At 42.2% G+C, this 53,875-nt stretch overlaps 4 protein-coding genes across 7 annotated transcripts; 2 read left to right on the plus strand and 2 right to left on the minus strand.

Moving 5' to 3' along the window:
* Nucleotides 1–940: 940 nt before the first annotated feature.
* Nucleotides 941–25,904, minus strand: SVOP (SV2 related protein). The gene is made up of 16 exons (XM_013946322.2): nt 25,870–25,904; nt 19,346–19,506; nt 17,594–17,679; nt 16,854–16,952; nt 14,696–14,767; nt 14,023–14,147; nt 11,224–11,287; nt 9,240–9,365; nt 8,528–8,656; nt 7,129–7,202; nt 6,737–6,813; nt 5,542–5,649; nt 3,835–3,946; nt 2,487–2,568; nt 2,160–2,249; nt 941–1,180 (listed from the first exon to the last, which is right to left on the minus strand). The coding sequence occupies exons 1-16, from the start codon at nt 25,902–25,904 to the stop codon at nt 974–976; spliced, it is 1,647 nt and encodes a 548-aa protein (XP_013801776.1). The 3' UTR covers nt 941–973.
* A 3,289-nt stretch (nt 25,905–29,193) lies between these two features.
* Nucleotides 29,194–42,533, plus strand: USP30 (ubiquitin specific peptidase 30). Of its 3 annotated transcripts, none has more exons than XM_067306915.1 (13): nt 29,194–29,265; nt 29,546–29,655; nt 30,665–30,847; nt 31,997–32,100; nt 32,973–33,071; nt 33,818–33,860; nt 34,116–34,210; nt 34,956–35,015; nt 35,940–36,026; nt 36,625–36,705; nt 37,751–37,970; nt 38,651–38,759; nt 39,417–42,533. In XM_067306915.1, the coding sequence occupies exons 1-13, from the start codon at nt 29,195–29,197 to the stop codon at nt 39,679–39,681; spliced, it is 1,527 nt and encodes a 508-aa protein (XP_067163016.1). In that variant the 5' UTR covers nt 29,194; the 3' UTR covers nt 39,682–42,533. The 3 variants fall into 3 exon arrangements, with proteins under 3 accessions (XP_067163016.1, XP_013801788.2, XP_067163017.1); XM_013946334.2 differs by lacking the exon at nt 29,194–29,265 and adding an exon at nt 29,390–29,461; XM_067306916.1 differs by lacking the exon at nt 29,194–29,265 and having other exon boundaries at nt 29,570–29,776.
* A 733-nt stretch (nt 42,534–43,266) lies between these two features.
* On the minus strand, nt 43,267–45,414 carry ALKBH2 (alkB homolog 2, alpha-ketoglutarate dependent dioxygenase). The gene is made up of 3 exons (XM_013946173.2): nt 45,082–45,414; nt 44,231–44,429; nt 43,267–44,087 (listed from the first exon to the last, which is right to left on the minus strand). Exons 1-3 carry the CDS (start codon nt 45,311–45,313, stop codon nt 43,778–43,780), a joined length of 741 nt encoding a protein of 246 aa, XP_013801627.2. The 5' UTR covers nt 45,314–45,414; the 3' UTR covers nt 43,267–43,777.
* A 163-nt stretch (nt 45,415–45,577) lies between these two features.
* Nucleotides 45,578–50,789, plus strand: UNG (uracil DNA glycosylase). 2 transcript variants are annotated; one of them, XM_067307159.1, is made up of 7 exons: nt 45,578–45,761; nt 46,382–46,594; nt 46,713–46,808; nt 47,627–47,724; nt 48,295–48,383; nt 48,637–48,815; nt 49,333–50,789. In XM_067307159.1, exons 1-7 carry the CDS (start codon nt 45,672–45,674, stop codon nt 49,471–49,473), a joined length of 906 nt encoding a protein of 301 aa, XP_067163260.1. In that variant the 5' UTR covers nt 45,578–45,671; the 3' UTR covers nt 49,474–50,789. The 2 variants fall into 2 exon arrangements, with proteins under 2 accessions (XP_067163260.1, XP_067163259.1); XM_067307158.1 differs by lacking the exon at nt 45,578–45,761 and having other exon boundaries at nt 46,212–46,594.
* The last annotated feature ends 3,086 nt before the right edge of the window (nt 50,790–53,875 follow it).

Consider the following 53,875-nt stretch of genomic DNA (forward strand, 5'->3'; position numbering starts at 1 on the left):
TCTGTTGGGAGACACTTGAAAGCAGCTCCATCCAAACTGCTAGAAGCAGCTGTTCAGATTGAGGCATTTGTATCAAAAGTTTTGGCTACACCACTGCAGGAACACACTTAGGCAAATTGAGCAGAAACATATCTGGACCCATGCAGGAAACCACAGCGTGCATCTCCACGCACAAAGAGACACCAGCGCAGCTGAAGCAATCTTCACCAAGCAACAGACAAGAGTGCTCAATGTTTCTGGCAATGTTACAAAAGTCAAATTCTGCTCCAAACGATTAGAATTTATATTTCTTATATAACATTCCATCTCTGCATCAAATACCACTCTTCACTGACTCAAACTACCTGCCTTGGATGGGAGAAACATTCAGAAAATAGATTCCAAGCAATCTCTTTTACAGTGCCTGTTAATTCCCAAGGAACAGAGCTCATAAGCAAGGGAACTATAAAGCGTTGGCTGGTTTGCTGTTATCACATTTTGTTGTTGTTGTTGATGGCTAAAAAGTGCAAGGCAGGTATTTAATTCATAAAATCTATTCTGTAGTGTATGGAATCCACCGTGTTCTATGCCAGGTACACAATAAATATTAATCTTTTGCTTTTAGGCATCAAGAGTACATTATTTTAATTACAGCTTATACTGAGTTGCATTCAGTTAGCTATTTGCTTGACACGGGACATTTTAAGCTGAATAGCTGACCATGCAAGCACAACAGACTTAAGAAAAACCCTTCCTGCTAAACTTCAAATGATATCTGGATCAAATGCCTCTTAATACAGAAATAAAATTTTTATGAGTGTGAGCAAAGAGCAGTAGAGACACAATTTGCTTAGGTTCAACCCAAAGTTCCTGCAGTTTGACACATGACATTGGCAGTGACAGTATGGTCAGCTTTCTATGCTCCAGGGTTTGATTTTCTGTGAAACAAATCTTGCTCGTATCAGCCATTCTTTCAGCAGGATTTCATGTCCCATCATTCCTGTGATCCAGAGTTTGACCTGATGACCCCTGGGGAGTGAGATCCTCTCCCAACCATCTCTTGTCCCCATTCTCTGTGACTAGACTCCTGTAAGCCACGACCTTTTGTTTCAATGGGCAAGAAGCAGGAAGCCACAGCTGCCAGCAGGCAACATCCACTGTAAACCACCAGCGTTAAATAGACAGAAGATTCCAGCATCACCTGCAGAAGAAGAAGGACAGAGAATACAAAAGAGTACCCTTGAGTCTATCATGGAAAAAAACACAAATACTAATGTAGTGGTAGAAATTTTAATTACAGTATTGGAAAAAATATTTAACATCCACTGCTGCATACTTTTTTTCCCCCCTCAAAGATTACGCATAGCTATTAAACACTAACAAAATATCCTGGATTACAGGTGCCATCAGATGCTGTTGCCCTTTTGTGTTAGACAAGATTTAAGGAAGCAGAGACATTCAGGTGTCCTTGAAGGAGCCAGTGTCCGCGTGAGGCATTTCTGGCTCCTTCTCTGTTGCAGATCACCATATAGTCTCTTCCTAAAGAGTTACACAAAAGTAATTTTCTATCAGTGCAGCAAGCGCTTCCTTAATCTGAATTGTGCTGTTCCCTCGGCCTAAGACCTCCTTCTTCCTTAGTGCAATTTACCTTTGCATTGTTTTTCACAATATCCTTTCCTGTCAGCAATATTTTTGACTGATTTACAAAATTCAGGAATTCACAAATTTTCCACCTAGCCTTCTGCAGAGCCACTGCTTCTGAGAAAGGCTTCCAAGTCCTGTCCCTGCAGAGCCTGACTCCCCCAAACTTCCTGTCTAGCTCTTTCTGCCTACCCTTAAGGTTTTTAGCCCTCAGGACCTTGGCCTGGGATCTCAAGAAAAACACTGCACTGCACCACCCACAGAAACCCCTGCCTTCCGCAAATTCCATCTCCAGGTGGGTGGCCTCCAGGGTGTCCTTAATTCCCCCGAGCTGCCTGCTTCTTGATCAGACATCCCCCACTATACGGCCTCTGGACTAAGAGGTAAATTCAGAGACAAGCCTGAACTCTCTTCAAGGGAGAGCTCATTTTGTGACAGGCACCAACATCCCTCTTTCAATCTCTCCCCTTACAGCAGAAAGGCTGTAACCTTCCATCACCTTCCTGCACCAACAGTCTCCAGAGGAGAAGGGGTTTTACCTGTGCAATGAACGGGGTTATCAGGGCTCCCACTCTGGCCATTCCACTGCAAGTTCCCAGGCCCAAAGCACGAGTGGCTGTCGGATAAACCTGTGAACAAAACATCAGCCCATCAATCCTAGTGGACAGCTCTCTCTTCTTCCCTCCAGTCTCCTAAATCAATGGAAATTACTGAGTGGTACTAGAGAAAATTCTGCTAGACAATTAGAATGAGATCATGAACTTATATCCAGGGTTAGGTCCATTGTGAAGAAGTCATAAAAAATGACTTTCCCACCATGTTCTCACTCCCCTTAAATAATCCCATTACAAAAACAACCTCCTTACCTCAGGAGTGTAAACATAAGCAGCCTGAAATCCTCCTGAAATAAAAGCTCTTGCAATGAAGAGCAGCACAGTAAGAACATTTCTGTGAGAATAAAAAGGAGAGCAGTGTTTGGGATTGTTCTGTACAATCTGTTTGTTTAACTTGGAGGCAAGTGCAATAAGAAAGCTAAATTTTGTTAGAGAGAGTCCTTTTGTTTTTTAATGAACACTTTGTATTTTTTCTGGACCTTTAATATAACAATGATGCCAAACAATCTGCATTCCCACAAACACATCAGTTTTCTAAGTGCATTCATTCTAACTGACAGCTGTAGCCCACTGAAATAAACAGCACATGCCTAAGATATGAGTGGTGCTAGCAAAAAAATAGCATACATTGGAAAGCAATCAGATTGCATGTTTCCTGTTTACAAGACATGAAGCTAGGTATCACCTAAACATTTGTAGCTTTGTAAGGTTTCCTATTATTTATATAGTGCCTGAAAAGGTTCAATTCAGAGAGCTCTCCACCGGCTATCATGTCATTTCCTTGTTCTTCTGTCCCAAAGTACAAACATCATTGCATCATTGCATGTGTCACTAAGGCCATAGGCAGTTGGAGACAGACTCCCAGAACTCAGCTGGAAATCTGGTACCTTTATGATTCAAGGGCAGAGCTGCCAACAGACTTGCCCTTTGGAAAATATGCATGAAAGGCAGGAGGTACTGAAGAATACAAAAATGTGAACCCAAGTTCTTTTGAAAGTCATGCCCCACATATCTGCAATGCCAACACCAAGTTCCACCAGTTGTGCTGTATACAACCTCTAGGTTGTGTGAGTCTTCTAGACAAAGACTTCTGCCTCACCAGTCTGTGCCTACTGCTTCTCATGTAATTGCGTCTCAGCGCTTAGACCACTCATGGCAACAAGTGAAGCAACCGAGCAGCTGAATGGGAGGCAGAGATAGGACTTGGCTGCGAAGCATTACCTTGGTGATTATTATACAGTCAGCCTGAGGAAAGCCTAGGTAATGAATGGCAGAGACAGCAGTACATGAACCAGTTACTTAGGCTCATCACATAAGATAAGATTTAAAAATTGTCCAGGGGCTACTCCCTACTCATATGTAAGCTCTTATTTTCCCCTCTGGATTGTTCTTTATGCAAAATTATAGAACAGACAGGATTTCTAATCTGTTTCTTTTAATTTCTTTACAAACTCTGGTGAGAAAACCTTTATCCTTTATTCTTTTCCCAATAGAACATGACCAGCTACTGGCTTTTCAAACCACCACGTTCAGTCCTCCTGCCACAATCAAGAGAGAACATGGACCAATCAGTATCAGTTTTTAATTGTCTTTGACTTACCTTCCAACACAGAGAAACAGCAGAAGACTGCAAAATGAGAAGACCAAAAAGGACAGGGCCATGGTTTTCTTGCGGCCTATCCGATCAATAATCCAGAGTGTTACTAACACACCTGTAGAAGGAGACAAATTGACTATTGGGAATCAAGCACAGGTGGAGGCTGCAGCAGCTAGCTTTTAACACAGGCTGTGTTGTTTAGATTTCAAATTTTGTTCTCTCCTTCTTTAAAATACTTCACTGGCAGAGGCATTAGGCAGGGGTGTAGGATGAACTGGCCTAGCCACTGATATCGTGAGCAAAACAAGCTCTGCATCCCAGCCAATGAGTCTTGCTCCATATTCACTGCCCCAGTGGTTCATTCATCCACACGCCTGCACCCTTAGGGGCTACATCCTAATGGAGGAGCGAGAAATCAACTCTGACTTTTGTTGTACTGATTGTTGCACTGGTTACTCAGCCTAACTGCTAAAAATGTCTGCCTTATGTCTCATTGGAATACCTTTTGTTCAACTTCCAGCCATTGTTCCTTGCTAATCTTTTTACTACTAGATTTAAGAGTTCTTTAGAACATAGTATTTTCTTCCCACTAAGTTATTTATATGCTGTCACCAAGTCACCTCTCACCTGGTCTTTGATAAACCAAATAGATCACACTCTTTAAGTCTCACAATGTGAAGTATTTTCTCTTCTGCCATTTCCGGATCCTTTTAAAAGTGGAGGCACAGCAAGCATGGGGATTATTCAAGTATCTGTATTGCCAGTGTCATATTCAGAGGTATTACTATTAGTAATAGGTAATTAGGTACTACTATTACTAATAGTAACAGAGGTTACTATTCCTTGCTTACCTTGGTATGTCTCAGGATCAAAGCAATCCTTTCAGCTATAGCATCAGTCCAAGAGTATATACTATCTTTTTTGTCCACTGTACTTTTACATCCTTCCAGAATGACTGTTATGCAGGATAGTTCTCACATTAAGTAGGAACTGTGTGTATGACAGTCATAGCCTTACAACTTTTCACCTATTAAATGGCTTCTCTTTGAGCATTTGTCCCTGAAAGTAGAATCCAGAGCAGTGAAAATATCCTGAACACTGCCTCACAGTATTGATTTCAAACAGATTAATACTCAGGGATCATCTTCTATATCTGAAGAAACAATGGTTATTATATACTAATTATCTTGCTTGTCCTGTGTCCTACTGTTCATTGAAATTCAGTGAATTTGACTGAAAGTCATGGCTCTGGTTGCTGGGGATACACAGAGCTTTAGGAAGCAAGTCCTCCATTGATTCACTATACCCAGGATCCTTTTAAAATAGTTCTGGAAAGTCATTTATAGATAAAAGTTCAAGTGATTCTGCCCCTTTGATTTAATTGTTACTCTTCCTCTGAAAGCCTGACATGTTGCTTGGATAGAAGCCATGGTCAGATGGGCCATTATAGCTCCATAAAACAATTACCAGTGATTTTATCTGTAGGGATCACATGGGCAGTGAAGAGAGCTACAGCTACTGTGTGTTGGGGCTTGCCAGATGTATTGGAACTCATCTGTCAAGCAGTCCAAGCAAGAAGCCCCAAAGCTGCAGGAAATACATTGGCATTAGGACAGACAGGTGAGCACATTTCATTGCCTGTACCAGTGCCCATTCCAATCACCCTGAGCTACTGGCAATGAAGCACTGGTGCTTCTTATTGCCACTTACCTGGGAACTCTGACAGGGTTGTCCAGAGCAGATCAGTGTAATCTTCCTCTGTCAGATACTCACAGGTCAGGCTGCACTTTGCTTTAACTGCTTTCCTTCTACTGGAAACTATGAGAGAAAAAAAAAAAAAGTAAACGTATTTTGAATAATGTCTTCTCTGCTCACCTTCCTCTACTCCTGCTGTGCTTTTGTTAGTCTTGCTGCTGAAACTGATAGAACAGATGTACTGAAAAGACTCTGCTGCACAGCAGGTATGTTCTACCTCAAAGACAGAGTTGGAGCTGAGCAGTTTATAAATGGTCTTTCTTGTGGCTGGACCTGTGCAACCATCCTTATCAGAATGAAAACTTATATTTTCTTATCAGCTGTATAAGCTTAGCTGTTTTTCAGTCCAGGGCTATAATGACAGTGAGCAGAATTACCGTCTACAATTCAGTTTCTCCCTACATAAATGGGGATACTAACACTTAATCTACACTTCAAGAGGACTGAACAATACTGTTTCTTTGTAAATACAAGTATTTTTAAAGAATGCATGCCCCTTTGGGGAGGCTAACCAGAGTTAGACCTCTAAATAGCTATGACTTGTATAGGCTCTGGATCTGTGTCTTCTCCCAGTATTACCCATCTTCTTTCCATAATTTTCCAACTGCCAGACAGTTTTCACTAATCACAAGTGTTCTGAATACATCCATGCCTCCCCTAGGGAATCAAACTTTTTAAGCCTCTTCTTGATGCAATCAAAGCACTTTTTGAACACAAAAACCTGCAACAGAAATGATGCTGGTTTCCCAGCTTTATCTTTTCTCTCAGCAGGTATTCACATCTTGAGAACCTGGGAGCTCCCCAGCAGCAGCAGTTCTCTCTATTTCAGAACTAATTAGGCCTGTCGAATATGGAAACTTACATTTATTCAATCACCCTTTTCTACACTTTCTTGCAGGCTTCCTTTGAAGGTTGCCTTGCTGTTTTACAATTTGGACTCAGAGACACTGCAGGACCTCTCTGCATTGTGCAGGAAACAAGGAACAATGAATGAATAATGTTTATAATAAGCAACCTTTTAAATGGATGTCTTAAAATTTGCACTGGCAGCCACAGTCTTTTCCAAACTATCAGCAGAAGGTGATCCAATAAAAGACATCCCATCACTTAACAAGGCATATTTAAAAAGAAGAGGTGGACTAGTACTCACTGCTGCAGACATCCCCGGCTTGGAAGAACTCTGTAGTTAATAAAACTAACCCATAATATGAAAAGGCATTGGAAAACCTGCAAGGAAGAAAATGAGAGAGGACGTCTCAGCTGGACAAACCTATCATAAAAAACATGAATCAAAACTGAACCCACTGTCTTAGGACTTTCACTAAATGCTACCTCAAAGCTATTTCCTATTAGCATTTAGAAAATGAAAAGGCAATTGGACTTAGAATGTTAGCGATTGGGTGGTTAAATAAATTACAAATCAATACAGGTTTGGGGTTCTTTTGAGGAGGAAGTTACTGTATTTCAGTGATACTGTAAAGCACCTCCATTAAAAGCCATTTAGAACTGTGCTGGCACTGAGCCATTTATATCTTCTCTTACCATATAAACCAGAGTAACAATGTGGTCCATCTAAAATGGGGTGTAAAAAGGTCCCTCATTTTTCCTCGGTCTTCCTGTTGGAAAAAAACGGAAATCAGATCAGGGCACTGACTTGTCTTGGATCAGAGGAAGCAGGGTGGCGTGGGATAATACACAGTACTGTGTACTATAGTTCAGGACAAGTGTTCAGTCTCAGCTCAGGGCTCTTCAGGTTGTAGAAGCCATACTGGAGCCGGAATCCAAGTAAAGAATTACTCTGCCAAGGCGAATTCTCTAGGACCATAAAGTTATCAAAAACAGTTCATGCACAGGGCAACCTACACCTTCACAAAGAAGGTGAGAATCTGTCAAAACAAGCAAGGGCTGGAAAAACATAGAGCAAAACTTTGGCAGTCCATGGCTGGCGTGAGATTCATGTGGCTCACAGCCAGCTCCTGTAAATTAGAGCAGCCCCTTAGGGTCTCTGATTTATGGTAAGGTGAGAAACTGCAGGCCGTCCCCCTTCAAGCAGACCCCTCTTAAAGTGAGTGGTTCTTAGATAAAGAGAGTGGCTGGCTCAGCCCATAAACTTGTGGTTAAGGAAAAGTGCTTTCCCACCCCACCCTGAAAAGAAAATCTTTCAAAACTTGCAGAGCAATCCTGCACAGCCCATCAAAATCACCCTGACTGAACCAAGCATTTGTGAAAAGCACAAGAGCTCCAGCCCTCAGTGATCCAGACCTTAGAAAATCAAACCTGCATCTCTGATCAGTAAAGGTGCTGTCCTTATCCACAGGCCCCTGCCTAGCTCTATACTTCTGCTGGTGTGCAGGCGCCCCTCTGCTGTCCCTGCTTGCTGACTAACCTTTTTACTCTCTTTTCTTAGAAAAGTTTGCTTTGTTCTGTAAATGCACAGCTGCTTTATATGTTGACAGGGATGCTGAAAAGCTGGCCACAAAAAGCTAAAACGAAAAGAAGCCCAATGCACTGATCTGTTAGATTCACACAGTAACATGCAGCTCAGAAGAACCTGAACTTTTCCATGTATTGAGAGTGAACAGGAGTTTGTAGCATTTCCACTCTAGAAAATCAGAACTGGACTCAAACTAAAGATATTCAACTAAAGAGTCAAATTCCACATTATCTCCATCTTCTGTAGTCTCAAGTTTGGATTTTCTTTAATGGTAGGGCCTTAAAGTGAACTTAAATAACACTAATGCCCACTTTAAAGGTCCTTTTGACTTTCAGAGCTCTTCATGTAAATAAAAATGAGACTGTTTAAGTATATACGATAATCTATCAATTTTATTATTGGTTGAAATACTAAACTTAATGTTGATTTGCTTATAAAAATACATATGAATGTAGAACAGTTTCCATTATATCCCACATTATTAATATGTCTGTTACCTGTACATACCTGTCTGGAAATAATTAATTTTCCCAAAGGCATTGGAGCGCCGTTTTCTGTTGCTATCCGCTTTAAAGTGGCAATCGCTTTTTCTTGATTTCCAGATAATACGTCATACCTGGCGCTTTCTGGCAGCCACTAAGAGAGTAAAGCAGATCAGATGCACAGTGTTGTCAAAAGCACAGCAATAAACAAACTGGGGCCTTTCTCTGTGGGCTTACAGAGGGTAATCTCATTGACTCCAGCAGACACACGAAAAAGGATTACAGAACCAATCTTAAATGATTCAGAGAGCTATCTTTCCGCCAAGTGTCAAAATCGTCATTAGGCTTTAAGAAACTGCAATTTTCGCCATAAAGTCAAAGCTCCAGTTCAAAATCTTCCCTTCTGTTACCTCATTTTTATTCCTGAGAGGTTCAAGGATATTGAACTCAGAGAAGACTGAGTGATACTATCTAAGAGTGCACTGAAGCTTAGGTTTCATTCATATATGGCCTTATTTAAGAATCTGACCTGCATTATGCAGCTCTTGCCCATGACTTGGAGGGATTTTTTAAATGAACAGTACTAGCGCCCTGTTAAAGCAACAGCATTTTTATCATTATTTCAGATGTACCAAAAAAGATACCAACAGAAAGCTCAAAGCTGTCACACTTCCCTTCAGCCAGGTTACACAATAGTAGAGAAATGATCATACATTCATCTTCAGAAGAATACTTACAAAACATAAGACAGCAAAGAGCAAAAGTGGGAGGGCAGAAAGAATGAGAAGCCATCGCCAGCCAAGAGTGGGCATCACCAGCACTGCTAGGAGGACTTCAAACACAGTCCCAATGGCCCAGAAGACCTGCCAAAGGGAAAAGAAACAGTCACAAATGGGAATAAGACTGCTGAGCTGCATGAGTCATTACAGCATGGAGTAGGAAGGGGAAAAGGCAAAACTGTATTAATGACTCCTTCTTTGTGACATTCCAAAACGTGTTCTCCAGAGACAGTCGGAGAGACAAATGCCGGAGACATTTCAAATATGTCTCCGGCGTATGTGCTAAAGGCACCACTGTATGCAAACAGAAACCCAGACGCTTTAGAAGGGTTTGTACTCACGTGGCAGGAGCTCAGTTTTGAAAACCTAGCATCGACTGTCTCTAGACACTCATATTTAACTGTAGGTAGTTTTTCATAAGGAATAGGCTCATCAGAGGGTTTTCTTAAGCAAAATGACTATTAAAACCTGTCTACGGGTATAATTCCCAGGTACTGTGGCAAGATTTATGGTGGATTTTTTTCCTTACCAAAACGAGGCTACCAAAGTCTCAGAGCTCGGCCCACAGATGAAAGAAGGAATTGATACCTTCTTAGCAAATAGTGGAGCTGGCACCCTGTTGCATATCCCATCTACGCAGCATTATTCCCCTTTGCATTAGATATCTGCACAAGGACTAGTTTCCTTTTCCTGTTAGCTCACTATTTAACACGTAGAATATATTTCTAGTCCCACAGATCCAATGTTGCTTGGAGGTAGCCAAACTGTGACAGAACAAAAGTGATACAAAAAGAAGTAATCCATCTACTGAACCCTGTTTTCTAAAGATTAAGCAACTGAATGTAGGACCAGGCAACAGTTATCCTTGAAGGCTGAGTTTGTAACTGCAAAGCTGTTTCAGTTTGGGAAGGTTTGGATTTCACAAGGATGCTCCTTCCAAACTGACTGATGCAGACAAGTAATAGTACTGTTCTCTGCTCAATAGTTGCACTGGGAGCCCTTCAACCATCCACTGAAGGGCTGTAAATTTTGCTATAAACTCTTTATAGTGTGAAACTCTGCTCTCTGTGACTTTGATACATTTGGATTGAATCTGGAGGGCTGAACTTAGCCCTGCATTTACTGAGCAGCCAGTTCTCCATTATCCATTACTGAGCTGTAGATTAATTTCACCAGGGAATTAGGACACAGCCAAATGGCTCCCTGTGTGCTAACCTCAGAAGGGCTGGGTGCTTGGTACTGGTTCTGGGAGCACTAGACTTAGTGCTGGAGAGCAGGATGCAGACATACCCGAGCTGGCTCCATGTGAGCATTCACCTCAGAAAACAGGGGAGAATGATGCTGACACAACTACGCTGACTCTGCACACAATAAATTCAGAAACACTGGGACACAAAGAGCTGGTTCTGTAGGCAAAAATCCTAGCAGGACTGTGGAACACAGTGCAGACTCTCTTGATCGGGCTCTGCACGAGCCAGCTGAGGTTGGGAAGGAGCACAGCAGTAACTCAGGCAACGCTGCATGCAAGGTGATTTGCAGAAAGGCAGATTCAGCAACAAGAGTGGAGCACTGCATGAATGCATTACGTTGCTTCTGGACCTGAGCTAGCACTAGTGCAACTAGTGGAGTTACCCTGAGCTATTGGACTTGCTCACTCGGGTCAATACTAGCTCGGGGTGTTCTGCACACCACGATTCAACAATGTCACAGGCATTTTTCCATGTTACACTTCGATTGCATACGCCAGTCATCTAATCCATGGAGGTCTTGCATTCTCTGTGCTTTTGCTTTTTGAGGGTAACCTCAGCTCCACATTAACTTGGACAAACAAGATCTGATTGTAGTTGGGTGTGAGATTTCTATAGTCAGTGGGATTGAATGGATGTAACCAAAAGCAGAATTTGGCCCTCTAGGGACCAGTACACATAGCTGCAATGCTCACCTCTATTAATAAAATGCATTTTGCTCTGGCTTTCATTGGAAGGAATTCAGCATATAAGGTTACCCTGTAAAGAGTGAACATTGAGAAAAATACCATGTCAGCAAATTGAGAAAAATGTCATGTTAGTACACTGAAAGATGTTCAGACATTTGTTCTGCTTTTTATTAAAATTGCCAAACCCAGAGTAGTGACACAAAACCCTTCCTAGCCCTCAGAGCCAGCAAGACTGGACACTGGTTCAGATTCCCCTTTCTACATCAGAACAATCCCCTTTAGTTCATCATTGCAATGGAGGAGAGAATTTGCTCCTTTCATGTGACTTTGTAACCTTATAGTCAAGTTAACTAAAGCTAGCAGTTCTTGGTGTATATGTTTTCATAACCCTGCACCGACTGAGATGGTCATTATCCCCATATTTTCAGTGTGGTCAGCATTCAACACATAACTCCTGATGGGTAAGGTATTTCTTCAGGGCTTTACAACTGGCTCAGAGAATTTCACATTGGTCTGCTCTGCCAGGTTTCAGTTCTCCAAGAGGTGAATACTTTCAAGGTCTGATTCTGTTGCTGGCATAAAATAACTTGCATTCTTTTATTGTGGGAATTTAAAAAGAAACCATCTTAGTCTGCAGAATCTTTGTGTCATGATTATGAGAAAGGGTAATAAACTGGAATGGTACAGCTACTGTGTGAGTATTTCCTGAGGATGAATGCAAGGGCCAGCAGCTAGCCAGGGTTCTCGTGTCTTCTTCAAAAAGTCTGGGAAGACTTGTAGTTCTTTGCTCCTACTCTATTTGCCTTCCATTGACTCATCCTGTTTCTGCCTCTAAACTCCTTGGGCTTCCTTTGATGTTTGTGACAAAACTCCTAACTTGACAAGTGGTGGATTGATCTCTGAGTAACTTTCCAAAACTCACTTAGTCGAAACATAAAGCTGCACACAATATTATATTAAATCAGGGATTAAGAGGAGAAGGAAGTAGAACCATATGCCATGAAATGTAAAGTAGTCCCTTATACATTGCAGCAGAAAAAGCAGAGGGCAATTCATGCTGTATAGAACCGTTTTTTTTTTAAGAGAACACTTGTATCTTTGCAAGTCTGGATGTTGGTACTGTGAATATTCATATTCAGTGTTACATAATATCTCACAGAAGATTCCCAGTGGAGGCCAACCGACAGCTTCTCAGGTGCAGCTCCTACACGTGTAAATAAAGGGATATCTGCTATAGTCAGTTAATTTGTTATTGTTGGATGCATTCTTTTTAATAGCACCTTTCATAATATCTCTATCTTATATCCATTATAGAATTTAATAATACAATTTATAAATATACCCATGTCATTCCATCCAAATTCAGTCACTCATATCCAATGCTATATAGCCTACTTAAAAACAGATAAAGGAGCTATTCATATCGTTTCATATATATTTATTGTCAAAGAAATCACTATTATAGTTATACCAAGAAACAGGAGTCTTAGGAGCAATGGAATCTACTCTTGAGTTCTGTAACTGTCTCTTCTTTGACTCTCAGTAAGTCACACAGCCACCATGTGTTATCCACTCCTCTGTAAAAATGGAGTTAGCTGAGATGTAACTGTTCCATTGGGACAGCACTAAAATGTGTTAGCAGTACAAGGCATTACTAACTCTGACGCTTTGTCTTTGTTGTTCTGCCTCACTCCAATTGTGCTCGCTTGGAACTGCATGGCAGAAACTGCATCATCATTAGTCAATATAAGACAGACTAAGGACTCTCCTATTTTACATACACTTTGTTCTTTCATGCAGCTCCTAAAGGGGGGCAAGAAAGCAGTAGAAGAAAAATAATAATATTGTGATGCTTTATCTGAGCTCTGGATCTTTTATCTGGATTACTGGGAATGGCAATAGAAAAGACAGGATATTGCTTTGCTTTGTGAAGAAGTCTATGAGCCATCAATCAAAGTTAGGCTCTGATTACTCTGAAATAGCACCTCCATGGGGCAAAATATCAATTATTAATAAGGATAAAAGACTACATAGAGAGGCAATGGCTATACTCTTCCTTTTCCATTTATAATTAAAAGCCTAGAGAAGAGTTATTTATTGCAGGTGGAAAATTTAGAGATCCTCCTCTTCAGTGAATGGAATAATGGAGTTATAGACAAATAACCTGATGCTACATTCTCATTAGGGATGTGTCTGAGCCATCAAGATATCTCAGGGGCTCCAGGTTTGAGCTGTTTGGTTTTGGAATTCTAGCTCAGGTTCATATGTGAAAGTTCAAGCTCTGATTGAACAATAATCCTAAGTTTTACAAAACATCAGGAGTCCTGGCTCAGCTAAACCTCTAACAGCTAGCGTTTAGGTCGTGACCTATCTTGCAGCAAGTCCACATTATCCCTTATTGACTCCCCTGATACAATCTGGAAATGCAGTGTTTAAGCACAGCTACAAAATGTTACGTCTAGTTTTTTGCCCACTGCTAGGTGGGCTATTTGAGCCTCTCATTTTCACGCTGGTTGACCTGAGGGAATGAAAGCAGCTTAATAGGACTTAGGGCATATAACACATTACATTTAGCTAGCCAGCTTTTTCACACAGAAGTCACTGGAGATTTGAATCACCTCACTGATATATCAGATATCTTCAAAGCCTTCTCAGAGTTTAACATACTAGTTCCAAAATATTTAGTGAAAAATAGGTTCGGGGCAACTAAATAGAGGGACATCTTCAATTTGACACAAGCATTTATTGAAAATGAAACAAAAAAGATAGAAAAGAAAAAGTTTGGACTTGTGAATATTTACTTACGACTGAGGCACTCCTCCAATCCCAAAGCCCACCAGGCCCCTCAGCACCAAGATCCAGCTATACACCGGTGCAAAACCACTGAGGATCCCGTAATAGAGCGTCCATAACACACTGATCTTTAGCCCCTGTATTTAACAAACAAGCACAGGGAAAAGAAAGTCTCTGCTGTAAGACAAAGTCACAAAAGGTAAACTAGACTTTCAAAACCAGAAAGTGCAGAAAATCCTCTCGGATGCTATTTCCGTAAGCCCAATAGTTAAAAGTTTCCCAAAGAATGGTCAAAAGTGGCAATGGTGGTCCCAGAACCGTTACATGATGTAACAGTAGATGATGCATGTATGTGCCCGAGCACAAAATCCATCCATTTGTACAAGCAATCCACTTAAGTGATTTGCTGTGTTGCACCCAGACTCTCATAGAGACTTTTACAACAAAAACATACTTCACTTTGTAATACAGTCAAGCCATTGCTTATTTGAGCCTTTATTTTTCTCACTTTTGATTTTCTGCTACCTCTCCCAAATTTCTGCCTTTTTGTTTCACAGGGGATCAATTCTGGGTCTACTTAACTCTGCTTCATGCATGTGGACTATGCTATTTGTGACTATCATGCACTGAAACATGCACTGTGCAGCAATACTAGAATCTATTCCAGTAGGACCCGGAGACTTACTGTTTTTCTCCCATATTGATCTGAAATGTTTCCCCAGAGAGTAGAACTGGACATCATTCCCACAAACACCACCTATGAAACACCAGAAAAAATCTTCCCCTTAACAAAAAGACAAGTTAAAATTTCTATATGATAGCAAAGAGGACACAACTTTACAATGAAAAATAGAAAACTGAAGCACTAGCAATACAGAAAAATGTTCAGGCATTTTGGGTCCATTTCCTTTGCAGCAGAGACTAGCAAAGATAATTATTCATATAGTGGGATTTTTCCAAAGTCACTCAGCATTTGCCTATCTTCACTTCTATTAACTTGAAAGGGAGTTTGCTATTGCCCCGCAGGGGGGATAAGTTTCAGTGGAACATTCAAACCAAGATCTCTCAACTTTTTCCAGTAATGGCCCATTTCCAGTTGTTACTTTGCTTCTGTTGAGGTCAAGAACCCAAACACAACATAAATATACTGAATGCCTGTCAGGCTACTTGTCATCATCTCACCCTTACTTAAGCTCTCAACTGTCAACTTGGGAACTATTGAATTAGACCAGGGCTGAATATTTTCAGACTTTTGATAAATGGAAAGAAAATGAATTACAAAAATGACTGGAGAGTGCAATTTGCTGCTAAACGGAAATCTTGTTTTCTTTTTTTTTTTTTTTCTCCTGAAGGGTTTTAATATCCCACAAAAATTTTTTCATCTGCTTCACAGCAAGGCCCCATAAAGAGTTTCATTAGCATTACTGAGAGGACAGACAACTGTGCTATGGAGACAGGAAGAAGTGCCAGGGCTGGAGAGAGGAAGCAACTAGGCATCCCTCAAGTTGTCTTTGCAATTAAAAGATCCATTCAGTGAAAATCCAGTTTGAATGTGCACTCTGGTATTATACATGTTGTGAGCCTGGTCCTGCAAGATGCTAAGTTCTCCAGTTTCAATGAGCCTATTCATGATTAAAAGCTGATCAGCGTTGCTTAAGGTCTTTGCAGGACAGAGCCGTTCTAGGAACCCAGTGCTGATGCAGTATATCTCAGCCAGCTCACCTCCAGTCTCCTACTGTCAGTCTCACCAGCTGTTTGTCTGAGATTTGAATGGAGATAAAATTAGGTCTTACAGCCTTAGGAAAATCTGAAAAAAGACTGAGGTGTCAAAGAAAACATATCATGCCCTCTACAGTGGCGACACCAAAAGGTATAGTTTATTCTGCAGATAGAGAGAGGAATGAAATCCTGTCCAGTGAAGGTAATGGCAAAAAAAACCCCATACGTTTCCCCTCTCAGTGCATTAAAACCATAGGAATGCTGTCTGAGAAAGAAGTGCATACTCAAGCGATAAGTGGGGTAGGAAGCAATGTCTGTTTGTCAAATCATTGTTTGAATGATCCCCTTTCTCTCATATTCTTTGACTCTTTCTTTCTGACTTTGGTCATGAAAAGCAAAATTGTGCTGAGTTGAAAGAGTGAAGAAGACTCACCTTCAAACGGGCTAGCTGCATTCAAGTATGGGAAAGGACATCATTTTAAGCGATTTAAATCTATTGAGCATTTTGACCAATTAACATAATAATACAACCAGCCTCAAAAGCTACAGGAAAAATAAATGTTTCATGAGTTGAAGTGCATGCCACACAACAGTGACATACACTGAGAGAAGGTTCCCCAAACTAGTTTTCCTATCTCTAAAGGCATAGCATGGTTCCAATATCATAGCACTATTCTTACTAGTAGTATTATAAGAGCTCTGCTTGCAAAGGTCATTGGATCATCCACCTCGAAAAGCAATTGCATACTCTTTCTCATGGCTCCCAATCTTTCTATACACAAGGGAGCTTAAATGTGGTGAAAGACAAAGATTTTCAAAAAAGATGGCCAGAATTTACCAATCATTTTTTCAATTGATCAAATGGTTTGAATTCTGAGTCTGAGTCAATTTCCTGGAAATTACATGAAACGTGGAACCTGAAACTTGGAAAATCTCCTCAGTTCTCACTTAGTTTCATTTCTTCAAGCTCTGGCTTTTAAAAAAGGCTCCTATATTCTTTTGAGCCAAAGGCAATCTGTGAAGGCCATGAACAGATTTAACTTTGGAATATAAAGCATAATGTCTGAATAACAATGAGTGGAAAAACCTTACAGAACACAGGAGCTGTCAGTTATTTTTCCTACCGATGTGAGCAATGCAACCTGCCAGCTCGGTAATCGCCACTCACAATGAAGCTGAGGAGCTAGGATACTTAGAATCATCATTTCCATAGCATCTGCCATCTAGAAGGGTAAAAAAGAAACAAAAATAAATAACTGCTTGAAAATTAGATTGACATAGCAGTCAATGATACATCTTGAAATTAGCCTTGTTACACTCCAGATATTGTTATCCTAAAATATACTTCAGCAGATATAGCATTTAATGCTTTAGAAGTAGCTGAAAAGAGAAAGTCCATCTTTCTGTTCCTGATACCAAGGCTAAAACTAGAAGTACTGGGTAGCTGTTCAACTGAAGCAGATTACAAGAATGATATATTGACTAATATAGAAAACAGAGAACTTAGCTAATGTGATGAATGTGGTAAAATCACTGGATGAAAATTGAGATCTGCTCCTGTAGGAGTAGCCTAGTACCCCTTCCATTTGAAACAGATTTCTCTATATGGAATAGAGAATCAAAAAAAATTTTTTTTTATGATTTATAAGAAGTTCAGAGGAAGAGAAAACAATCAGTTATTCATTACCCCCACAAAACAAGTTTGAGTCCAGCTGTCATTTTAGGATTTCAGGTAAAATTCTTTCTTCTTTGTAAATTGCTCTGGTTGGGGACTTTTTATCTGCAGAAAATGGCTACATTATTTGAAATCAGTGGGGTTCCCTAACTGATGATCATGCAATTGACTTTGACAACAATTACTTGCCCATGCTAATCCAGTAATAACAGAGAGTTTCCACTGGAACTTTCCAAATCCAATGGCTTCCACCGCATCTTCCACCATAAAAGTATCTAGAAAGAAAACAATTCTAGTGCAGAAGTGTATTCCTTTCCTAGTAAAAGACATACCTTGAGACAGTATTTTCTATGAATGCAGTTGTTTATTAATTGGGTCATCTACTCAGACATAAAATAAATAACTGGGAGATTTACTTAGCTTTTATATAGTTCCTACTCAGGCAAATCTCCTTGTTCTTCAAGAACTGTGCTAAAGACAAAACAATTCTAAATATTCATAGAATTTTTTATCTGATTCACATAGTAGTAAATCAGTGTAGCACCAATGACTTCAGCACACTTCCAACCTTCAACTCCTGGGAGTAATTTCACCAGTCACTGAATTGCAGCTTCCTTCAGTGAGATGTATATGAGCTGTTTGACAGCACATAGCAATAACACACATGCGATGGAAAGCGCAACAAATATTTGATTGAACTAAAAGTTAAACTGTAATTATTTGAATCAAGAATTTTCTCAGGACATATAAATTTTAAAACATAGTTTTGTTCAAAATGCTGATGGTTGTTGTTTCCCACAAAGTATCTCGACCTCATTATTTTGTCTTATCTGAAGAATCTGAGATATCTCAAATTCATTTGCTCAAATGCAAAATGAAAAATATAACAAAAGGACATGTTTATTGTTTAGTGGTTTAGATCAATTTAAGTCTCAAGGTTCTAAGCATTCTAGCAGTTATAACACAATACACTTGCTACATTAAAATTCTGTTTTTATAGAAGAGCTTTATCTAGTCTTATACCGCTAAGAGTTGGACATCCCCACAAAACAAAAGACAAAAACATAAAACAAAAGAAAATCAAACAAAATCCAGCCAATAAAACAAAGCAAAGACTCCCTAAAATCTCAGTCTGATTTCAAGCCCAGGCATTTGAGGAGTTGGTATTGCAGTTGGCATTGCATTATGCAATCCCATTGAATAATGGGATTTTGCATCATATGCCCTTTTTTCGGGTGACATGCTACCTGAAATTCTCTCCCTAGCTGCACATATCTCCAGACTTGTACTGATGCACTGAGTTCTTTTGAGAAATTTACCCAGCTCACTCCATTGTATTCTGGCATCAAATTGCATCAAGATCTTAATAAGTCCTTGGGAAAATAGTCATCTTACCAAATTTTAGTATGCCTTGGGCTAAGACAAAAACACCACTTCTGATATCTTTTAAATTGGTGATGTCTTCAGGGCAGTCAGCACTTCCCTCCTAGGCAGAAGGCAAAACCTGGGATGTTCATTCATTCCCTCCCTCTTGTCCTCTGGGCAAGTGGGAGACAGGAACACTGCAGAGGCTTCATGCTCAGCCTTGAAGGTGAATCACGTGTAACTGCTCCAGTAAACTTGGCAATGTTTTTGGGGCACTGCTCAGTTCTGAAGGAGCTTACCTAAACCTCCTATATGAAATATGACAACTGGACACACAACTCCTTAAAAGTGTCTAGTCCTGATAACATCAAAACAAACATATAAAGCAACCCTCAGAGGACAATGCAGGTAAATCATGATTTTCAAGTATAACATAATTTGCCTGTGTTACTGTTTCTTTCTTTGATCTGGGAATCTTTTACTTCTCCAAACCCAATGTATTCCGCTTGACTGATACATGACTGAAATGAAGAAGCCACAACTTTTTCTTTAAGGGAAAACCAGAATCCTGCTCACCATCAGTTGGGTTGGCAAATTCCTTTGGCACTGCAGCTCCATCCTCTAGTTCAATAGCCTCTAGTTCTGTCCGAACACCTTCAATCTGAATTTCATGTTCTCCTGAAATTGCATCCTCATCTGACCTTGAACTCTCCCCAGTGCGGCGAAACTTGACCACCCTAAAAATACAGAAACAAGATTTAGTACTTTGGTGCGTCTCTTCCAGGCTGTAGCTGTGTTTGGTTAGTTTTGAAACCATATTTAGTCAAATAGCAGCCAGGTTCCTCTCCCCACCCCCCTCCGTTTCACATTCACAAAGAATGCCTATACAGTAATCTTTTGGTTGCTCCTGGCTTTGGAAAAACTGGGAGGTACATTGCTACATGATGCGGCCATCATTTGTGTGCAAATAGGATGTTATCCATCCTTACTGTTCAAATAATCTCTATGGAGCCATCACTGTGGTAACAATACCCTTCTACTACAGAGCTTAAAACACAAAAAACCCCCCCACAAAAACAAATTAAAACAAACATTAATCAAACTCCAAGCAAAACAGATTTGTTTTTTATCATGTTCTGGTACATGAGCTCTTCTCTTGGAAGCAAAAGCACTGGACATGGAAAGCCTCACTTTCAAATGAAGCAAGTACTGGAAATCAAACGGTTTCTTAAAATACAGGTATTTAATTAATTACATAATGTTAAAGACTCCAGTTCAATTTAAAATATTCAGAGATAAAAGCAATCATATTTATAGTCACAGAAGCATCATCAACATCAAAGAAAAAACTTAGTCAATTTACTGAATTATCTTATGAATCCTATTTCATTAAGTAATGTTTAACTACCTGCCAAATTTCAGGACTTTTGCTTCTCCTAGGACACCAATCACTCTTATGAAAACAGTGTGGAAAATTAAATTTGGGTTCTTCCTACAAGGACAAAGCATCTGAAATTCAATGACACAGCTATGTCTAATTCACAATAAATGTCTAGGCACACAAAAAATGGTTCACATTAAATATGTATCATTTCGTCATGTTTTTCTAACTTACATGTTCTTATAACTTTATATGTTAGCAGGAGCACTTAAATGTAAAACAAAACACATTCACACAGTGGTTTGCATATACTCTTCTCCTTGTACAGGTACAAGAAGTGAACCGTTTTGATATTTATGTGCTACTTTAAAGACAGGCAACACACAGTGCATGGATGGGCTGGGAGTCCAGTGCTGAGGAGTTCTCCTCTCACATAGAGGATCCGTAACTTCCAAAGAAATGATGAAATCTCAGCACCTTCCCAGCATCAGGATATACTTTCACTAGCCATTATCTTAATTCTTGATAAAAATTTGGCAAGTTAGGGTAAATTATTACATTATATCATCACTTCTAATTTTGACTAGGTCTTTAGTCATTCCACAGTCTGACACACTTCCAGGAATGTGCCTACGTAGGGAAAGTGAAAAGAAGCCAGAAGAACTTCAGTGTCAGTCTCTGCAGTAGGCCAATTTAAAATCTGTTCTGTGGTTTGGAGGTGTCTTCTGGGAAGGGAAGTGGTCATGAGTCTCTTCTGCTCTGTGTGGCAGCAGGGCAAGATCACCCTTGCTTCTGAGATCATTAAGAATTAGGATCATTTTAGCACAGGCAATTATCTCAGTGCTGTAAAGGCTGGCTGGGAATTCTCATCTTCACAGAAGAAAACCATCCAGGAAAGTTTGGTTTTCAGCAGGAAAGCAGGTGACAACACTTTTTCATACTGGCCAAAAAGAAAAGGTTGCTCCACTCCCCTCCTTTTCCCCCTGGTACAATTAATCAATAGAGGTAACAACTGCAGACAAACTAAAATAGCAAACCAGTCGGGTGGATGAAGGTGAAATATTCCAAGCATATTTGCAACAAATACTGCCAGCATACTGATAAAAATCACACGCTCCTTTTTTTACACAGAAACAATTTTTTAATTTCTAGAGTGTTCACAATTGCAAGGAAATTGTAACTAGTATGTTTAGATAAAAAGTAAAGAATTTGACTCTGATTTTAGGGTGGTTTTTTTTTTTGGATAGAATGTTCCTCAACTAGTGAATGTAAAACTAAAAAATATGGCTACGAGAAACATTGTAATTACCTGCCATCTCGATGTTTAGCTTTTCTGTATTCTCTCTAGGGGAAACCAGTTAAGGTTTGGACATTTTATTTACGTAAAATTATTTCATAAACAGATCCCATTGGGATAAAATTGCTTTTGGAAAGAATTGTTCAGTGCAGGCCTATAAATATTAACACCACACAACAAAATGCAGCTATATGTAACAGAAGTAAAATAAACAAAGAACAAATGTGCTATCTCAGGATTTATACTTTGTGCTGTATATATTTTTTACAGAATGAAATATCTTTATAGAGTAACTAATGCATATGGGAAACAAACACTAAAATCAAAAAGGGTTTTTTACAATCATCTTGGAAATTACTTTATGCATTATTTTTTGGTGTGAGAAATAGGCTTTGACTGGATCTTGAAAGTGGAAATTTAACTTTCCATCCCTTGTTTCTCCTTTCAATGAATACAGTTAATGTGCATGACAATAATTTTATGATCCCTGGTCACTAAGGGTTTGGCCCTAAACTTCAGAAGTGCAAAGTAAATCCAAGTCAGAGTGATGAGCAAGATTAGGAAGGCAGAGGAACCCAAGGCTATTTCAGTACTGCGCAAGCCCATTGCCAAGTTACTCCTGTGTATTCAGCAACAAGTACACACTAATGGTCACAGTTATTTCCACATCTTCCCAGGCCCATTTCCTCCCCGTGCTCCTCATCTTCTTGAGTGTGTATTTTGATTGGTAAGGCTGTGCTGCCCAGGCTATGAGACCTTCATCCAGAGGTATGCCTACCACTAACATCACTTGCATCATTACCTATACCTCACTTTTCTTTTTCAATGTAGTTCAAAACCTTTACCCCTGCTTTGCACTGCACAAGGAATTGCAGAATGAAGGTTCAAATACCTGTAGCTGGTATGGGACCTGGTAAGTAAAGGACCAGATATTACACATACATTTTCCTAAGCTCTGATATTCAGCTCCTTGGCAGTGAATATACTGAATACAGAATCAAAATTATTTGGTTTTTTTTTGCAGTAGAGATCAAATGTCCCTCCATATCTTCATATGCTAAGTGGAAGGCAATATTTACTTTATCATTCATATGGTGACAAGCATAAATTATGCCAAAAGTCAGTTGCAAATATAGAGCTAAAACTGTGGTATTTCTTTATGCAGGAAGCATGAACACCAAAGTCCACCAGAGAGGAATATGCTATATATGAGTGAATGTAGTTTACAGTGATTTCCACACATTTTCACAGTGGCTTCCTACATAGCTCCACTGACGTCTTCTTGGCTTGACCAGGACTTGGAGAGAAGATCAACGTCCATCTTTCATCATTTAATTTTCATGTGGCCAAACAAAGATTTTGATACAGATCTACAATATTTAATGTAACAGACTGCTCAAGCTTCCTTCACTTTATCTGCAGGCTCTGTAATATCAGTGCAACTTTTTCACCTTGGCAACCGACAATTCCTTGGACTTCAGTGAAGTAGTTCTTACGGAAATAGATTAAATCAGTCTTGGTCCTGCCTCTTCTGACTTCCAATAACTAAATATTGGTATATTTAGTAGAGTAAAGGCTAGCAGAGAGCATCTTGAACTTCAGTTTAATCCTTTGGTTTAAAGGTCAGCAAAACTAAACTATCAGCACCCTTGCCAGCCGCAGCGGCAGCACACTGACATGCATGTATGACATTTTTAAAGGTGATCTGAAAGACTTCTTGTGTTTGGCAAGACCTCAACTCTGATTTTCTCTTACAAGTGCTGGTGACACAATCAATACTTAATATAAGGGCAAAATGATGGGCAATGTACAAAGCTCCTACAAATGGATTTTGGTCCAACAATAAATAAGAGGGTGGTGGAATGAACACCTCAGTCATCCATGAGGTTGTCTCCAAATAGAGGAGTCCTGGTATGGCCAGCCCTTGACTTCAGCTCAGGATTTCTCTGTGGTAGAACCATAAAGCAGAGGGATCCACATTCCGTTGTTTACCAGTCCTGGCACAAACATTATTTCCCTGACCACGTCCCATCAAGGAACTTGCACACACTAATGATACCCTGGCAGCATCCTGGAGAGAGAAGGAAGTACAGTGACCAGTTTGTGAGGTTATCACTTATCCTGAGGATAACTGATTTGCAGCCTTTTGAGATGTTTCAGGATGTTTTTTCAGGTACACAGAGCACTTCAAGACCTGCATGGGATAAAAATACTCCTTGTACTACATCAGTAATGCTCTCAACTGCAGTAGGACACAGAAGGCTTTTCTCTGGCCTTTGTGTCTTGGCAGACAAACAACAGAGTCACACATTTTTGTTTTCAAAGACAACATTAGAATGTCTTAAACACAAGCACACAGAACAAAATCCCAGGCCTCTTTGAATTCACAAGAAAGCCACACTGACTGCAATGGAACTGGGATTTATCCCACATGCTGATTTGGGATATGTAGAGGATCCTTCATTCACTTATAAGAAAAGACAAAACAAAGAAAGTCCTCTGAGTTCAGCTTCTTATTTAGTTCCATTCAGAATCTCAATTTTAAATTCTCTGATTTTTTCTGTATGATTTTTTTTTTTACCTCAGTACAACCACCTTGCTTTGAATTTTCTTTTGCTCACCCTACAGGACAAACACAAGTAATTATTATTCCTTTTATTCTTGCTTTAGAGCTGTCACTTAAGATGTAATCTTTATATGACCTACAAAATACATACTCTCAGCAAGCAAACACTGAAATTTATATGCCCATGGGATGCTATTTTATTACAAAAGGCAATTAATACGAAAGTACCATTCATATATTATTTACAAAAGCTTTACAAGCACCTGGTTTAACTATATGTGAAGTAAACCTTTGTATTTGTATATTTTCTTAAGAAGGACTATTACTCGAATTTCAGCAGTCTCAAAGCTTGATGCAGGGTCCACTGAAGTATATAGACACCTTTTCCCCAGACTTCAGAGAGTCTAAAGTACCAGCTACTCCAAGGGATTATGACTGAGAATCATTCATACAACCTATGTTGGTAACTATTCAGTGTCCTAATAAGCCACAAGCAAAATAAACATGCTAATAAGAACCTTTCTGTCCATAAAGAACCTGATCATGAAACCCCTGTATTACTGTTTCATATTTTTTTAAGTGTCAAAATAGACTTTAAGAACTGGCCATTTTGGAGACAATGATTCTGGATGCCATACAAAGCACAGTGAAGGTCTAAAAATTGTAAATACTTCAACGGCAATCTGAGCAGAGAGCTACCTGGCCTCATTGTTCATCACAGGGAATTAAAAAAAAAAAAGTTTTTCACTTAAGAACCTATGAAACAAATAAACACAAATGAACAAAAGACATGATGGTACTTACTGTTCCGTATCTGCAAAATTCTTCACAGATGAGATATTTCAGAGACCTGCATTTGTTTGCAAGATCTCACAGTAGTGAGTAAGTCTAATTACACCTACAGTGAAAGGTACTTTAGAGCATTCTTCTGTGCTTTGTTTTTAAAAAAAAGATTGGGAAAAAATGGTCTAATGAAATCATGCATCCTTCCTTTTACTGACAAGCTGAATGCATCAGAACAAATTATTTAAAAATACCTGGAGTTCATGTCCATTTTCCCAACTTATTAGAAACATTATGGGATTGTTTGCTCTGTCATTGATATGAGCTTATTAATATTCAAAATCAGCTTTAAGTATTTATTCCTTGCCTTGCAGAGTCAATGACTTAAAAACATGAATATATTTTAAACTATGTGATAATGGAGCATTAGGAGAAATGCACTTATTTCTAAAGGAAACATTTTGCATTCATGAAAAGGAAAGGAAATGTTGCTGTTAAAGGCAGCAATGCTTTTATCACCTTTTTGTAAGATCTAGGAACCACATCCCAACAGCAAGGACTTTGTCATACATAACAGCATTTTCCCTGTGCAGCAATGTCTGCTTCTTCAAAACATACAGTTAGCAGATATTAATGACACGCACTGCAAACACACCTCTGCAAAAAAGGTTGTGATATGCAATCAGTTCGTGGCATGAAGCAGAAAGCCAAGGAAGACGCCTTCCCTAGCACAGCGTTATTTACAGATGCAATCCACCTTGCAAATGCAATAGTAGTATTTCCCCTCACAAAACCTTTTGCCACTTCCAAGGTTTTATTCCACCTCTTCTTATTTCCCCCACTGTAAAGTTCATGCAAAAATAAAAACTGAGTGAATTTATATAGCAAATGAATCCCTTGATGCCCCCAGGATGCTGAACTCGGGCAGCTATACAAGGAAAATGGCCTGCTTCCTGGGGCCTAGGACACTTCCCATAAATAATTTCCTTAAAAATCACCAGGATTCAAAATATCCCTGCAGCCTGTTTAGAAGAAACCCTGCGCATCCCTGCTCCCCTATCGGCGCTACTTACGGCAGCTGTCTCAGCTGGAATAAATCATCCTCCATTGCCAGGCTGCGTCTGGAGGAGCTGCTCTCATCGCTCTCGCATGGCGGGGATGGCTGGAGCTGCGGGGAGCCGGGCGCGAGCGGCTGGACAGCTCCGGCGGCTGCAGCCGGCAGCCTGCACCGAGCAGTCCGGGTATTGCACGGCTTGGCACGGCACGGCACGGCACGGCACGGTGGGCAGAGCCGGCGGGCAGCCGTGGCCCGGCGGCCAGCGGCTCCCTCCCCTTCCTGTCCCTGCTCTGGGGCTGCTACGCTGCCAGTCTGCCCACGGCTGGGACTCAGCTCCCGCGTCCCCTCTGATCTTCACCCTCTCGGGGTCGTGGTCCGGTGAGCAGCATCTAATGAAGAAACACCTGCCCTTCAGGGGGTTGTAGTCACAGGCAATATTATGAGAAATGAGCCTCACAGTACTGAAGACATCCACAAAGAAAGCAACGCAAAGTTATTTTAGATGCATCTGTTCCCCAAAAGATAGCAAAGGCTCTTTTGGGGAACTAAACACCAGCCAAATGAGCTGCAGAGCCACTTACTTTGGTGAGGGGCTTGAGAGAAAATTGCATTGCTACAGAGAATGCTTTGGGAATTCAGGGAAAGTTCCTTTATGTGATCTCTTGTAGCAATGTCACAGGGTCTCCAAGTCTGCACACCCCAGACTCAGAATGAGATTACTTTGTAAAAAACTACATTGTTTACCTGAGAAAATACACTGTCACCCAGGCATATTTGTCTCTGTAAACCTTCTCCTTCAGTTGCAAGGGATAATCTATTTGAGCATATGTCTGCATTTCCAGAAGAATCCTTTGCAGAGAAAGGCCTGCCAGAGAAAATTAAGAGGAAAAATAAGCCAGGAAGATGACCAGATGACATTTGACAAGATCAAGACAGATTTGACAAATTAAAGAAATGGTCTGAAATCAACAAGATAAAGTGAAATGAAGACAGGTGAAAAGTGCTGTAGTGAGGAAGGAGAAGTAAATTGTACACATTCAGGTCAGGGAACAACAGAAGATGCAAGAGGCGTGGGCCTAGCTGTGAGAAACCAAGCACACTTCAGTCGGTGAAGGTAAGCTGTGCAGTTAATCTTACAGGTTTAATTTGTGATGCTAAATATTGAAAATGTTAACAGGCTTTAACACCTATAAAAAAGGACTTGCAACTGACCTAGTTAGAATTTTGGTTTTCAAAATATATTGAGAATAATTGTTTAATGAAGTATTTGCACCTACGAGTGGAATTCAGATGCCTACCTGTGAGCGTCAGCTCCATTTTAGACAACAGTGTATTCGACGTGGTCCCCAGCTGGGGATTTCATGTAAGACCAGTGGATCGTATAGGATCACACAGGACCATGTGGATGTCTCAGACACCTTAGGTTTTCTCATATGGATCTAGGTGCCTGTGTTAAGGCAACTGAATAAACTTTAATTGCATGAAATGCATACCCATGTTCTGTAATATATTCTCAAAAGCATAAGGAAAAAAAAGGCTTTTTCAGAGAACAAGTTTTACAAAACTCTTTCAGGATACATTTGGTATCTCCCTCTGCTCTCCACTCTTTGTCAGCTCCTTTGGTCTTTTCTGCTTATCCTTCACAGACGCACAAACTTGTACAAACAACACAACTCTTCAGTTGTGCACTCTTTTACTTCTCTTTGATTTGGGTGGTGATGTGTTTGGGGTGAAGAATGTCATCGTTGCAGCTGTTACCATAAAGGAACTCAGTGGTTTATTTTGAATGAAAGGCAACCTGAGCCATAACAATTAAAAAACAAAAGGCCTCAGTAGATAGAACTGGTCTACCAAAATATTCTTGAGTTGTTGCTTTGTTTACTGTTCAGAAAATATGGGTAAAAGGAAGCAAGATCCAAGATGATCTAATCTTCCTATCCAAGAAGCCTGTTATGTTCCACTGGGTAAAATATTGTAGGTAAAGTCAGTACAGAGAGAAGAGTTACTGATCTGAAACTTCTAGGGGAAAGCAGTCACTGCAGGCCTTAATTAGAACAGTCTCAGCAGAGCAGCCTTACTGAATCCAGGCTGAGATTTACCCACAAAATTGTCTGTGTACACGAATTCACAGAAGCTCTCTGTTGCTTCTCCCAAAATCTTAGTAGAAAATGGCATTTCTCAAATATAGACTTAGTTTAAAAGGTCACTGCACGGAAGCAATAACTTTCTTTTTGGAATAGAGCAGCGATGTTACTTTTTTACTAGATAAGCTCCAATTTTCCAGTAAGGATGTGAGATTTGGTCCTCTAAGTACGTCAGTTCTTTTGTCTCAAGTATTTCATGTGCATGAGACAGCAACGAGAACGGTATGTCCCATATGCATACTACAGCTGTCGGGGCTACTTTTTTCCCCTCACATCTCTCTTCTCTTCTGTCTATAGCTGCCCTGCTCCTCTCAGCTGCCTGCCGTCTCTTCCCCTCCTCGCCAGACCGCTCTCCTCTTCACGAACAGCCTGACCTGCCTGCTGTCCTGCTGGTGCACAGGGAGCAATGTCAGGCAAACAGGGACTCAGCCGGAAAGGCGCAGGGACGTACGCCAGACACTTAGCCAGCAAAGGTCGTTAGGATTGCTGGGAAGGAGTGAAGAGGGACGCAGCCGTTACCTGTCAGGCCCACAGACACGATCAGCAGCTGCCATCTCGAGGTGCTCTCAAAAGCTGCATGTGTCACTCACTGTCTACAGGTGCTGCCCAGACGCCTCCTCTCCCGGCCCTGATGGGAAACACTTCTCTCACTAAACAACCCCCAAAGTAAACCGGTTAAAACCAGAAAATAATAGCGCTGGGTGGGTGGACAGCAGGGCGAGGCCCTCAATCCTCAGCGCCCAGCTCAGGCACAGGGAGGCACCCGGGCAGCGGGATTTCCGGGCAGCACCGAGGGGCCTCGGAGGTGCCAAGGCAGCGCTGCAGGTCCGGGAGCGAACAGGCCCCGGCTGCCCACTGCCAACAGCAATTCCTGGGGCCGGGGCCGGGGCCGCGCTCGCGGCGGGCTCAGCCCGCACGCACTGACACAGAAGCCGTTCCCTTTCCGCGGGTGTCGGGCGGTTTCATTCCACCCGCGGGATCTGCGTGTCCCCCCCCCCCCCCCCCGGCCAGGTCCGACTCCCCCCCTCCCCCCCCCCCGCCGGCCGTAGCAACCAGCCGCCTCCCGGGGCCCGTTGCTAGGGGCGGTCCGCGCGCTAACGGGGCCCGGCGGCGCCACTTCCGGTGCCCGCGCCGCGGCGTCCCCGCGCCGCCCGCCCGCCCGCCCGCGGGTGCCGCGTTCCGGCGGCGGAGCGGGGGATGCTGCCCGGCGGCGCGGCCCAGGCGGACGGGGCACTGCGGCGGGTGCTGCGGGCCGGCGCGGCGGCCAGGTCAGCGCGGCCCCGGCCCCGGCGGGGGAACCCCCGGCGGGGGAACCCCGGGCGGGGACCAGCCTTCCGCCGCGCCGTTCTGCGCGACAGCGACAGATAAACCCGCCCCGGCGCCGCTCCGGAGCGGCCCAGCCGGGGCGCGGCAGGAGCCGCCGGGCGGTTCGCGCCCTCCCTCCGCGGACACTTATACACACACGTACTAGATATGTTCAGCGTCTCGCTTATTGCGCCGTCAAGGATAGCCATTCCCTCATTTATTTGGTTTTTTTTCCCGTTTCAGGCATAAAGTGATGAAGAACTGGGGCGTTATAGGGGGAATCGCCGCCGCGCTCGCCGCGGGGATCTACGTTCTCTGGGGTCCCATCACGGAGAGGAAGAAACGCAGGAAAGGTAGGGAGAAGGCAGCGGGGGAGCGGAGGGCTGCGCCGCGCCACGGCTTGTGTCCCCGAGAGCGCCTCTTCCGCGCGTTTTCCAGAAAGGATGAGAAGTATTTCCAAGACTTAAATCTCCTGTGCGTTATGAATTTCTTTCCAGCAGTCTCCTCGATTAGAAATGTTCTTATTTCTTTTTATTATTATTATTATTATTATTATTAGCTTCAGTAAAATCTTTTCTCTTACGAAATGTAAAATTTTGGTCACCGCGTCCCCTCATTGTATATAACAAATTAATGAATTTGTGTCAAATAAAGGACTTGCGTTGCTTTTGTCATTTATTAATTGTATCGGCTGAAGTTAAAGAAAAATCAGACATATTAGGCACATCTTATGCATCAGTTTTGTGTTAAGTTCATTAATGAACTGCAGCAAATAATGCCCTCTAAATAGAAATGCAAAATAACTGTTTTCTTATTTAACATTAGCACAAGATAAGTGAAAGTCTCTTGCTAAGCAAAGTTGCATAGAAATGCCTTTTATTAACCTTTGATACTAATCTCAGCAAAAGAAAAAACTTTGCTAAACTGAGCTGAAGTATGCAACGGCATGGCAATGGGCCTATGGCTCTCTTTAAACTTGCACAAGGAGTGGCTTCCACTTTATGAGTTGGAAATAAGTGCGTTACAGTTTTAAATTCCTGTTCGTACAGTAATTTTTAGATCATCCTGAACCTTGATGTTGGTAATGAAAATGTACTCCTATCAAAAAAAGAACATTTTTCAGAGAAAATTCAAAAGATATTTTATAATAGTGTATTTCTTAGAAAGCACCATATATATAAACACTTTAGGTTGTGATATTGTAAGTAGGAGAGTCTTCTAGTTTTTTAATGTGAGCAAGTCCAAAATAAACTGAAATAATTTCATCTTAATGTCATTTTAGTGTATAACATAACACTTTCTACTGAAAATAGTAATGTTTTCCCAGACTTATGGTGTAAACTCTTACATATATGTTTGCAGGGCTCGTACCTGGCCTTCTTAACTTAGGAAACACCTGTTTCATGAACTCTTTGCTGCAAGGTTTATCTGCATGTCCATCTTTCATCAAGTGGCTGGAGGAATTTACAGCACAATACAAGACAGACCAGAACCAGTCCACTGAGCATCAATACTTGTCCCTTACTTTGCTGCATCTTCTAAGAGGTATTATATACTTTAAGTTTTTTGTGTGAGGATAAACTAAGAAAATATTTAGCATAAAAGTTATTGTTTCCAGCCTTGTTTCCTAAAGAAAGGAAGATCATGTGGTCTTGCTGTCTTCTTTTTATTATTGTCCTCTATTAACTTGGAACTCATTGGCCAAGTCCAGGCAAATTTCACGGAAGAATAGAGATCGAAAAGGTGTTAGGTGCCTGTACCAAGCCTCAGTAACATTTGGCCCAGGGCTGCGTGTGTCCCCAAAGCTGTTCATTTCACTGGCCAGCAGCTGAAAGGTCTCAGGTTTTGTTTGACCTGCCAGGCAATCCAGCAATGGGCAGCCAACCAAGGATCGTGCGCATCTGCCAGCAGGTCAAACAAACCTGGCTAGAGGACCACATGGGCACTCAGAACTCTATATGAAAGAAAATTAATGCATTATAATTTAATTTTAGCATTTTTTCCAAGCATACTATTTTATCAAAAATATGAAATATCAAATGAGATACTGTATGTGGTGCTGGATAAAAATATTAAAACCAGTAAGCCCAGTTTGGTAACCAGTTTCAAACTTGCCCCTGTGCTAAATTCGTTTACCAGTTATATCCTATTTAAACATTCAAAATGTTAAAACAATTTGTTGGCTATCTATCTCTGGCTTTCCTCACAGGGCTGTTTTTTAAAGGAAATTCATTGGAAGTTTTGGTGTCTTGGACAGTGTTCATACTAAAAATTGTGCCAGTTAAACATGTACTTTTAAATGAGGAAAGGCTGATGCTATTTTAATACCGGTGTTTCTGTGACATGTGAAGTACCTATTTTTATCCAACCCACGAGTAAAAATTTTTCTTTTCAGACACTGTTTGTACCATTTATTCTCTCTGTATCACTTACCTGAGGCACCTTTCACTTTGTATTAGATCAGAAAAATATATACAGTCAGTTAATCTGTGTCAGATGAGAATGGTAATTTCTTAATACATACTAGTTTGATTGTGATTGTCTAATGATACCTGTAGACCTGTCTTAATCAAGAATAACTCTGCTCTAATCAATTGTATTATGCCTAAGTAATCTAAACCCTCAGATAAACAGATTTGCATTCTAACTGTTCTTACTGGCTCCATCTAACAGTTTAAAATGCAATGTCTCTAGCTTTATCTTGCCAAGAGGTAACAGAAGATGATGTCCTGGATGCAAGCTGCTTATTAGAAGTTCTAAGAATGTACAGGTGGCAGATCTCATCTTTTGAAGAGCAGGTGATTACAGAATTCAAGTTAGACTGCCTGGTATACACCTCATTGCTTAGATACAGGATAACAGATAACTTATGTAAGTTATGGTACTAATAGCTCCGAATGTCAAATCTGAGTCTTCGTTGTAGTGAAAAGTTTGCTTTAAAAAGTGAAGAAAGACAGCTGTGTGATTGATGAATTGTGTTTTCAGTTCGCTTAGATATTTGTCATGGAATCGGTGGCACTTCAAAACCTCTTTCTTAATTACCATTAGATTTGGTACAGTGTAGCCAGTAATATTAAAATATAAGGGATACAGCCCAAACCTCATTATAGATTATGGGTCTACACTGAAGTATCTGTCTGATTCTAGGGATGTACTCTATTTCATTAAGGTTTCCAAATTTAGTTCCATATAGCATACAAATTTTCTAGCTCTTGTTATTAGTATTTTCAATCCCTGTGTAAGTGCAGCTGGCTGATGAACTTGATCAATTGTCTCATTCATAAAATGTGGCTCTCTCTCTCCTTTGTGTTTCAGAGGCAAAGCAAATAGCATAATTTCAATTATACTGTCATTGAAATCAAGGAAAGCAGGCGTTTGTGAATTCATTTTCTTTTTTTCTGCAAGTATTTTAGCATCCTTTGAGTTTATATGGCCCAGAATATTTTTAATAGTGTGTGGTGCCATAGGGTTTAGCTTTGCAGAAAAACTTTTTGGCAAAACTGCAGCAGGTGCACAAATAATTATTACTACATGAACTGGGGTCTAAATGATATTTTTTTCTTTAACTTCCTGCTGCAATGATAGATTCATATGTGCATGCATACTCCTGAGATATGTTTTGATGTCTTTTGTTCTGGCTTCCTCTAAATCTTATGCCTCTATTTAATAGGATGCTCATGAACTATTTCATGTCCTTACCTCTTCACTAGAAGATGAACGGGAACGTCAGCCACGTGTCACACATTTGTTTGACGTGCATTCACTGGAGGTGACCAATGTTATTTCCTTATCAGGAGTATTTGCTTAAGTACTTGATAGTCTGCCTAGATTCCTAAGTCTGTAAAGTATAAAGTGTCTGTTTAGAAACTGAAGATGCTTTCATTATATTTACAATGCTATTCTTTAGTATTCTGATAGAAAGGAATCAATAGTCCTGGCAATCAAAGAATAAGAAATTGTATTTTACTATTTTGTATTTATAGTGATCTGAGTTTCATGAGGGCTTTTGCATCCCTAAACCCATTGAATACAGGGATTGCAATACTAGTTCAGAACAGCAGTCCATGTAGGCAGTTATTCTTATTTATAAGCCTTGACCGTGAAAGAGGTTTGAAAACTGCAAAACTGACATTTATGGACTAGTCCATTCAGAGGTGAAGTTGTATCTTAACCCCCCAGTATTAGTGGACAACTTAATGCTGAAGGAAGGTTGTGTAAAATATATACAAAAAGTTTAAGAAATCTGCTAAGCTCATATTTCAGTACTCTGAGGCAGAGAATTCCACAGGTTAATTGTTCATTTTATAAAAAATGTCATTTTTGTCAATTACCAGTTTGTTGTATCTCAAAGTTTTTTTTGGCCTTCCTAAAATACAAAGTGATAAAGAGACAGACCTCCTCCCCCCCTCAATTGTTCAAATGTCAGAAAAGCATATCAGGGATGAAATAAGAGCATATTTAATACTAAAGGCTTTCTAAGGGGGGATTACTGAAATCTTTTATCTTCCTTTGTAGCAGCCAGAAATAACCCAAAAGCAAATAAGCTGCAGAACAAGAGGTGAGTTTTTTCCATCCTGAAATATGAGTATTTAGTTGTAGTGTAGTCACTTTGTTTATTAATGGGATAATATTAATTGGTCTTTGGTTTTTTTGGACTCAAATACATCTTCCGCCATGAAATACTGTTGATTGTCAGTGGAACAGAGTATATTTGAGAGGTAGTTACTTTTGTTACTATTGGCCAAAAACGTGGAAGTATAGCGAGGAACACATGTATTGAAAATAGAAGGACAATTGCAACTTTGTATTTCAGGTTCTCTTCCCCCTATGTCAAATCACTGGAAGTCTCAGCATCCTTTTCATGGAAGGCTGACTAGCAACATGGTTTGCAAACACTGTGAACACCAGGTATGAGAATGTGTGTCATCAGGTGTAAGAAAATGTGTCTGGTAATACTTATACATGAAAACAAAAGGATGCCCAACACTCTGAGCACATTCTGAGGTGAAACCATCTCACATAGTTGATTTAAGCTCCAAAGGTTTGCAGGAATGAGACCTCAGACTGTTACTTAAGTACTTATAGCATTAACGAGAAACAAATACGTATCACAAAATATACCGAAGAAAATTAATTGTGATCTACTTTGTGAGGATAATAACTGTCTTATTAGACAGAATAATAATGGTCTTATTACATTTGGTATTCAGTATCACTGAAAACTCGCTCACATTTTAGGACTAGCTATTCATTCAGCACTCAGTATTGAGATTACGAACGCAAAGCCAAATTAAGTTGCAGTCCAGTTATCCAGAGCAAGGAGATGAAGATGACCTGGATAAAGCAAAAATACAGAAAATAAATCTCATCTATAGATGAAGCTAAAGAGTACGTTTAGTACTTTTACTTTCAAAAACTTGTGAACAAATTTAATAGCAAGGGCAGCTTCAGCAGAAGCAGGCAGAGTAGCAGCTTCTGCCCTGCATCAAGTGTTCCCCAACACTGTGCTGAGGAAAGTGGGATTTGCTGAGCCTACTCCCCCAGATAATATCTTCATGGATAGCAGAGAGCATATATTCATCTTGTGTGACACTAGTTTTTCTGGACTGTCATAGACTTTGGCTCAGTGGATATGTGAAATATTTTCTTACAGAGTCCTGTGAGGTATGATACTTTTGACAGTCTCTCACTGAGTATTCCAGCAGCTATGTGGGTATGTATCTCTTGCTGATGTGTGATCCAGCCAGTCTGTCTGTGGCCTTGTAGTCATAGCTTTATCTTAGACTTTACTAGTGTCTTTTCAAGATGCTAAGGCCTAACTGTTAATGAGTAGCTACGGTTTATTTTCTTACCTTTACAAATGATCTTGTTGCGCTAATATAGTACCTTTCTGTTAACAGGCTGGGGCAAATTAATATGACAAGCATGACTTTGTTGGCATCAATAGAGTTTTCTGTTTCTCATGGTGGAGTATTTGGTCCTTTCTGCATAATTTGAACAGACCAGATCATGTCCTGAGTGCTGTGCATTTCCAGCAGTCTTAGAAAGTGGCCTATAGGTCTGTCTCTGTGGTGATGATATGTAAGTTAGACAATGACAGACTCGAATCAAGTGATTTCAACAGGGAACAGTTTGTTTCTTTCTGGACTTACAAAAAACTGCAAATGATTAAGTATTTTAGCTTGTTTTGGCAAGATTTGTGGGAGATTTGTCTTTTCAGACAAGGAACAACTAGCTGCATTCATGGAAAGTCTGTGACTCATATCTACAGGATGTTCTCCTAGACTGCTAGGATTGGGATTTTGACGCACCTTCTGCTATTTGTGTTTTGTTTTATGCCATCATTAAAGATTATGCTGTTCATGCCTGCAGTATGTAGTATAATCTACAAAGGAAGACAGGAATAACTGACTAAAATACAACCAAAATGCTAAATTTCTGCTATGTAGAGGTCAGAGTGAGAATTCCTATAGTTAGTTACATTATGTTTGTTTGATACTCAAAGCCATTTAGTCAGTTTTGTCAAGAAGTCAGTCTGGAATTTTTCAGTTTCTGTGAAAGAGAACCTTTTCTTTCACAAAATTAAATAATATGCACCCCCAAATTTCTTCAAATAACTTTGTTTTTTCATACTAAGGGTCGTCCTATGACACTGGATCACTGTCTCCATCATTTCATCTCCTCTGAATCTGTAAAGGATGTTGTATGTGACAATTGCACTAAAGTATGTCATTTTAATTTCTATAACCTAGCTCTATTTCAAACCCACTGATTGAGAATCATGGCTTCAGTGCTCTCCTTTCTCCTCTTCTCCTTTGTTTGTGACTTCAGGAAGCCTCTAGCCTGCCTGGGATTTCTTATGTTTAAAGTGGGTTATTATCTCACAGAATATTTTGAAGCTTTATTTATTATTAATATTACAAAATCGATAAATATTTTATTCTGTACTTGCCAGGTATTATTTAGATAATATTTGGGATAGTTTCTTGTTCTGACATTTTAAACAGTATTTTACCGTTGCCTGTAATTTAATGATAGCATAGAGCCAAAGTGTTTGTTTCAAAACCAACAGAAATGGCTTAAGACTAAACTTAAATCTGGAATCTGTGTTTGTTCTGTAAATGCTCATTTCTACTTGATTTTGCTTTTTAATTCTGATTCTGAAAAAAGTTGGTGGGAAATTGTAAATGCAATTAATGAACTGAGCGTAGTTCTAGATAGGAAATCACTGTTGTTTGCAGTGTGCAAACCTGCAGTATTATTCTGTGCAAGTTGATAAAGCATGTAATCAAATGGCTCTTATTTTTTCCCTCTGATTTCAGATTCAGGCAGAAGGAACTCTGCATGGGCAGAGCATAGAAAACCAGAGAACAACATTTGTTAAACAATTAAAGCTAGGAAAGGTGAGGCAAGTTAACCCTCAAAATCAAATTTTAAATTCTGTTAAACAGTAATTTCTTTCTTCAGTCTTTTTGCTTGATATCCACTTCTTGGTATTAAACTTCTTTAATGTTTTACTTGAAAAAGTAAGCTCATTTGTCAAATATCTGTAGGCATTGAGGCCTCAATTCAGCAAAGCACTGAAGTCTATAGCTTAAAGAATGAGAGTATTCTACTGTTATTCAGCAAAGCACTCAAGCATGAGCTTGGTTCAGTTGCAGTTCGTATGTCTTGCAGTAATTTTTGATTTCCATGGTAAGTGAAGTGATCCATATACACATCTGTTTGTACGTTGTTTAGCAATTGCACATTCAAAGAAATTAAAATATTCTGAATACAGCTGGTTTAAACAAGTGAAAATGGTGCTAAACAGCAGGTGCTATTTAGATTAGAAGCCCTTATTATGAGTCTCTCTTTGTTCTGTGATCATATAATGCAGTGGACAACAGGGCATTGGTCTGTAATTAAGAGCCTCAGGTTAACCCTGATTGACAGAGGTTAACCCTGGTGTTACTTTTGAGTGTTCAGATATTTATAACTGTTTGACTTTTTTTCCCATGGCACTTTCACTGTGCCAAACCGTAGCTTATTAGGTATTAGCAAATGCCTTACAACAACTCACTCCAGCTCATTACGATCCTGTTTTCTGCCTCACAGATCAACAAGCTAAATGAGATTGACAGAGAGGTTGTTAAGGAACATGCATGTAGTTTTACTGATTCTTCTCCCATATGGAGAAAACTCTGTTAACATTAGCTATCCTACCATCTAGAGAGCAGTAGTAGCATTATTAGAAATCTCCAAGTTTCTGGGTTTGTATCATCTTTTAGAGATACTATTGCCAGTAAGCTTACATGCAGATAAAGTAGCACATGAGGGAACAGGTCAATGACTTATTTCCTCATCCACTAGACTTCCCAGTTGCATTAGTACGCTTTTAACTTTACAGCTGTTTCTCTTCATTTAAAATGTATTTTGACTTTCCTTTTCTGTGGAAACTTGCTGAAGCTCCCTCAGTGTTTGTGTATCCATCTGCAAAGACTGAGCTGGTCAAACCAAGGCACTCCTCTGAAACGTCATGAACATGTACAGTTCAATGAGTTCCTGATCATGGACATCTACAAATATCACATTCCTGTTCATAAATCAAGCCAGAATGATCTGAATCAGAAAAACCCTGAAGAGACAACCTCTGAAACAAAGGATGGGACAGCAGTAAAACCTTCCGGTATTTAATTTGAAAATAAAATATATCAGGTATTTCTACATTTCAGTGATAAACAAAGCATTCTAGTCTGCAGAATGAATATAAAAGCAGCATCTTTGTTTGGATGTGTGCTAAGAGGACAGGTAGAGTCCTTTTTCTGGCAAGCATTGAGATACCCTGTTCCAGGTATATAGTTCAATTTTTACCATTTAATTCAATTCTGCTAAATATAAAACAAAAACAAACAAAACAACAACAACAACAACAAAACATATAAAGCTGGCATGTTTTAGGTCCAAAGAATGAGTGCATGTTGAAGTCAGGAAGTCCTCCTAAAGATTATCTTGTTAGAAGAGATTACTAAGACTTCAGCACAAGCACAGAAAGGACTCTGGGAACGGTAGCTTCTTACAGTTAGAAAATCTATCTGTAATAATTTATGTCTGTCATTTAGGCAACTCAGTATTTCACGTAGTAAGGATTCTGTAAACATGGTCATTTTTATATTTCTGTCATGTAGAAACAATTACCACTGTCTTTGGATATTGTATTCTTCTACATCTCTACAGCACTGTGATATGTAATTAATTAAAATAAGTAAAGTACTCTCATATTCTCTGATGAAAGGTACTGTAGAAACAAAATCACTGATATTTGTAACACAAAAGATAAGCTAAATTACTGTCTACTTTCTTTGGCAGATGCAGAGCAGCCATGTAGCACTAAATCACTCTTTATGAATGGTGCCTGCTCCCCTTCATTTTTAATGACCTCGGGAACTTTTCCACTTACTGCATTCCCTGAATGCAGGTAAGTTAGAGATTTGTACCTATCTTATAATCTCTGTCTCTGCAAATTTTGTTTTCTTTTATTCTGTCTTTATTGTGAGGTTGTGTAGTCATAGAATTTAACATCCATCCTAGGTCCCATGCAGAAATCATTCCTCATCTCTTTGGCTGATTTTTAGTGGTTGTCTTTGGCTCCATTTCTCTCCTACTAGAAAAGGGAGTAGACTCTGAATTTTGCTTATAACATAATCTCCTGGTTCATGTTGCAGCAGTCATCCTTCTGAATAGCCACCATCTTATTCTTGCTGTTCTCCTCTACCCCTCCCTTTCATTTTTCATCTTATTCTTACAGTTTTTAAAAATATTACATAAATTCTAACAGATCTCAATTTTTTTTTCCAAATATTTTATTTAACAAGCTCAATTTCAGTTGGAGCTGCCACAGTTTTACTTGTTGGTAAATCCTGCCTTGATGCTCCTCCATTTGAGAATGTTCACCCATTTTCATGCCTGTGACCAACGTATAGTTAGTTCTCTCAGAGAACTCTCTCATGGAGCCATCTATTTGCTCTAAAAAAACTCCCCCTACAACTAAACGCAAAGCAACTGGGGCTTCTTCTGGTGCATGTGTGATCTGCAAGGGTTGCTGACCCCTTCCTTTTTCTCATTTGCCCTTCAGTTCCCCTGTATACCTTTACCGTCTGATGGCAGTTGTAGTTCATCACGGAGACATGCATTCTGGACACTTCGTGACTTACCGTCGCTCTCCACCTTCTCCTAAGAACCCACTCTCTATCAGCAATCAGTGGTTATGGATTTCAGATGACACTGTTCGCAAAGCTAGTTTGCAGGAAGTCCTTTCTTCTAGTGCTTACTTGCTTTTTTATGAGCGTGTTCACTCCAGGGTACAGCACCAAAGTTTGGAGTTGAGGGCCGAAGAGTGACTAAGAGAGCTGAAGAAGGACAAAAACTGACAAAATCCCTCTAATGAGATCTACATTGCACCTCCTGTCTGTTATGCAAATAACCCACCGCAGGCCCTTTAACTTTCCCCTTCCTCTATGGCAATGGCTGGCTCCTGCTGGGAGTTAAGTGTTTCATACCAAAATGACGCTACCCAAAGTCGGTCTGCTAATGTTGTGCAGTCCAAAGTGTATCTGCATTAGAGAAGCATTTATTCTGTTTCAGTAGTATTTTGTCTGCCTCACAGCTCTGGAAAAGACATTTCAAACAGAGACTTCCCAAGGCCATGTTCCTTATCCTGATGCATATGTAAGTTTTCAGATGGAGATGCTTAATCCTATACGTTTCACTGCAGACATTTCTGAACAGGAGAGCCCCAGAAGTGGTTGATAGGAAGCTACTGTTATCAAAGGCAATGATTTTAAAAACAATAAAGTGCCTTGAGCTCATTTGAATGGTTACGTTACCATTGTCTGAGTCTCCTGCATGTCAGTTATGTTCTGATAAACGTCTCAAGATGATAGGAAGAACTACTAACTGAATCAGATTTAATATCCTGGCTGATCAATAAAGCAAGGCATCTCTATGTAGCATGCATGATCCAAAAAACTACTTTCCTATTTATGTTGTTTTCCTAACATTTCAGTTCTTTATATATCGTAGAAATACCTCTACTGATTCAAACTGCAGTTTTCTTTTTCCAGGAAAAGAGATCAAATTTTTAATCAAAAGCTGAGACACTGATTTGTTGCTCTGTATCTTTGGAATTCAGGTGAAATTAAGAGACAGAAGCATTTGTTAGCAATCAGTATTGTAATTTTCTTTGTCACTATGAAACTGTTGAGTAATATTGCTTGTAGTATTGACTACACCTTTTAATGCTATTATTTCAAGGCTACTGTAATTGGTGTTCTAGACTTACCCTTCCCATTTTAATGCTGAACACTGCCATTTTTCATCATCCATTCAAATATATGCTGTCTGGCTTGCAATATAGCTTGTACTGGTTGTAATTGTGAGCTGAGATGTATAGCAACCCAAGCATCATTGTGAGTTAGAATACGCACAGTTGAATCAGGACTGGTAGGCACTTGTCTGGTGAAGTAGTACAGTAGTCTGAAAAGACTGGTGTCACTGTATTACTTACTTCTATTTATATGGAGGTCTGTGTAAGTTGTACTTTGCTGCTCTAGACTGTTTGAGTAAAAAACCCAGACAAACCACAGAGGGAGCAGAAGCAAAAATTACCCTTTTGACTGCTTCTGAATTATCAGGAATAAAGTATGTAGACTATTTTTAGCTCTTTTCTATCCTTGTACCTTGGAGACAAAAAAGATTTATTCTCAGACTAGCTTTTTCAATGTAAAACAGCAACTAAGTTTTCAAATGGTAACAGCTGTCTTAATAGTTTTTTAGAGCAACTTTGTACCTTATGTATTCATATCACTGCCGGAAGCTCATAAGCATTCAGAGTTCTTTAATGGGAGGCTTGAAACCCACCAAAATAGGAATAGTAATGAATATATATGAAAACCTATATACTATACTTCACTCACATCATTCCAGAGCAGGGATCACAATGCCTGCTCCAAATAATGCTCATAGTATATAAAACAGTCTAGATAAATCCACTGACATATTAGTTCCTGAGAAGCCTCTCCCTCTGTACTAGGGTAGCAGTAGCATGTTTTTAACCTTTCTACTTATGGGAAAAATAACAAAAAGGCAAAAAAACCCTAAAAGGATGCAAAATGCCAAAAACATTCTGGCCATTGAACTAAGATCTAACAGACTTGCAAAAGGTCAGAGAAGAGAAACTCCTCCACTCTGGACAGCAGGAGTGTGCAGTAGGAGCTCTGTAAAGCAGTGTTGGGTGTCACCTAAGGAAAAATAACATGCAAAGCATCTAGCTCCAACAATTCTACCATTTGTACCTCAGAATTTCAAAAACATTTCCACTGCCAGTAGTATATATTCTGCAATACCTACTCTCAGCATGGTCTGTTTAGAGATTTTCAGCTGTGAATCTTTGTGAAGTTCATCTGAACAGGTCACTTTGTTTAGAAAGCAGTAACGGTGGAGTCAGAATATACGCACACAATGGACCAACAGTCTTAAACTCATCAGCCTATAACAGTGACATGAAGCCACGTATTACTGCAAGTTTGCATGTTTAATATTTTTCTTTTCCTTTTGCATAGAACTGCTTTCCAGCAGGGGCCAGTTTGATGAGAATGAAAGCACAGTCACTGTAAGACATTGATAAACTGCTCTTTTTCACTCAGCTGCAAATTTACTCTGAAATTTCCTCAAGGGCTATAGAGATGAGGGTTGAGTAGACAGCATTTGTTCTAGCTTTCACTGTAAGGAAAGAGTAGGTGGTCTTGGCTTAGCCCTCATTGTGAGGAAGGAAGCAAGTGTCAGCACTTTGGTCCTGGTCCTGAGCCATGCTAGATACTGTCAGCCTAATCGGAGCATCAAAGACTTTTGCAGATATTTGCCACCTAACCCTCACCTTTTGAATTCTGTGGGCTCTGTGCAGGCACATGAAGCTCATCGAATGCTGTATTTGTTATTCACAAGCTTCCGTGGTGGAAAAGGTGTTAATAAAATATAAAAGGTTATAAAACATCAGCTATATGGGAAACAGACCTCCAAGATGACATCTCTGTATTTGGATTATTCTTGTTTTATTGTGTATATTATTTAAAGTGTATATTAGAGTCAAACCACTGCACTGCAGTTTGAAGTTGTGTTTTCCCTTCAGGGTATTTTTGTAACTGTACAGTAGCAATAAAAGAACAAACTTACTAGTAAAAGTAACTGTTCCTGTGTGGTAATATCTTGAAACAAATATCAAGCTATAAGCCAAACCACATATACTGTATCTATCTGATAAAAATAGCACTTGTTCACATTATCTGGATAAGAAACATTCCTCCAGGAGCTCTTCATGTTATATATAGCATTTGCTGGTACTGAGAGAGGGTGGGAAGTCCCAGATTGTCTAAACAGACATTAATTCCATGAAGTTATGGATAGATCTACCACTGCAGGCTAGAGACAGTCACTAATTCAGATGCTTGTAGCCTGGTTCACATTTTTGCTCAGTACTTACATTGCTTGATTCTTCAATATCTGTTGTTGGCTTTGGAAGGTCTTTCTTCATTTCAGTAGGATTCACTGTGAGCATGGGAGGTCATGGCCTTCAGATGGTCAGAATGGAATCCCTAGGGATAATTATTTAGAAAAAAGCAGATACTCTCAGAAGTTATAGCCTTCCAAGTTGTGCTGTCCATACAAATTCTACAACCCCATCTTTCCCCATGATGTAATCTTATGCTCTCTGACGTCTATGCAGCTGTAGGACCTCGGGAAGAGGCAGCCCTCCCCCTGCGCTGTAGCACCTCATGCTTCCTCCTGCCCCAGCACACTACAGACCAAAAGAATCCAGTCTCCCAAGCAAACAGATGTAGAGCAGCAGTGAATATATGCAGACAAAACTCAGTCGCTGTAAAATACATAGCCAGTCATGTTGCACTCACTATATTCATATCTCCATACTCTTCTTTTTCATGTCAGAGTCTTTTATTTTTAAAAAACAAACCATCTCTCATTGACAGAGCATACAAGAAAGTGTCATCTGTTGAACAATATCAACCTACAGGACCACTCTAAATGATTACACTTTTTTGTACTTTATAGTATTTATAAGACATTTTGCAGCTATTTCAAGGATATACTGTATTTTGATCTTTTTGAAAAACTGGTTAGATTAAGATCAGTTGAGAACAAAGTTCTTCCTGAGCCAAAGAAAACAAGGGTATCGGTCATTAAAAATAATGTGTATTGGCAGGGCAACAGCAACACGTTACTGAGAGAACAATAGTCTTGTCATTTAAATAAGCAATTTATTTATTAGCAAGTTACCAAGCACACTGTCCCCTCTTCTGGTTTAACTCATCCAATACCTTGGATCATCAGAGATAGTGCTTGAAAAAGAAATTGACAGTTATGTGAGGGAAGCAAGCTCCCCTTTTTGAAGTCAAAACACCAGGTGCTTGATTGCTAAATATTTCACTTTCCAGCTAGAGTCATCACTTTTCGAAATGTCAGGTTGATTCTTGGGGCGAGCACTCTCTTGCGGGTGGGCAGGCTGTGATACCAATACACATTGGTGGGATACTTCATCATCAGCAGACTACCATGGGCTAGCTGCAGTTTGATGGGCTTAATGTGGCGCGTTGCATTTTTCCCTCTGGAATCACAGTGCCTGAAAATAAAGTCCCTGCAAGCTCCAAACGACACAGATGCAATAGGACTGCGTGGAACCAGTTCTCTCTCATCATCTCGATGTTCACCTATGTGGTCACAACCATCTTTATATCTGTGAACAGAACAGATTAGTTAGTTCTACCAATAAAATGAAATGAATGCCAAATGACTCCTCAGCGATCTCTCAGTAGTGTCGCACAAGCAATTTTTCATTTGAACAAGAAGTTGCTTGATGCAACCAGAAATCAGACATACCTGTTAATAAGGACAAAATTAAAAGTATGCCCAGTGTGCAAAGCAATGCGGTCTCTGATACGGTTGAGAACTGGGATCCATGGCTTAGGGGAAAAGGTAACGCCTGAGTAAGTGTATGTTAACTCAGGATCTCCATAGGTCACCTGCTTCCTTGGAATGCTGTGCCATTTGCCGAACACATGCAATTTTGTCAGCTCACCTGTTTCAATGAGAGATAAGAGAGATCAAAACAAACTCTGCATTCTAGTTAGCGTAAGATATTTTATCTTAAATATCAGGATCTGATCAACAGCAATTAACAATCAATCACCCTCTACCATTCCCAACTGCAACATACTCCTTGATTTGGAGCTACTATGAATTAAAATTACAGTGTGAAAATAAAAATGGCACATTGCAGCCGACATCCCAAAGCTGTCATCTGTGTTCAAGGGTTTCCGTCCCACCAAACTACTTGACGCTCAAGTTTAGCGCTGCCTTACAATCGAAGGGTTGAACGGGACTAACGCAATACCTTCAGCTTCTGCCCATCGTGTCCTGCTGTTGAACGAAAGTGACTGGGAAGAGGTAAAATAGTGCTATGTTTATCCACAAACTCCTACCGCCATTTCGGGGTTCCTTCAGTTCTTCGAAAACGTTAAGGTGTGAATGAAGCTGCTCGGCACGCACGCTTAGAGCTCTAGGAAGCTCTGCAGGATCAGACCTACGTTTGCCCGTTGCTTCTCGAGGTCCTGCAAACGCTGCGGACCCCCCCGCTGCCGTGCGGCAGCTCTCCCCGCGCCGCAGCAGCCCGGCCAGGGGCAGCTGCGACAGCGCTTCGTCCCCCTCAAGCGGTGCCCCGCCGCCTTTACCTTCGAAGTACTCCACCTCGTCCTCCAGCTGCCGGAAAAGCCCGTCCGCCTCGGCCGCGCCGAAGAGCAGCCCGTAGTCGCACCTCAGCCCCTCCGCGCGGATCTCCCGCCAGGGCGCCGCCTCCGCGCCCGCCGCCGCCGCCGCCGCCTCCGGCCTCGGCCTCGGCCTCTTCGCGGCGCAGGGCCCGGCTCCCGCCGCCGCCGCCGCCCGCTTCAGCACGTATCTGTCCATCGGGGGCCGCCTCAGCCCCGGCGCCGCCTCACGCCGCCGCCTACCGGCACCGAGAGGAGCGGAGCCCGCAGCGGAGCGGGGGCGCGTCCCCGCCGCGCGGAGGGGGCGGGCGCGCATGCGCCGCGACGGGCTGTGCCCCTCCCCTCCCCTCCCCTCCCCTCCTCTCCCCTCCCCTCCCCTCCTCTCCCCTCCCCTCCCGCTGGCGGGTGCCGCCCCCCCCCCGCGCACGCCCCCCCCCCCCGCGCACGCGCGCGCTCTTGGCGCCAAACCCCCGTGCCGCCGCCACAGCCGCCGGCTCGCGCGGGGCAGCGCTGTCCGCTTTTTGCCGTCCCTGCCGCCGCCCTCGCCCTCCCGCGCCATGATCGGGCAGAAGACGCTGCACTCCTTCTTCAGCGCCGCGCCGGCCAAGAAGCGCAGCCGCTCCCCGGAGCCGGCCGGCGACGCTGAGGTACCGCGGCGGGGGGCGCGCGGCGCTGGCGGCCGTTGAGGGGTGGGGGGGTGTCATGCGGCGCTGGCGGCCATTGGGGGGGGCGGACGCGCGCGGTGCCGGCGGCGGTTGGGGGGCGCGCGGTGTTGGCGGCCGTTGGGGGGGGGGGGACGCCAGTCTCGCGGCCACTTCGAAAAAGCCCGCGGTTCTGTCACACCTGAATGAGTTGAATGAGATAGCTATCTATCGCTGTCCAATGGGAGCCCAGAGAGGCCGCCTCGTCACGGTTGCTAGGCAGATGGGCTTACTGCCGTCTGTGGCAAGCCAATAGGGAGGCGCGGGGCCCTCTCTTCTTGACCAACGGGGAGCGGGAGTTTGGGAACAAAGCCTGTGGGCGTGGCCCTGGCGCCCGGGCGGCCAATGAGGGAGGCCCCGACGCTGTTTTGCCGCGAAATAGCCGCGTGTGCTCGCGGCCGCCGTAGGAGCCGCCCCGCGGGGAGGGCGCGGCCGCGGCCGGGATGGCGGCGGTGGCGGCTGCGGCCCGGCTCCTGCAGCTCGGGCGGCTCCTGCCGCTCTGCCCTCGCCTGGGCCGCGGCGCGCCGCGCCCTCTCTGCAGCCGCCTCTCCGCCCCCGATTCGCAGGCCAATGCCGCCAAGAAGCCGAAGGCGGCGGAAGCCGAGCCGGGCCAGGCCTCGCCGCGCGCCTCGCCGCTGAGCCCGCAGCAGCTGGAGCGGATCCGCAGGAACAAGGAGGCGGCTCTGCAGCGCCTGGCCGAGCGGAACGTGCCCCCCGGCTTCGGCGAGAGCTGGAGGCGGCAGCTGGCCGGCGAGTTCTCGAAGCCCTACTTCATGGAGGTGAGCGGGGGGGGGCGCCGGCCCCGCGCGTGGGGGTGCTGCCACCCGCGACGGCGTCGCCCGCGCTGAACCCGCCCGCTCCACCCTCCCCTCCTCTCCTCTTCTCTCCCCTCCGCAGCTGATGGCGTTCGTAGCGGAGGAGAGGAAGCGCTACACGGTCTACCCGCCCCCGGACCAGGTCTTCACCTGGACGCAGATGTGTGACATCAGGGATGTGAGTAGAGCCGCAGGTGCTGGGCGGAGATGGGGATGGCTGCTCTCCACCTCCTGCGTGCTTAAAGAAAGAAAGCTCGGTTACTAGGATTAGACGCACATGCACAGGCACGCTTGCTCGGTCTTCTCTTAAGCTTCAATCCCCTGTGATGTGGATGCTGTGTGTTTCCCTTACACAATCTGTAAATCCTGTCTCTTCTTTCCGTTACTGAAACGGCTTTATTGTTTTATTACCCTCATCCGCAACGGCATTTTCTTTAAAGCTTTAGTTAGACTTTTGACCTTATTTCCTGTATCAGCAACTTTCTGCAGTGCTTGATTTTGAGTCTATTACACTTGAATTTCTCTTGGCTTTCTCACAGTCTGTAGCAGACTATGATTATAAAAAGTGTATACCATTGTGCTTAAGTTCCTTTTCTCATAAGCTGTGTTTGCAGTGATAATTATCACAAAGAACATGGCATTAAAAAAAAAAAACACTGAGGAAGCTTCCTTGGAAAATGTTTTCACATGCTATTTTATTGGGGTTCATAGAAAACTTTGGTCTCTTGCACTCAAAATGTCTCCATATTCTTGGCAGCAAAGCTGTGGTGATGTTAGTCTTTAGTCTTAGATAGGACCTGCCTTCTTTGACATTTATTTAGTGAGGTAAATCAGTGATTTAATTTCAGGTGTGTGGTAGTATGGATTTTTGTTTGCTTTGGGGAGCAGAGTTTTTGGAGACTTCATTTGTGAGCCTTTTTTGTTATGCTTTTAAGAATAATTCTGATCAAAGTTGCTGGATTGGCAGTATTAACAAGGGTCTGGGTCTGCTTTCAGGTAAAGGTTGTCATTTTGGGGCAAGATCCATATCATGGACCTAATCAAGCTCATGGGCTCTGTTTCAGTGTCCAGAAACCTGTTCCACCACCCCCCAGGTATGGCAGTACTCAATTTGCAAAATTCATTTATTTACTGAGTTAAAATATTTGCAATTCTGTTATTTGTGGTTGTGTGTCTGATAAGCGATAGGAAATGTGTTGTAACTATTGAATCTTAAGTTGTGCATTCCCCAGAAAAACAGCACTACGAAAACACTGATAATTCTGTGTAGTTCAGTGATATTCTGACAAGCACGCTGGACTCAGTGTTTTCAGTTGTGGCAGTGAGGCCTTGGGTTAACACTTCTAGCCAGACACACAAAGAGGCCTTGTTGCCCTGCTTCTGCAAATAGCTTTGTTATCTTAAAGAATTGGATTAAAATTAGTTTACTGTTTTTTGTCCAGTGCAAGTAGCTCTGTTTGCTTGTATCTTTAAACAGGCAAACTTTCAAGGGCACAACTGTGGCTTTCATTGTCTGCAGTGTTTTTCATCTGAGCGCTACTAGACCTGCTTGCAGGGATTAAATCTTACTAGTTAACTGCCTGATTACATGTGTTTTGTTAAATATCTAAATACTAGATTGTTCCAGAAACCTAGTTTCAAATCTTCTGTTTTTTTGTTTGCAGCTTAGAAAATATTTACAAAGAACTGTCTACTGATATTGAAGACTTCACGCATCCTGGTCATGGAGATCTAACTGGCTGGGCCAAGCAAGGTAAGTTAATAGAGATTCTAGAAACATTTCCATTATAGGCTATAAACAAGCCTATCTAGAAAATGGATCCGTGGTTTGAAACAGTGTCTCTGTAAAAGTAAGTATTCTGAGTGCCTATCACTTAACAGTTACCTTGGAAAGGGAGTACTCCACTTACTTGATTGTTCATGGGGGTGGCAGGGAGGGAAAGTAGGAAGGAGCTGTTACCACCTGATTTTTGTTTCATCCTCTGTCCCTTCCTTTTGTTTGATAGGAGTGCTCCTCCTCAATGCTGTCCTGACAGTGCGAGCTCACCAAGCCACCTCGCACAAGGAGAAGGGCTGGGAGCAATTCACAGATGTGGTGGTGTCCTGGCTAAACAAGAACTTGCATGGAGTTGTCTTCATGTTGTGGGGAGCGTATGCACAGAGGAAAGGCAGTTCTATTGACAGGGTACAGGTTACTTTTCCATATTTCTATTTTTTTCTTAAGTTAAAAGGTGGACGCTAGAGGGCACTTTCCTCATGGAGTTGGGTTTTTTTCCTCCTTAGTTGAGATCTGTTTGCCATCGAGTTTAATTACCCTTCTGTTTCAAGTAAGTCCTTACCAGAGTTAAGCAACAAAAGTGGGAGAAAGTGTAACCTCTTGTTGTTCTAGTTCATGATAGAACTGATATTTCTAGGAAATTTCCCATGAATTGGTGTAAAGTTCCTGTTAGGATTACAATGATTTAGAAGTGGCCTAGGTATTGCTGCTGCTTTAGAATAGTCCATCCTTCTGCTCTGTTCAGTAGGACTAAAAATCTCAGTGTGAGATTCTGGCTGAGTTCTTTAGGCCCTTCTTTCTCTGTTTGATTACTGAGGAAATATAGAAAAGAAGTTGCATCTACTTAGTACCAGAACCAGCCAACCTTGTCCAAGGAGCTGAAAGTATGCAAATCTAACGAGCTATTTCCTTTAACGTTTTACAGAAACGCCACCATGTTCTGCAGGCAGTTCACCCTTCACCTCTGTCTGTGCAAAGAGGGTTTTTCGGCTGTCGGCATTTCTCTAAAACAAATGAATTGCTGAAGAAATCTGGCAAGAAGCCCATTGACTGGAAAGCACTCTAAGCTGCAAGCATAAACTTGAGGGTTTAATAATCAGAAATAGCCCCTGTTTCAAGGGTTGCCTTATTCCTGAAAAATGTTTGCTGACCTGAGAATCATTCTTTGGATGTTGCTCAAGTCAATGAACGAATGACTTAAATTTCAGAGACATTCTATTTTTTTTTTACTGTTTATATATACAAATATACTAGATGTTTTTAAAAGCAAATTGGAATGTTATATGGACTGCTTTCTTTCTACTTCTTGAACAGATCTCAGCATAGTGTGAAGCCAAGAAAGAAAGAAAAAATCCATATTAATTTGTGCTCATTATTGTATTGGAAATACATGTGAGTGCTCTTGTGCATGTACGTGAATTCTCATAGGTTAAGCTATTCGGTTTCTGTAAATACCCTAATTTGCCTCCTCCCCCTCTTTTGCTTCATGATGTGCAAATCTGGATTTTGTATGTGGTGGGGGACTGGAGGCCCTCAGATTTGTACAGGAGGGAAAGCTGTGTGGGGGTGTGTGGGTTTTCTTTTGTTTTTTTTAGCTTCTTTTGCTATGGATACAAGATTTGATTAGAAATATAGTGGCCTCCTGTGGCTTTAGAGACTGTACAGTGTGAGGAAGCTTAACTGAGTGTATCTTTGCACTCTCCTAAAAGGTCAGGGCTAATCCCTGCAGCAGCTGAGGGGGAAATAGTGACCAACGCTTTGGTTATGTTCTGAGCTTTTTGTTCCCAAAGGAAACGTGACGCTTAGAGGGGAACCCCCAAAGTATTAAACTGCTTGGTGGGTATCCTAATCACCTGGATGACAGGTGAGTTGCGATGACCACTGACTCTGAGGTGAGCCTGTATATAGTGCTAGTGAATCTGGATCGCTGGGTATTCTGCCGAACCAGAACATGGACATGAAACTGGTTTCACATGAATAAGATCTTCTGTGCTGATGGTGGGTTTTCCTGCAACTCTTGCTCTGTTCGATACCTGCCGATTTCAAGGGAGAAGTTTTGTTCAAGATCTGCTGATTGAATTGTGAGTTACAGTATGGAAGTGAAGATGTGGTATATTGGTGAAGAAAAGGATCTACTTAAATACAGAGGTGGTTTTGTGCTCTGCTTCCATAGGAGCAAAATGAGGCTTCTAACCATTGTTGAAAATAACTATTGCTACTTCTAGAATGAAAATAAGGTCTGACTTCTAGCTTTGGCTTTCCAGTCCATCTTTGAATTGATACTTTCTTTCAATGAAAGTGAAGTGGCTTGTTCTTTCTGAAGTTACGTAACTTTTTAGGGTAGATTCATACATCCAAATACAAAACATGGCTTACGTGGGTATTTGTTCCAGTAGGTAACACTAGTACTAGTGAAGTTCTACACTTTTTTTGAATGTGTTGAAATTTTCTTTTTTTTTCCCCCCAAATATTGTTTTTAAATAAAAATTACTTTGTTTATGTTGTGCTGTGATTTTACTTAACTAGTAGGGGAAAGGCAGTGACTGAGGGTGAAGTAAGGGGCCAGGTCATGCTCGGGGCTGCTGCCTGCACATGGGTCTTGGCCTCCCCTCCCCGGGCCTGCACCCTGCTCGAGGCCCCGGGACGGGTGCTGGGGGCATGTGGCCCTTGTGTCCTCGGGGTTTGCCACCATCTCCCTGGGGAGATGCAACCCCACGGACGGTGAGGAGTTTCTCCTTCTCCTTGGTGTCACCCTCGTTATTGTTAACTTGCAAATATGTTCCTCTGGAATAGCAGCTTTTGTGATAGTGTCTTGAAAGCAGCGTGCTTTGCAGTGTGAACCAGCTGGAAGGTTTTAGTCGGGGAAACTTCAGACCCGGAACGAAATCGGAGTGAAAGGAGCTGGGGAGCAAGTCTGGGACCTGCAGTCATGCTCCTGTAACAAACTCTGGTCCACCTCTCTGCGCAGTCCAAACTGCTGTTGTTTCTCGCTTGATTTCTCCAAGAGGCAGACAGAAAAGTAGGCTTTTTATACCTTATTTTCATACCTGTTTATATAAAGCACTTTCTAATAGAAAGCTTCAGTGACCCCTGCTCTTAATGGGCATCCTGGTTTTGCAGTGCCTTGCTGCGCGAGCTGGCGGGGCGCGCAGTGCCTGTGCCCTGGGCTCCCGGGCGCTTGCAGAACGTGCTCCCAGGAAAGCTCGCGGCAGCGGGCTGCCCGTGGCCGCTGGGGCTCGCGCCAGCCGCTCGTGTTGCGCCAGCCTGACCCTTGTCCCATGTGGACTGGGAGCTCCTGGCACAGCGCTGTAACCCCTTGCTCTGCTTGGGCCCTTGCCCTGGGCCCGGATGTTTTTCAATCTTGTCTCTGACAAAAGTTTTTCCAAGCAAACTAACGCGGAGCTATTTTTACTTTGACGTTAATGTCACATGCAAGAAAGCAAACGTAATGCAGTGAAACAGTCTGAAACGTGACACCCTGCAGCGCAGTCGGGTGACACTGGCTGGCACCTGCCCCACGAGCCTTGGCGGGGGCTGAAACGAGGCACCCTGTGTGCGGGGCGGGAGTAGCATGCTGTCCCCCGGGTTTCTTGGGGTGTGCTCCAGGGTCGTCCTCGCGCTGCAGGCACTGGATACCTGGCACAGCGCTGGATTTCGGGCCAGCACGGGCACATTGTTGTGCCGGGTACGTTCCTGCACTGAGCACGGCCACGTCCGTCTCATTCTTCCCAGCAGTTGTTCATTCCCTTCAGTCGTGCAATAGTTAAGTGTAAATACAATGTTTTTCTGCTGCAGAGACGGGTTAATCTGAAGTTTACATTTGTCCCAGGAACTGCTGCCAAATCCTGCCTCTAGCACCACTACTTCTCCCGCCTGGCGGTGCAGGAGGAAGGCAGTCGCCGGGAGCTTTGCGATGCAGGGCTGCCGCTCGGGGAGCGGGATGCGCGGCGGGAGCGGAGCTCGAGCACGATGGTAAGTGGCCTGCGTGCGCTGGAGGCGATTCTGCTGCGCACGGAAATAAAGCTGCTGGTCAGGAGCTTGTGTCTGGCTGCAGGAACCTGCAGGACTCGCGATGGAATAGCAGTAAGCTAGGATTTCTGCAGGGACCGTAACTGAGAAGGGCTTTTGTGCCCTGTGTCGTTCAGAGAGCCACAAAGACCAAGTGAGTGGGACAGAATATGCCTCCCCTTAAGTGGGTCGTTATTGTTAACGGCCATGCAAGTGCTGTTTATAGAAACAACTCTGAATGATTTCAGTGCTATTCAGGCTTTTTTTAAGCCCGGATCTGAATATAGAGGCTGTACTTATATGCTTATGTTTTAAGTTCTTACTTTATATGTTGCATTACTTTAGCACCCTTTGGCCGTTGTATTTAATGCTTCCTTGGCTTTACAGTGGGATTTCATTTCCTGTCTCTTAATGTTCAGAGCCTGTAAATGCCTGTATATGTGCTTAGCTGTAAAATGGGAGAATTCCCATTAATTTCATGCTTATGTGACACACTGCACTTATATCAAGAAGCCAGGCTGTGCGGGGCTCTGCTAGGGCTGCGACCGCCAAGGCAGGCAGTTTCTTAAATGCTTGTTCACAGACAAGGCAAGTAAGGTTTCGCACTGACTCTGAGGGCTGGGTATTGCTACCACTGGTGGCCGAATATTCACTTACGAGCTCCCGGGACAGGGACAGGTCACCAGGTTTCCTGGGCTCTTGGTCCTGTGCTGCCCTCCCCCTGCTGCATCGTTACTTGGTTATTTCTGGAGGCACGAGCCGCATCCAGCGCGTGCAAACGGCCGCCGCGCGGTGGTTCCCGATGCTGCTGGCTGGAGCGCCGGGCGCAATAACCGCATTAACCGCCCGGGCAGGCGGGTGCTGGTGCAAAGCTGTCCCTGCAACCCCGCAGGCGCGGGGCTCTGCCTCCAGCCCGTCTAACCCCGCAGGACCCCGTTTTCCCAAGCGCACCGACCGCTGCGGCAGGTCATGCAGCCGTCGGCCACGTCACGGGATGTTTGCAGGACCGGCATGTCCTGCTTAAAAATAAACGCCCTGGTTTGCCTCGGCGCTTGTCCCGGTGGAGCGTCTGGTGGGAGGGGGGGCCCAGGCGCCCCTCCTGGGGCAGTATGCCCGGCTCGGTTGCTGTTGGGCTGGCCTGGCCCCGATCCTCGCCTCGTCCCTGCCCATGGCCTCGCTGGGACGGCTTGTACCCGTGGTGCACGAGGAAGGTGGAGGCTGAGTTCCTTCTCTCTGCTCACAGGCTCCAGGAGCTGGGAAGTTGACTCATTTGCACAAAATAGCATTATTTTCCACGCTCCGTGTCCCTGTGACGGGTGATGTCTTGTGGAAGTGGAAGGCTGTGGCTCAGGACGGAAAGGGCCGTGGGTGAGGGGATGGCCCTGCTGTGGGCGCCTTAGCCGGGGACTCGCTGCCCCTGTGGTCAGAGGCACTGGGACTGCCGAGATGCTGCTGAGATG

The sequence above is a fragment of the Apteryx mantelli genome, chromosome 17, assembly GCF_036417845.1.
Source record: "Apteryx mantelli isolate bAptMan1 chromosome 17, bAptMan1.hap1, whole genome shotgun sequence".
NCBI lineage: Eukaryota > Metazoa > Chordata > Aves > Apterygiformes > Apterygidae > Apteryx > Apteryx mantelli.

Excerpts from the sequence above, each read along its gene's own strand:
- USP30 (XM_067306915.1), top strand. The coding sequence starts at position 29,195 with ATGCTGCCCGGCGGCGCGGCCCAGGCGGACGGGGCACTGCGGCGGGTG. Across the intron at positions 33,072-33,817 it reads TTGACGTGCATTCACTGGAG|CAGCCAGAAATAACCCAAAA; the intron begins GTGACCAATGTT and ends CTTCCTTTGTAG. Across the intron at positions 34,211-34,955 it reads GCAAACACTGTGAACACCAG|AGTCCTGTGAGGTATGATAC; the intron begins GTATGAGAATGT and ends ATTTTCTTACAG.
- UNG (XM_067307158.1), top strand. The coding sequence starts at position 46,259 with ATGGCGGCGGTGGCGGCTGCGGCCCGGCTCCTGCAGCTCGGGCGGCTC. Across the intron at positions 46,595-46,712 it reads CGAAGCCCTACTTCATGGAG|CTGATGGCGTTCGTAGCGGA; the intron begins GTGAGCGGGGGG and ends TCCCCTCCGCAG. Across the intron at positions 48,816-49,332 it reads AAGGCAGTTCTATTGACAGG|AAACGCCACCATGTTCTGCA; the intron begins GTACAGGTTACT and ends AACGTTTTACAG.
- SVOP (XM_013946322.2), bottom strand. The coding sequence starts at position 25,904 with ATGGAGGATGATTTATTCCAGCTGAGACAGCTGCC. Across the intron at positions 19,507-25,869 it reads TTCCAGCTGAGACAGCTGCC|GGTGGTCAAGTTTCGCCGCA; the intron begins GTAAGTAGCGCC and ends CTGTATTTTTAG. Across the intron at positions 5,650-6,736 it reads AGCCGGGGATGTCTGCAGCA|TTTCCAGTAGAAGGAAAGCA; the intron begins GTGAGTACTAGT and ends TTTCTCTCATAG.
- ALKBH2 (XM_013946173.2), bottom strand. The coding sequence starts at position 45,313 with ATGGACAGATACGTGCTGAAGCGGGCGGCGGCGGCGGCGGGAGCCGGG. Across the intron at positions 44,430-45,081 it reads CGAGGTGGAGTACTTCGAAG|GTGAGCTGACAAAATTGCAT; the intron begins GTAAAGGCGGCG and ends TCATTGAAACAG. Across the intron at positions 44,088-44,230 it reads AATTTTGTCCTTATTAACAG|ATATAAAGATGGTTGTGACC; the intron begins GTATGTCTGATT and ends TTCTGTTCACAG.